Consider the following 58,824-nt stretch of genomic DNA (forward strand, 5'->3'; position numbering starts at 1 on the left):
GGCCTTCTGTCAGTTCTTTGAAGAAGCCAAACTCTTCGCTCCAGGGTCTCTGCTACTGAACATTCTTTTTCCCCTTCTTGGCCTGTAGCAGCACAGCCCCAAAGTGAGGCACTTTTTGTTTTGTTTTGTTTTTTTGAGATGGAGTTTCGCTCTTGTCGCCCAGGCTGGAGTGTCATGGCACAATCTCGGCTCACTGCAACCTCTGCCTCCCAGGTTCAACCAATTCTCCTGCCTCAGCCTCCCAAGTAGCACATTACATGTGCCCGCCACCACACCCAGCTAATTTTTGTATTTTTAGTAGAGATGGGTTTTCACTATGTTGGCCAGGCTTGTCTTGAACTCCTGACCTCAGGTGATCTGCCTGCCTTGGCCTCCCAAAGTGCTGGGATTACAGGCGTGAGTCACCATTCCCAGCCAAAGTGAGGCACTTTTAACAGCAATGCTCCCAACCCCAACTGCACACACACATAAACACAGTCTAAGTAGAAACAGTAAGCCTGGTATGCAAACAAAGCTTCCACATGAGTCCAGCCCCAGCCCACCTTCCAAGCTGCAAGTGACTGCTGCCCTTGGTCCCGGGTTTCTGGAAATGTAGGAGCCTTGGTTGTTTGCCACCCTAAAGCCTACTCATCCTCCAGGTCTTAGCTAAATGCCACTCCAAGAGGCCCTCCTGCTATGGCTCCCTTCACTTGCCCAAACCAGGACCCAGCATGATATCCATGCCGAACCTTCATAGCACTATCCTTTTTTTTTTTTTTTTTTTTTTTTTTTTTTTTTTTTGAGACGGAGTCTCGCTGTCGCCCAGGCTGGAGTGCAGTGGCGCAATCTCGGCTCACTGCAGGCTCCGCCCCCTGGGGTTCACGCCATTCTCCTGCCTCAGCCTCCCGAGTAGCTGGGACTACAGGCGCCCGCCACCTCGCCCGGCTAATTTTTTGTATTTTTAGTAGAGACGGGGTTTCACCGTGTTAGCCAGGATGGTCTCGATCTCCTGACCTCGTGATCCGCCCGCCTCGGCCTCCCAAAGTGCTGGGATTACAGGCGTGAGCCACCGCGCCCGGCCAACACTATCCTAATCATGTGTTTTATTAAATTTTTTATTTATTTGTTCTGGCTCCTCATAAACTTAGTGAAGGCAAGGATCCTGCCTGCATTGCTTACTACTCTATCTCTCACCCCTCACCAAATGTCTTTTTGGAAGTCCTTTGCTCAGAATAAATGCCCAATGAGAGAGAGAGAGAGAGAGAGAGAGAGAGAGAGTGTGTGTGTGTGTGTGTGTGTGTGTGTGTAAGGGAGAGAGAGAGAATAAGAAATGTGCAAGAAGAGGCCGGGCGCGGTGGCTCATGCCTGTAATCCCAGCACTTTGGGAGGCCGAGGCGGGCGGATCACGAGGTCAGTAGATCGAGGCCATCCTGGCTAACACGGTGAAACCCCCTCTCTACTAAAAATACAAAAAATTAGCCGGGCGTGGTGGTAGGTGCCTGTAGTCCCAGCTACTCGGGAGGCTGAGGCAGGAGAACAGCGTGCACCCAGGAGGTGGAGCTTGCAGTGAGCCAAGATCGCGCCACTGCACTCCGGCATGGGTGACAGAGTGAGACTCTGTCTCAAAAAAAAAAAAAAAGAAATGTGCAAGAAGATCGCGGAAAGAGACTTGCAGGCCAGCTGCATCCCCCTCCTTGGAAGAGACACGAAGGAATGCCCAGCCCAGCCCAGCCCTTCCCTTCATGTCAAGTTCACGCTGTTCAAGCTCACCCACCTCTCACTGAGTATAAACAGACCTGTTTTGTAATTGGTCTTTATCCCAGAGTAGCAGAGCTTTGGGAGCAAAGAGCCTGCAGGGTAATGAATGGGAGGGAGAACAGACGCTGGTGTCCAACTTCACATGGCATTTGGAAATTCACAGCCAAGCCTCTTTGCAACACTGTGCCCTCCCCGGGGGCTAATTTCAGCAGGCTGCAGCAGCATAGGCTTTAACTCCAGAGACCTGGGTGCTACCTTCTGCTACCTGCATAACTCTGCCCAAACCATGCATCCTTTCTGCCTTTCAGTTCTCAGCTGCGAAGTGGGAATCATGATAAAGATAACCATAATCACAATGCAAACAGGGCAACTGTTGCAAGGATCAAAAGAGATGGTGGGTGTGAATGTGTTTGGTAAGCTGGAGAGCTCCGTACAAGCTCCAATTGTAACTGCCACCGTACCTGTGCAGGAGATTCAAATCTGGCAGGTGTGACTGTGCATGTAACAGACGCTAGACCCCTTTGTGAAATCCTGAGGAACCCCTACAGGACCCACGTGATAGTCCTCATGTGAGCAGGGAGGAATTTTCTCAGAATACTAGATGTCAGCTTTGCTAGTTGATAATTATGAGTGTTTGCTTTGGAGCACCCCATCTTCTTCGAGGAGTTGAACTAGCTGCTGGAATGATGAATGAAGGCGTTTTTAGATAAGTATTATCACACAATGATCCAATCGATACACATAAAATCTGCTCAGGGCAACACTGTGCCTTGTCATTTTTATGAGCATATTTACAACTGAGGGTTGGTCTCAGGTTATCTACTGTGTATGTAATTCAGGCTCAGTGGCCTCAAGTCCAAGAGCTATGGCATAGCAACTGTTCTGGTTAAAAACAAGACTTCTGGCCGGTCATGGTGGCTCACACCTGTAATCCCAGTACTTTGGGAGGCCGAGGCGGGCGGATCACTTAAGGTCAGGAGTTCAAGACCAGCTTGGCCAACATGGTGAAACCCCATCTCTACTAAAAGTACAGAAATTAGTCAGGCGTGGCAGCATGCACCTGTAATTCCGGCTACTTGGGAGGCTGAGGTAGGAGAATTGCTTGAACCCAGAGGTTGTAGTGAGCTGAGATCATGCCTCTGCACTCCAGCCTGGGTGACAGATTGAGACTCTGTCTCAAAAAAGCAAACAAACAAAAAACCAAGACTTCCAAGAGCTTGCAGAACCTTCACTGGTGGAGGACCATGAGGGCTATACAGGTTATTCCTGGCACCAGTTGCAAATCCATCTGCCTGTCATCAGTGCCTCACATCCTCTTTGAAATTCTGACTTAAAATCATCAGCTCTGTAATGGGTGATGGGTGACATCCCTGGAATTTGGAAATCAGGCTGCCCTCTGGAAGTTAAACCCTTCAAGTCTACACGAGGGACAGGATTAGTTATCTGAACAAGGCCCCAGAAGGAACAGGATGTCTCTCTGGTGAAAGCCAGAACTGGCCTTGGAAATTCAATCCAGGCATGCCTGCCTGTGAAGGAAGCCTTACTAAATCTCAGAACAGGCTGGGCCTGGTGGCTCACGCCTCTAATCCCAGCGCTTTGGGAGGCTGAGGCGTGGGTGGATCACCTGAGGTCAGGAGTTCGAGACCAGCCTGGCCAACATGCTGAAACCCCGTCTCTACTAAAAATACAAAAAATTAGCCGGGAGTGGTGGTAGGCATCTGTAAATCCCAGCTACTTGGGAGGCTGAGACAGGAGAATCGCTTGAACCTGGGAGGCGGAGGTTGCAGCGAGCCAAGATCGTGCCACTGCCCTCCAGCCTGGGCAACAAGAGCGAAACTCTGCCTCAAAAAAAAAAAAAAAAATCTCAGAACAGCTTCTGAACAGCAGGTAAATGGCTGCAAAGGCCCTACAAGATACCAGAGAGGAAGGATCTGTTCCATTCTGCAGCCAACCAAAATAGAGGGGCAGGGCCCCAACAGGCTGCTAGGAGAATGGGCCCCTGTAGGCAGATATATCCCCAGAGACAAAACTGTCCCACCCCAATGACAATATTATTCACATATCACTTGCATGATTCCATTTGCCCTGTTTTATGCCCCCAGTACAGAAAACACACTGGTTTCAGCTTCCTATGCAAGGGAGCATGTGCTGAGCAGTCACCTTGAGTATCTTGGGCAGTTATAGTTCTCATTATAAATTAATATATTATAATTTCGACTAGGTCTCATGTGAATCTGTATCTTCTTCTCTGAACCTGATCAATCCTGATTTTATCCTTATTTATTTATTTAGAGTTCCAGGCTGGAGTGCAGTGACTATAACAGGCTGGACCAAAGTGCATTGCAGCCTCAACCTCCTGGTCTCAAGTGATCCTCCCACCTCAGCCTTCCAAGTAGCTGGGTCTAGAGGCACATGCCACTGCACCCAGCATCAATCCCAATTTTAGACTTGTAAAGCTGATCTCCAGTCCTCAGCCCTGGAATGAGTATGCAGCAGCAAGCCACTACACCATCTACCTACGTTCTTAGTCAGTATTTACTGATGATTGACCACGGCCTCAAAACCCAAATCCAGGCATTTCCATGACGAATCATTGAGATTTGGAATGGGAGGAGGAAATGTGCCACTGCATCCCTGGCCTTGGATAACTCAGCTGGCCTCTAACAGCTTGGTGTTTCTAATGGCAGTAGCTACGTCAAGCATAATTTCAGGAAATGGCAAACCAGCTTACATTGTCCCAAATCAGGGTTATTTTCTGGAGTACAGTCATCTATCTATTCACAATAATGTATATCGAAAATAGAACATAGAGTAGTCATCACGGCATTTTCTAAATACTCCTTTGCACACGGTCTGGCATCTAGTGATGGCATTAAATTCCTGCATACAGCAAAGAACAACATACTTATGGACTCAAAGATGCTTTGTAAACTGAACTATGTCCGCTGGGCAGATGTTTAAAGCTGAGCTACTGAAAATGATGTTTATAGCCGGGTGCAGTGGCTCATGCCTATAATCCTAGCACTTGGGGAGGCCGAGGTGGGCGGATCACCTGAGGTTGGGAGTTCAAGACCAGACTGACCAACATGGAGAAACCCCATCTCTACTAAAAATACAAAAATTAGCTGGGCGTCGTGGTGCATACCTATAATCCCAGCTACTCGGGAGGCTGAGGCAGGAGAATCACTTGAACCTGGGAGGCAGAGATTGCAGTGAGCCAAGATCGCGCCATTGCACTCCAGCCTGGGCAACAAGAGTGATACTCCGTCTCAAAAAAGAAAAGAAAAGGAAATGATCTTTATGAAGCATTTACATTAGTATACGGTAAGAACTTTAGTCAAGTGCAAATTTAGAACACAAATTGTCCAGGCATGGTGGCTCATGCCTGTAATCCTAACACTTTAGGAGGCTGAAGCAGGAGGATTGTTTGTGTCCAGGGAATTTGAGGCTGCAGTGAGCTGTAACTGTGCCACTGCACTCCAGCCTGGATGACAGAGCAAGATCTTGTCTCAAAACACACACACACATATATATATATAAAGTGTAAACTTGCATTTTAAAACATTTTTTTTTTTGAGATGTAGTCCTGCTCTGTTGCCCAGGCTGGAGTGCAGTGCCGTGATCTCGGCTCACTGCGATCTCTGCCTCTCAAATTCAAGCAATTCTCTTGCCTCAGGCTCCCAAGTAGCTGGGATTACAGGCACGCACCACCATGCCCAGCTAATTTTTTTGTATTTTTAGTAGAGACGGGGTTTCACCATGTTGGCCAGGCTGGTCTCAAACTCCTGACCTCAGATGATCCACCTGCTTTGGCCTCCGAAAGTGCTGGGATTACAGGCATGAGCCACCGTACCTGGCCCCATTTTTCCTTTTTTTGAAATAGGGTCTTACTCTGTTGCCCAGGCTGGAGTATAGTGACATGATATCGGCTCACTGCAACCTCTGCTTCCCAGGCTCAAGCTCTTCTCCCACCTCAGCCTCCGGAGGACCTGGGACTACAGGTGTACTCCATCACGCTTGGCTAATTTTTTGTAGAGACAAGGACTCACTATATTGCCCAGGCCAGTCTCAAACTCCTGGGCATAAACGATACTCTCGCCTCAGCCTCCCAAAGTGTTGGGATTACAGGTGTGAGCCATTGTGCCTGGCCTTACATTTTTTCCTTAATTAAAAAAAAAATAGCCCTACGTATATTAAGAAAAAAAAGAATGAAATGCACTAGTAATAACAGAATTTGGTGGAAGGATTTTAGCCCCTACTTTTACTTTTGTTTTTTCCAAATGTTCTGGGAATCTTTATCACTTTTGTAGTGAAATATATACGATTTTAATTTTTAAAATTACCCTTTGAGGAAACATAAGCAACCAAGAAAGAAAAAATGGGGAAAGGACTCTGAGGACTGAAAACAGGCTACCTGAACTTCATAAGCAATTTTGTTACATGTTGCAAACAGTACAGAAAAAACACCCTTCTTGGGACTGATCATGCTGTAAGTAGGACTAGCTCTAAAGATGGCCACTGGCAGGAATGAACTGCCAGGACAGTCCCCACCAAGCCTTCTGCCACAATCACGAGAAGGGAAATAGTGAAGGGGCAAGGTCAGTTTAACCTGACTCACCCATGGCCAGAAGTGTCACAATGTGGACATGACTAGACCGCCTTTGCAAATCCCCAAAGCTTGACCACTCCCTTGGCCAACTGCAGGGTTGCGGTTTTCGTAGTCAAGCAGGGTAGGACCTGTTTTCCATTTCTGAGAATGAGTGGAGGATGGACCCCAGAAAAGCAAGCCTCAGATTGACATTCCCAAAAGCACAAATTGAAAATCTGGAGAGTGAGAGCTCTCAACTTTCCTATTCACCCTAAAATTGGATGAATCTTTTGTTGATGAACACTCCTAAGACTCTCTTTCGCCACACTGTTGAAACAACACTGACTTTGTTTTTTTTTTTTTGAGACAGAGTTTCGCTCTTGTCACCCAGGCTGGAGTGCAAAGGCGCGCTCTCAGCTCACTGCAACCTCCGCCTCCCGGGTTCAAGCAATTCTCCTGCCTCAGCCTCCCGAGTAGCTGGGACTAGTGTGTGCCTCCACACCCAGCTAATTTTGTATTTTTAGTAGAGACAGGGTTTCACCATGTTGGCCAGGCTGGTCTTGAACTCCTGACCTCAGGTGAGCCACCTGCCTTGGCCTCCCAAAGTGCTAGATTACAGGTGTGAGTGATTGCGCCCGGCCTCAAGAACACTGACTTTCAAAATACACCTGAAGTTTCAGGGTGAAGATTAATTCTTGCCTCTGCATCAAGATCACTTGCATTTGAAGTCTACTTCCAAAAGAATATGGCATTCAGCACATCACTAACACCAACCTTTCTAGGTCACCTGCCTTTCCCATCTTTAAAAGAAAACAAAGTTCCTTGGAAAATGTGCTATATATAACAAGGAGGTTGGCTTCACGCTTTCTTTTTTTTTTTTTTTTGAGATGGCGTTTCACTCTTGTTGCCCAGGCTGGAGTGCAATGATGCGATCTCAGCTCACCCCAACCCCTGCCTCCCGGGTTCAAGTGATTCTCCTGCCTCAGCCTCCCGAGTAGCTGGGATTACAGGCATGCACCACCATGCCTGGCTAATTTTGTATTTTTAGTAGAGATGGGGTTTCTCCATGTTGGTCAGGTGATCCACCCGCCTCGGCCTCCCAAAGTGCTGGGATTGCAGGTATGAGCCGTGCCTGGCCTTTTTTTAAAAAACAAACAAACAACACCAATAAGCTGGGCGCAGTGGCTCACGCCTGTAATCCCAGAACTTTGGGAGGCCAAGGTGGGCGGATCACAAGGTCAGGAGTTCGAGACCAGCCTGGCCAACATGGTGAAACCCTGTCTCTACTAAAAATACAAAAATTAGCTGGGCGTGGTGGCGGGTGCCTGTAATCACAGCTACTCAGGCGGCTGAGGCAGGTGAATTGTGTGAACCTGGGAGGCAGAGGTTGCAGTAAGCTGAGATCACGCCATTGCATTCCAGCCTGGGTGACAGGGCAAGACTCTGTGAAAACAAACAAACAAACAAAAAACAAAACACCAATGCTGGGCAATTGGCTCATACCCCTATCTACTTTACACAAAGCTTCCCAGTGCACGTGGTCACATTTCCTGAGAAAGGAAACAGGAAGGACTGGGCTTGGCTTACTTCGGCCCAACTTGTGTCCAGAAGTGTAACAACGGGGAGTATGGTTAGATCCCCTCTGCAAATCTCTCCTAGCCACTCCTGACCACCTTTCTTGCTTGCTCTCCAATTCTAGATTTCTGTGAACAAGGCATGTAAACAGTGCCACCTCTGGGCCGAGTGTGGTTCCTTTCAGCTTTTCCTAGCCCCAAATCATTGGGAGGAAATGCCCTAATTTGGGGAGCGCCAGATCCAATTAAGACTTGGGTCCCCTTAGATAATGAGTGGAAGAGTGTGGTGGGACAGGCTGCCAGGAGGTGCACAGGGCCTCCTGGGACCATTATCAGAGCCAAGTGCCTTAAACTAGAATGGAAACGAGGAATGTGTGCATGTGCTCGCCTCACGTTGGGAGGATCTGAGATGGGAAGAATGTATCAGTCAGGTGCTAGGGCACAAAGCACACTCATACTGGGGTGTGGGAACAGTGCTGGGGTTCTTTGCTTCTGGCTGCCTGTGGGATTGTATCCACATGAGGGGACCTGGGCTGACAGGACAGTGACCTCAGGACTTCTGTGCCATGCCCTTCTCTGCTCCAGACCAACAAAGCTGGCCCAGTGAATCACATTACACAAACAGATCCCCTTGTCTGGGAAAAAAAGAATGTGGGAAGACACGGAGGTGAATGAACAAGGCTATGCTGGGCACTTAGAGGGGCTCAGCAAATACTTTGTTGAATCAATGAACAAAGATGCTGGAGAGACTTGTGCCCAGGACAGCTGGGGCAGTCCCTGGTGCTGAACTGCAGCTCCCGACACCAGCCCTGGGGCATTCGCTGCCCCTCCTGACACAGGTGGGTGCTCCCGGGCAAGTTCCAAAGCCTGTCCTATGGGCAAAGCCTTATGATATGCCCTGGACTGGATGTAAGGAGTTAGACAGGAAGAGGTCAGGCCACTGCTGCCAACAACTGCACACTGTTCTTACCCCTGGAGGGGGCAGACTATGAAACAGTTTCTAGAAAAAAAATGCAGGATGAGACACATTTATTCTACATCTGGTCACAGTAAATCTCACCCAGACCACAGGCAGGATGCCACGTGGCTACAGGCAGCTGGCGGAAATGGAGATCATCTGTTCTGGTGCTCATGGCCACTCTGGGCAGAAAGCAAAGGTGCCTCATGGCACCTACTCAGAGGCACTGAGGCCACATTCCCATCTCCAGGCACCAGGGATGTCTCTGAAGGGTGATTCCATTTGGAGTTTCCAAAATCCAGGACTTCTGAGAGCCAAGCCCTAGTTCCAAGTCATCCTGAGTCCAGGCTCTGCCAGAATCTTGAGCACCTGGAGCTGGTGGCAAGGCAGCCTGGGGGCTGAAAGGGCCTCAGACTGGACCACAGGGCAGCCCAGGGGCCCTGGGCCTCAGGGTCGACGATCCTTTCTGCGGTTTTTGTGTCCCACCTGGGAACCTCGCCGGGCAGCCTTCACCAGGCCTTTGAACTGTCCCTGCAGCTTCATCTTCTTCCTGCAGGGCCAAGGAACGGAAGGGTCACATCTGGCTGAGAATAGGAGGCCCCCTCCTGTTGCCAAATGATGGCTCACCCCCAGCGCCAGCAGGGATGAGAAGGGGGCCTCCAGGTGGTGGCCAGCACATGAACTAGGCAGACCTCACGTGGTTCCAGCTTCCACACGGCTCATGTCCTGACCTGGACATTCCACTTTGGCACAATTATCCCCCTGGAAACAGGCCTCCCTTCCATTTTTCCTCTAATGTATGTCCAGAGAAGGTCAAAGCTCCCTCTGCCCACCCATCCCTCCATTGAAAGGTAACTTACAACCCGCAGAAGCTAGAACTTTACAACACCATTTCCCTAGTAACATTAGTTTCCAAAGCAGTCCTACACATAACCCAATTTAAGGGCCAAAGTCGGAAACAACTCTAATTTCCTACCAATAAAGGGATTAGAAAAGCAAATTATACAAAGCTATTAAAAATGATGACTATGGCTGGGCGTGGTGGCTCATGCCTGTAATCCCAGCACTTTGGGAGGCCGAGGTGGGCAGATCACAAGGTCAGGGGATCAAGACCATCCTGGGTAACACAGTGAAACCCCGTCTCTACTAAAAATACAAAAAAATTAGCCGGGTGTGGTGGCGGGTGCCTGTAGTCCCAGCTACTCCGGAGGCTGAGGCAGGAGTATGGCGTGAACCCGGGAGGCAGAGCTTGCAGTAAGCCGAGATCGTGCCACTGCACTCACTCCAGCATGGGTGACACAGCGAGACTCCGTCTCAAAAAAAAAAAAAAAAGATGACTATGTAGAGTATGTAAATACCAGAAAACATCTGTATGACATAATATCATGTTTAAAGAAGCAGTTCAGGGCGGGGCACGGTGGCTCGTGCTTGTGATCCCAGCACTTTGGGAGGCTGAGGCATGCAGATCATGAGGTCAAGAGATCGAGACCATCCCAGCCAACGCGGTGAAACCCCATCTCTACTAAAAATACAAAAATTAGCTGGGCATGGTGGCACGCGCCTGTAGTCCTAGCTACTCGGGAGGCTGAGGCAGAAGACTAGCTTGAACCTGGGAGGCAGAGATTGCAGTGAGCCAAGATCGCACCACTGCACTCCAGCCTGGCGACAGAGCAAGACTCTGTCTCAAAAAAATAAAAAAATAAAGAAGCAGTTCAAGTCAGTAATACAGGTAGGTACCAGCTACATGATATAGGTGCATGTTAAAAAAAAAAGCTGGAAGAGACTCAAATTGAGCTGAGAGTTTAATAAGGCCTTCCCTTCTTTAGAGCACTCTGCTCCCTCATCCCCACCCATCCTCCAGCCCCCAGCCTGCCTGGCACAGCGTCATACCTGCGGTTGAGCTTGCTTCTGTTGAGGGGGATGTAGGCATAGGGATCCGGCCGGCCTTTCTTCTTCACATCACCTTTTGCTTTCTGCTTGCCCAGAGAAACAGAGTCAGCTAGGAGGGTGGGGTTCCCCTTCTGTCCCTGCCCTAGACTTGACAGGCCCCATAACCTCCCTTCATCCTCTGCCTTAGGTGGTGCCAAAGAGCTCCTGTATCCTTGGAAGGCCATTCAATAAGGTCCCCCATTTCAGATGCCACAAGGTCTTAGCATCTGAACCCCTTCTTCTTTCCTGGCCTCAGTTGAGTTCCAGGAAGGTGCCTCTCAGGACAGTGATGGGCACAGCTCCTCCTTGCCCCTCCCTGGCACCTGTCCAGTGCCAGGAGACCCCATGCCCTACATGCAGCACTTACCTTGGCCTTGTATTCAGCCCCAGGCATAGCCTTCTTGGCCACAGGGCGATGAATGCCAGAGCCTCCAGCTACGGGGAGAACACAGGACCATGAGTCAGGCAAAGCCAGGGCAGCCCCCTCCAGAAAGGCAATGGGCACCCTCTCTGAGAGAGCTGCAAGGGAGCAGATGAGTGAAGGCCAGGAACTTGGCTCTGTCCCCTATCAAACCAGGACAAAGACCTTCCTCGAGGAGGGACTGTCTGGTGATTTGACAGTTAGATCACTGGGCTCCTCAGACTGACCCAGAAGCCTTACAGCTTACCAGAGACCTCTGGGAACACATATATTCTCCGCTAACACACTAACAAAAAATAACCCATATTCTCCAAAGTCAGACAGAATTCAGCCAGCCAGCCAGCCAGGTTCAACTCCCAGCTCTGCCACTTACAGCTCCAACCTCAGGCAAGCCTCTTAACCTCATCTGTAAGAGAAGCCATTTTAGGCTTTCCCTTCTTATCTCATTTGGGTTTCACACAAACACTGAGATAGCAGGTAGCTATTTAACCCATTGTAACAGATGTGAACACTGTGGCTTAGAGAGATCAAGATCCTTGCCCAAGGTCAGCTGTCTTCTCCAGCCTGGACTTCAACATTCAACGACAAGTTGTGGATGGAATCCTACCATGCCAGCTCAGGAGGACTCTCTGAGACGACCAACACGAACCACCCCCATTCCTCATGTTTTTGCAGATGAGAAACTAGAAGCTCAGAGACAGACAGTGTAACCAGGCCAAGGTCAAACAGCTAAGCAGAGGTTGGGCAAGCAGCCCTGACCCCAGGTCTCTGCCTCATCAATTGGCAGGTACTCCTGCCTCAGCATCACTCCATCCCAGGGCACAGTAGGTGAGCTGGCCCTGGCTCATGGGTGCCACAGGCGGAAGAGCCATGAGGTTGTGCAGCTGCGTTATGATGCTCTAGGGCTGAGGACACACCAGCTACTGGAATCAGAGGCTTCCCACAGGAGCCCCTGGACCTCCAGATGCAAAGCAAGGGCTCTGCTGCAAGGGCTTGGGGGCAGGGGTCCTGCAAGGCTACCCTGGGAGGAAGGAAGCAGAGGTGAAGCCACCTTGGCACTTCTAGCAGCTGCTCTAGGAGGGCAACAGCTGGTGGGCCCAGAGATAGAAATAGAGGGGAACCCTCTGGCCAGACCCAATACCAACCTTCCCAGTTCCCAGCCCTGGCACCGGCCAAGTGGCTTCTCTAAACCCAGCCTGACTCGGTTGGTGCTCTTAGGGTGACCAAGAGAGGCAAGCAGCTCGCAGAAGGGACAGACTCAAGCCTCTTGGGAGGCCTGGGCGGGTGGGAAGGAGCTGTGGCTCAGGGCTCCTCAGAAGGCTGGTGGTTCCATGCACAGATCTCCTAACCCATAGGCTCTCTCACACCCCCAGGGCCCCTTAGACTCCAGGCCCATCTTGAGTGTCATATCAGCCAACCTCTGTTGGTGCCAAGTGAGTGCAACCAGGCTGTGCACCCTCATGGCCCTGCCACCCCTTCCTGTGACTCCCCTCCCTAATGCAGGTGACAGGGATCCATGTGTCCCAGGAGAGAGGAGTGGAAGCCTCACCTTGGTACTGAGGGGGTATCTCCAGCTCCTCCTCCTCAGCCTCTTTCTGGTGCTTGAGCTTCTGGTGCTTTTTCTATAGAGAGAGAATAGGTGGGTAGTGAGTGAACCAGGGGATGTGCCCACCCTCGGGAATGCCAACAGTAACAGCAGAGTACCCTGCATCAAGCAGGAGAGGCCCTCTGCTAAGCACCCCACCTCTCACTTACAGATGGGGAAACTAAGGCCCAGAGAGGGCAAGGAACTGTCCAAGATCACAAAGCCAGGCAGTGCAGAAGAGAAGCTCTGGCCATGTCCTGACTGCCGGGCTGGTGGCGGCCGTTCCTGCTCTTCCTTTCCACTCTGGGCCCCACCCAGGCCTGCAATTGCCCAGAGGGCTTCTGACATCAGCTTACCCAGCCTTCCTAATGGGGAAAATGAGGTCCCTGGCCTCTTCAGAGAGAATAGCTTTACCAGTTCTTTGCTTCACACAAACCCCACCCCACTCTCCCTATTAATCACTCACTTACTGATCCCCTACTAAGTGCCAGGCCCTGGGGACACAGGGCACAAGATCTAGTTCCTGTGCTCCACGGGCTCTCAGGCGGGTGGGAGACCCCTGCTCAAGCCAGTCATCACTGATCCTCAACAATGCTACCATCCCAGCAGGTATGATCATGGACAGTAAGACACGTCAGCTCGTCAATTATATTCAACAGGAAGTGACAGAGCACCTACTGTGCGCCTGGCACTGTGTTAGGCAGTCCAAGGGAAGGAGGGAGAGCCCGACAGCGGCCCCAGCCCATCAGATGTGAGCCTAGAACCAACAACCAGGCCAGGCAGAGGCGTGCTGTGCAGGGAGGGCAGGCAAACAGAGGTGGCCCCAGCTGGCAAGGCTGGTCCCTGCACTGTGGTCTGTGCCACTGTGCCCCAGAAACCTCTAGAAACTGCAGATTCCCAGGGCTCCAGCTACCCAGGGGATCCAGAGGCCAACCAGGGGAAAGGTATGCCAGGTAAAGGGATCGGCCTGGGCAGAGCGAACAGGCTGCAGCACACACAGGGTGTGCCTGGGAGACGGGGGACTCCAGGTCCACTGGCCGAAGCCCAGCTGAGTGGGCTCCTAGTGGAGAAACAGGAACCGGGAGGAAGCTGACTCCGACTGCAATGTAGGGGATGATGGCTGAGCTGGCTCTTGGTTCAGCTGGTGCTTGGCCAACAGCCCAGCCTGCTGGCCCTGAATGGAGGCAGCTACTTGAACCCCAGCACTTCATGCTTCCACAATGGTTGGCCGAGGAGTTAGAACTTGGCCGGGCCCGGTGGCTCACGCCTGTAATCCTGGCACTTTGGGAGGCTGAGGTGGGTGGATCACGAGGTCAGGAGTTCGAGACCAGCCTGACCAACATGATGAAACCCCATCTCCACTAAAAATACAAAAATTAGCTGGGCGTGGTAGCATGCACCTGTAATCCCAGCTACTCAGGAGGCTGAGGCAGGAGAATCACTTGAACCTGGGAGGGGGAGGTTGCAGTGAGCCGAGATTGCGCCACTACACTCCAGCCTGGCGAAAAAGTGAGACTTCATCTCAAAAAAAAAAAAAAAAAAAGAGTTAGAACTAAGTGCCATGCAAGAAACCCTCTGGGGGTCTCAGTGGCAGGAGCCAGCCACAGAATGCAACTGCCCTGGGGCCCTCTCAGTGCCTGGAGACAAGGCATCTGCTCAGTCCCGCTCTGCCCGGGGCAGTGGGGGACATCCTTAGAAAGCCGTGGTCGGTTCTCCCCGGCCAGGGAGAGGAGTAGGCTGCCGAGGATCTGCAAAGCCACATGTGAAGATGTGCTTAAGGAACCCAGGAGGCTTTGAATGGAAAAAGATTTCCAGGAAAAGTGAATAATCAAGTCACAATGGCTTACTTTGCATCACTAAGTGGCAAGCACTGTACACAGAAACAAAGACTTGAGCCCAGGCAGTCTGGGCCCAGACACACGTTTGGCAGACGACTGCCATCACCTGGAGAGGGAGACTAGACTGGCCTGAGGGTGGCCTCTCGGAGGGGCCCATGTCAGACCAAGCAGAGGAAGGACTCCCAGTAGGTGAAGCTGTCCCACAGGAGTGGTTGCCTGGGCGCAGAGAGGGGCAGGAGGGTTTTCAGCAGAAGCCCCACTGCTTTTCCTCAAGGGCATCCCAGAGGGGCTTCCCGCATCAGAGGCTGCTCAGGTCCTCAGCTACTCTCTGACCCAAGACTCTGGATATGTACTCAGCTCTTCAAACAGAATTCTGCGCTGTCACAATGCTCTAATAACAAACTCCTCCTCGGGCCACACTGGGCAGATGGACACTTGGCAAGGCATATGGGCAGACATTGACAAACATGACGCCAATGAAAACGGGGATGTGGGGGAAGTCTGTAACACTTCAGGCACTATGCTAATGCACTTTACACGCCCAATCTTACCAAACTGTCCCAATGACTCCACCAGGTGGTCTATTTATAACCCCACTTTACAGATCAGGAATTGAGGCTTTAAAAGGTTAGGCTGAAGCCAAGATGGGACCCCAGAGTCTGCCGCTTCCCCACCGATATCACTATACCCTGATGTAGGCTCTGTCACCTACGGGTGGTGCCCAGGAAGGCTGGATGGGCTGGGGCATAGTCTGGAAGGGCAGAGAGGGAAGAAACTGCTCCAGAATGGAAATGTTCCACTGAGCTTGAGACTGACAGGTGTTGGGTGATGGGTTGGGCCCACTTCACCCTTGTTGGTTCAGGTGGGGCAGCTGAGAGGCTGTTTCCATCCTGGCAGGCAGCACTGCCAGGTCAACAGGGGTAATGGTGGCAAAGAGGTTGAATTCCTGGGCTTAGGAGACTGGAAAACCAGGGTTCAAATTCCTGGTTTGCACAGACTGAGTCCTGTGACCCTGGGCAGGCTACTTACCTCTGTACGCTCCTCTGGTCACTGGGACAACGGAGTCCCTATCTTCGTGAGGCTATGTGGGGCCCTCAGCACAGTGCTGGGCACACAGCCATGCTCCCCTACGGTGGATGCCCCCACCCCATGCAGGAGCACACAGGGAAGCTGCTGCCCTTGCCCCTGCATAGCACATGCCCTCGCTAGAGAGACAAGGGTCTCTGCCTTCTTTCTCCTTTAACTAGACAACCATCACCCTGTCCTGCCTGGCACCCACAACCTTCTGGACCGCCTGCTATGCACACCTGTGAGGATGCACCGAGCATTCCAGAAACAGGGCAGTTCCAATGTCTACGTGTGGTGGGGGTGAGAAGCTGTGGAGCCCAGGCTTAGGTCTGAAGCCCTAGCCCCCCATCTGCAGGAACTACTCACATTCCTGATGATCACATCTTCCATTGGGTCAGCCATCTCTTCATCTTCGCCTGGAGCCAAAAAAGAGAGGCCCATGAGCGCTGTGGGAGCTCCTCAAAACCTACCCTTTCCTTCTGCCCCCTCCTGGCTCACCAGGCTGCGGGGCCACCAACTCCGGCCCCAGAAAATTGCCTTCCTCAGACCAATATCATCCTTCTGCTAGAAGAGATGAGACCCCTGAGCACTGCCCCTTTCTCCTTCCCACCCTAGGCCCTAGGGATAACGGCCCCTCAAAGAAGCGGTGATCCTACTTTTGAGGTGAATATGGCTTCGTTTGAAACTTTTCTTTTCCCACTCACCCACCCTTCATCTGTTTGAGATTTGAAGAAAGCCCCAGGTTTCCGGGGGAGTCAGGCGCTCCTGCAGCCCCATACACACCCCCACTGTGCCAGGAAGGCTTCATTCTCCTGTTTGAAATCTCTGCCCCATGCAGTATGTGCTGGGCTCCATGTGGGAATATAAAGTATGAAACTGACCAATTGGAGGGAAGAGAAACTCAGGCAAAGTCAATCAACAACCAAAAGACGATAGAGAGCACGTGACCGGCCATGTGTGGTGGCTCACACCTGTAATCCCAGCACTCTGGGAGGCCGAGGAGGGAGGATCACCTGAGGTCAGGAGTTCAAGACCAGTCTGCAACATGGCAAAACCCCATCACTACTAAAAATACAAAAATTAGCTGGGCATGGTGGCGCACGCCTGTAGTCCCCGATACTTGGGAGACTGAGGCAGGAGAATCACATAAACTCAGGACATGGAGACTGCAGTGAGTCGAGATCGAGCCACTGCACTCCAGCCTGAGTGACAGAGCGAGACTCTATCTCCAAAGAAAGCACATGACCAAGGGCTGAAGACTGGGTTTCCTCTGGGCTTGGCAGGAGTTCTGGGGGAATCAGGCCTAAAGGCTGAGGTGCCCAGGAAGGGCTACAAAAGGAGCTTTGAGCTGAATCCTGAAGAGCAGGGGGGTTTGGAAAGGCAGAGAGAGAGGGGAGGGGTCCTGACAGCCTCAGGAATGCCTGGGCACCAAGGGGGACAGGAGATGGGAAAGTATACAGGGGCGAGAGAGGAGCAGAGAAGACACTAGACACGGAAATATAACAGGCACATGTACACCAAGTACATACGCTGTCCCCATTACACCGATTCATCTTCATTCCAACCCGGAAAAGTGGGTATTAGGATTGTATGATATCCACTCTGAAGCAAGGAAACGGAGCTAAGGAGAGGCTGACCGAGCGGCTGCAGTCGTGTGGCTGGTGAGTTGGGTGCATGTGGAGCAGTGAGGCTCCAGTTAGGAGGTGCAGTGAGACAAGGGCCCAGAGCTCGCAGCACTGGGAACCAAACAAAGGGATGACAGGTGTGTTCTTGAAGACCTAGGTGTTTTTTTTTTTTTTTTTTTGAGACAGAGTTTCGCTCTGTCACCCAGGCTGGAGAGCAGTGGCACAATCTTGGCTCACTGCAAGCTCTGCCTCCTGGGTCCACGCCATTCTCCTGCCTCAGCCTCCCGAGTAGCTGGGACTACAGGCGCCCGCGACCACGCCCAGCTAATTTTTTGTGTTTTCAGTAGAGATGGGTTTTAACCGTGTTAGCCAGAATGGTCTTGATCTCCTGACCTCCTGATCTGCGCGCCTTGGCCTCCCAAAGTGCTAGGATTACAGGCGTGAGCCACCACGCCTGGCGAAGACCTAAGTGTTTCTTAGCTAATGGCTGGATATGTGGAGAGGGGCCAGGAAAGACTAAAGAGAGCTCCGAGATGCCACACCGGAGGGACTCCCGGGCAATGTGAGACATTGGGATTGGGAAGTTGGGAGGGTTTCAGCCTCTGGCTCTTTCTGCCTCTAAATCATCTTCAGGGCCTTAGCCAAGTTTGCATTAAAAAAAAAAAAAAAAGAGGAAGGAAGAAAAGGAGAAAGGAAGAGGAGGGGGAGGAGGAGGAGAAAAACAGAAGAGACTAACAGCGTATCACACACAGTAAGGGGAAGTACCATTTCCGATAGTTTCCTTTAAGTTAAATATGTATTGTATAAATGGCTCGGTTACAACATAAAAAGATTTCTTAATGTTTCTCAAAAAAAGTTTGAGAAACTCAAAAAGTTTGAGGAAGCTGCCGAGAGAAGAGTTTCTCTGGTCTGTTTTTAGCCACGCTTCCTCAGCAAGTGATCACCGAAGGAATAAGTGAACACGGTGAATGAATGGACAAGCGCGTTGGGCCCACCTTTGGCACCTTCCTCTTCCTCCATCTTGTTGCCGTCTGCCTCCTCCCTTATGATCAGCCGGCCATCGGCGCTCACCTTGAAGCCGTGGTCCTTCTTCCTGCCCCGGCCTGGCCCTGGCTGCGTGGCTGGGGTGTAGAGTTTGGCATGAGGAGGTGGAAGGCCAGTCCCATGCTACTCACCCTCATCATGACCAACAAGCCCGGCTCAGGGATCCCAAACGGGCGCCTCTCAGCCCTGTCCATGGGCCTGCCATGGATGCCACCCCCTACCCACCACCTGAGAACCTGGCACCATGGCAAGTCTGTTTTCTGAGTGCACTGGCCAGCCCTGTGCTTACCCAGGACTCGTTGGGCCACCTTGGGATCCAGGAAGTTGAGGGGCTCGTCCCCACCGCCCTCTTTCAGCCATGCCCGGCTCCTCTGTCGTGCCAGCTTCCGCTGCTCCTTGCCTCGGCTTCTTTCCTCCTCCTCATTGTCCTCCTCGTCCTCTGAGTCAGCTAAAATCTCCTCAATGCTAAGGACAAAAAGCCCCCAGTCAGAGTGCTCCCAGGAGAGGCGGGGGTCAGCGGGTATTGCCTGGGCAGGCCCTTGGGTTGGGGGGACACCGGGTCCCATGGCCCTAACATGGTCTCACCTGTCACCTTTGCCCTGGGCGGGCTCCTCCTCCTCCTCCTCCTCTTCTTCCTCCTCCACGGCAGCCTGGCTCAGGGCTCGGTGCCTCTTGGCCCGGGCCTCAGCTTTCCGGATGTTGACCAGGACTCTGTGGTACTCCTCGGGCAACAGCCTTTTCACCAGCTCAAATCTGGAGGTGGCAAGGAAGGGCTGGTGAGAGGCACTGGCCAGACAGCACGACCCAGATGTAGTGTCCCTGGTAGGACTGGAAATCCTCGGCCCCTCGCTTGCCCTACCCCCGCCCCTGCTCAGTGCACAGACCCAAACTTGCGGATGAACTTGGTGAACAGGTTCCGAAGCTTCATGCGGAAGTGCCGCCGCATGTCATCTGAAAGCTTCCCAATGGCTTCCATCTGCCGGACAGAGCACCAGGCTTTCAGGGAGGCGAGCCTTCCATGCTGCGCCCCCTTTACTGCTGTCCAGCCCAGGGACGCAGCATGATCAAGCCCAGCTGAGGGGAGGGTTAGCGCGGCCCTGCTCCTGGCCCACACCCTGGCCCAGTCATGCTTCCCTCGGGTGGGCAGGCCCCATCTTTCCCCTGCACCCTCCTTCAGGACACAGGCCTGAGCACCCTCGCAGGATGAGAGCTTTAGTCTTCTCAACAGCACTTGGTACTTGACATATATCCTCTCCTTGAATCCTTGGACTACCCCTGAGATACATGCTATCACCCCCTATTTATAGAAGAGGACACGGCGGCACAGAGGATAAAGTGTTTGCTAAATGGCCATAGAGGTGGGAGTTCAGCCCAGACTCATCTAATGCTGCGGCTCCCGCTTTGCCCCTAGCACCCCAAGATTTCTCTTGGTCCCCTATGTCCCTTCCATCTCACTGCATTCTGCTCTGGCTGGATTCCTCTTAAGCCTTCATCTGGCCCAGTTTGGGTTACATGTGCAGGTGGCAGATCTTCTTATCTCCAGTGACTCCCAAACCGGCTAGGGGATAGGGTCCACGTCTACTCCTTTTTTTTGAGATGGAGTCTCGCTCTGTTGCCCAGGCTGGAGTGCAATGGCACGATCTCAGCTCACTGCAACCTCCACCTCCTGGGTTCAAGCAATTCTCCTGCCTCAGCTTCCTGAATAGCTGGGATTACAGGTGCCTGCTATCACGCCTGGCTAATTTTTGTATTTTTAGTACAGACAGGGTTTTACCATACTGGCCAGGCTGGTCTTGAACTCCCAACCTCAGGCGATCCGCCCACCTTGGCCTCCCAAAGTACTGGGATTACAGGTGTGAGCCACTGTGCCTGGCTTTTTTTTTTTTTTTTTTGAGACAGAGTCTTGCTCTGTCACCCTGGCTGGAGTGCAATGGCATGGTCTCGGATCACTGCAACCTCCGCCTCCCAGGTTCAAGCAATTCTCACACCTCAGCCACATGAACAGCTGGGACTACAGGCGCGCACCACCATGCCTGGCTAATTTTTGTATTTTTTAGTAGAGATGGGGCTTCACCATGTTGGCCAGGCTGGTCTCGAATTCCTGACCTCAAGTGATCCACCCACCTTGGCATCCCAAAGTGCTAGGAATATAGGTGTGAGCCACCGCTCCTGGCCTCCCCAACCACTCTTGGAAGGGCTTCTATAAATCCCTTTTTTTTGAGACAGAGTCTTGCTCTGTTACCCAGGCTGGAGTGTAGTGGTGCAATCTTGGCTCACTGCAACATCCGCCTCCCAGGTTCAAGTGATTCTCCTGCCTCAGCCTCCCGAGTAGCTGGGATTGCAGGCACCTGCCACCTCGCCCAGCTAATTTTTGTATTTTTAGTAGAGATGGGGTTTCACCATGTTGGCCAGGCTGGTCTCAAACTCCTGAACTCAAGTGATCTGCCTGCCTTGGCCTCCCAAAGTGGTGGGGTTACAGGTGTGAGCCACTGCAGCCGGCCAGGGCTTGTATAAATTCGAATAACTCCATGATGGATCACTGCTCTAGCTGTTCTCCCCACCTTTGGTCCCTAGTAGGCTGCAGGCTCCGAGGGCAGCGGGAGGGCATGCTGATTCTCATCTGTCCCTTCCTATCTTGAACCCAAGGCCAGACCCAAAGAAAATATGCAAGAGGGACCCAGAGGTCTGATGTGACTCAAGCCAGTCACACATGGGAAACTGAGGCAGTAGGTACAGTGCACAGCTTGGCTGGAAGCCTACGCCAGCCTGGGCAAGGCTTCTCTTGGGCAGGAGAGGGCCAGGGACCCTATACCAAGGGGCTCTTCAGATCCTTCTGCAGCCCAGCAGGGGACCCAAAGGAATGGCCTCTAACCAGCAAGGTCAAAATGCAAGATGGGAAAAAAAAAAAGGCAAGATGAGGGGGTCCTGTGGAGGGAGAGCCCAGCGTCTGAGTCCCATGATCTGGAAAATCTCTGGCCCAGTTTCTCCATCTGTAAAATGAGGAGTGGCCCTGCCCATGGGCCTTTGCCCTGAAGAGCCCCTGTTGCTTTCCATGTAGGGCTCTGGGGTGAAGAAAGCCACCTGGGCAGTGTGCCCCCTCCTCGCCTCCACCTGACAGGCATTCCCCTATGGTCCCTTTTAGGGCTCCTTAATGACCTCTGGCTACAAAAAAAATAGTTTGAAACTTGCTGGCCTCGAAGCTTGCCAGGTCCATGCCAACAGCTCAGAGGCCACCCTGCTACCTGCTAAGGGGAACGGGGACACTCACCACCAGCTGCACATGTTTGGCCAGGTGCGCCACGTCCATGACAGTCACTGCCACCTTGATGAAGCCCAGTGCAGACTTGACCACGTCACGGGTGCGGGAGGCCAGAAGCAGGCACACATTCTCCAGCAGCTGCTCCACTGTACTGGTCCCCATCAGACCTGTGGCAGTGAGGGGGTCACTGTCTAAGACACCCAGGACCCCACTCAGACCCAAACCTTCCCCACTGGAAAACAGCCACTCAAGTGTCAGTAAAAGCTGACATTGAGAGCCTTTCCGTATGCCCGGGATGGTTCCAATCACGCTCCATGGAGTGGTCTTGGGTCCTTTCGTCACCCTGAGGTGGGTGCTATTTCTTGCTTCCATTTTAGAGATAAGAAACTGAGGTGCTAAGAGGCTAATCAAGCTGTTCTAGGTCTCATGTGGTTGCCAAGAGGCAGGACTAGGACTAAAATCCAGGCATCAGCCCTAACCACCTCCTAACCACTCTGACAATGGGATGCAGGGCCACTGGACTGCACAGTCACACGTGGGGACAGACCTGAGGAAGGTGCCTTGGCATAGCCGCAAGGGCGGGAGGCAGCGACCCGCAGGAAGGGAGACAGGGAGGCAAACTGGGCTGGGTGTGGCTTTTCTTACTTCCTCCAGGCACCTTTTCCCAGTTCCAGGAGCCACTTTATCCTGACCTTTTGGGCATCTTCCTAATCTGAGGGCTTCTCAGGCCTTCTAGGAAATAAGCATTTACCTTTAAACTCGAAAAGGAGGTGGGTCAGGGCCAGGATGCTGCAGCTGACCATGGTCACCGCGCCCACCAGGCCAGGGTAGATCAGGACGAGGTAGCACTGCAGGGCCTCTGGGGACAGAGACCAACGTGGGTCAAGCAGGAAGGACCCACCAGGTAGGGGGGCTGAGGGCCAGAGAGGAGCAGCCTGCCCAGGGCCAGGGCACAGAGCTCTCCCCACCTTTTTTGAGGGGTGCTTCCCCCCACCCAGTCTATGAGCAGAGTGTCCACCCCCAGCCCCCTGGGCCTCACCTTCCTGGTTCGAGCCAAACCTTAGGAAAGCATGGCCCATCTCCACGAGCAGTGCAAAAGCGTTCTTCCGTGCGCCCACCGACACCTCCTTGGTGCACAGGATCACCTGGCCAAGACAACTCCATCAGCATCTGCTCCCTGAGCCATCTGCCCGGGAAGCGAATCGAGTCCTCCCACTCCCATCACTGCCCTCCCTGGATCCTGAGGCCCTTAAGAGCCACATTCCAGGGACCCCCCTCTAAAACACACCCGCACACTCACCTCTGGGATGAGGGCAGTGATGAACTCCTTGTGTTCAGCTGAGAGCTTCCTCACGATGTGTAGGAGGCACTTCAAACGGGGCTGTGGGCAAAGGGCTACCAGTCAGGACCCCTCAATGCTACCTCCACCCAACAAGCCTCAACAGTGGCTCCTTTCCTGGTGTTGCCCAGGCTCCCTCGGCAGAGCGGGTGGCCCTAGAGCCCTCACCCTCTTGGCGGGTGAGGAGGTGCTCCGCAGCGAGTCCAGCAGTGTCTTCTTCAGGTCCTCCAGGTGGCTCTGCACGAAGAGGGCCCCGGGGCCCTGAGGACTGGCACACACCTCCTCCAGCACTCGGTAGGCCTTCTTCTGCACCCCGTGGGCCTTGCTCTGGCAGACAGGAACCGGTGAGGGAGGCCTGGGGCTCACTCCCTGTCCAATGCTATCCACGGAGCATCCCCCAGCACTGGAGGGATTCTGAGCAGGGGTCCGTGGGGGCTCATGTGGCTTGACAGAGGACCAGTGGAATGTGGACAGCGAGTGGCTAACTCCTGGGCGAGGCACAGGGGTTGGGGGTGTGTGCCGTGGGGCCCACCAATCCACTCCACTCACCCAGCTCTGGACAGTGCTCACTCCAGTGGCCTGAGCTCATGGTGCCTGGCACGCGCCAAGGCCTGCACATCTGCTGCTCTTTCTAGCCGGAGCACTCTTCTCTCTCCTTCCAAGACTGACAACTCCTTGCTCCTCCAAACCAGCTCTCTGTCACACTCCCCCAACCCCCAACGCCGGACACCTTTCCTGAGGTGACGTGGCCTGGCCCTGGATTTCCATGTCCACCTGCAGTGCTGCCCCAGAGCACTTCTCACACTGTTAGGTAACTGCTACTAAACTGTGGCAATGGGGGCAGCTTTCAGGGGGTCACTGCTGGGCTGAGATCTGCAGGGTTGCTGGCCACAGCAGAGGGCATTTCAAGCTGAGGACCCAAACCCTGCAAAGGCACAGACAGGGCCTGTTATATCAGGGAGGCTTAAGGCAGCTGAAGGAGGCTGCAGCAGAAGTAGAGAGTGGACTGGGTGGGATAAAGCTCAGGCCGGTCTGGGATGGGCCTGGGGAGTGAGCCAGGCAAAGGAGCATGGCCTTGGTTCTACAAGAGTCACTCAGCACGCAAGGCCTAAGCACAGCTGTGCATTTCAGTCCCTTTGGGACCTGCAAGACAGATGGGCTACACAGGACACAAAGAGAAGCCACTGCAGGAGAAAGCAGACAGGGACCTGATCTCGGGAAGCAGCAAGGGACAAAGACATGAAGACAGGCCCCACCTTCCCACAGCCCATCTGCCCCCAAGCGTGGCTGTGTGGCGCTCCTGGCCCCCGAGGCTCACCTCTAGGTAGGGCCGGATGGTGGAGTATAGCTTACTGATGGCAGCTTCGTCAGCACACGGAGCCAAGGCCACGACCAGGTCCAGGACAGACAATCTGCTCGGGGCAGGAGGACAAGGAGAGGGATGGGGAGCTGGAGAAGGGCGCAGACTACCAGTGTTCTTACGTCTACTGGGTATGGGGAGGTGGGAGAAGTCAGGGTGAGGACAAGGGGCTTGAAGGAGCTCATGAACAATAATAATAGCTAGTACCTAACTGAGCATTCATGATGTACCAGTCACCGTTCCTGGTGTTTTACACCTGCTAACTCCTTCAATCCTCATAGCAACCTTGTTGCAAGAACTATTATCGTGCCCATTTTACAGATGAGGCCTTAGAGGCAGAATGGATAAGTAATTTGTCCAAGGTCACACAGCCCATGAGTGACGGGGCTGGGATCAGAACCTGGGCAGTGTATCTCCTGGGTCCTTGTTCCTCCCTACCAGACTAAATGGCCTCTCCAGGAAGAAGGAACTAGTCAGCACAGCCTCTCAGCACAGCCTGGAGAGTTAATACTTCAAGGCTTCCTTAAATAATGCAAGAGGGAACCCACAGTGCTTCTGCCAGATGCACCCTCCAGCTCCCTGGGCTGCTCCAGCTCAAGTGGGAGGCCCTGAGCATGTTACCTGGTAAAGTCAGAGCTGGCAGGGTCGAGCACCTTCTCACTGGCTTTTTCCAGGAGACTGTTCACCAACTTGTGGCCCCGAGGGAATGAGGAGAAGAGAGTCATTGGGGAGGAGCGAAAGAAAGCAGCAATGGCAGCAGTCCCAGAGCGGCCTCCCCATCAGCCCCCAGCCCTGCCCAAGCCATGACTGCTGGTATGTGCTCCAAAACACAGAGACCCACGTGAGCCCTGGTGGGTAGGGTCTCGGCCTCTCTGACCCTGCCCACCTGAGAGCTCCCCTCCTCCCTCCTTCCCTCCCTTCCGTGGCTCACCTGAGTGTCAGTGATGGTGAGGTAAGTTCTGATGGTTTCCAGCACAGCCCGGCGAGGGGCTGGAGTGTCCCCGGCTGCCACGGGCTGCCCATACAGGTTGAAGAGGATCGGCAGAAAGTTCTTGGCAAAGCGACTCACTTCAGCACGGTCAGCCTCTGGTAAAAGGATCAAAGTTTGCACTAAAGGCACAGGAGCTGACTGTGCCTCAGTGGCTGCTGGGGCTGTGGCCCAGAGGCCCTCTCTTGGGGGAGCTGGCAGGACTTGGAATCCATGGGTTTGGGGCTCTCTGTGGCAGAAGCTGAGCCAGGGCATGGAGAGCCTGGTGCCCCAGTGGCCCATGGTCCTCGATGGCTCCAACCCCAGGGAGCCAGCAAAGTTATCCCCTGGGGTCTGCAGCAGAAGCAGCAAAGGATGAGCTCCAGAGGTGAGTTTCTGTGGCTCTGCCTGGCAAGGAGTGTAGCAAGCCAGGGGATGGGGCCAGGGACCTGTGTCATCCTCCCCAGCCCCCACTCCCACAGCCCACACGTACCTGCCTGGCAGCCCTTGGTGATGAGGGTGCGCAGGGCCTGGCACACGGTGACCCTCAGGTCTGGACGCTCGCTGATGGCCATGCCCAGCGTCCGTGCCAGCCCTTTGAAGGAGATGGCCACATCTGTAGGCCTTGTGCAGAACCCAGGCAGGAGTGTCCACATCTGGAGAAGGAGGGGACAATAAAGGAAGGTGACACGCAGCCACCTGTGCCCCTGTGTGCTTCTCCCCACGCCCTCCCCCAGCTGACCCTTACCTGCCACTGGAGTGTGTCGTAGATCTTAGATTCCACTGTGCTGCCTGCCTGAGCCAGGTCCATGGCTGCAGTGTGACAGAGGGACAGAGTGTGAGCCCAGCACCCTCCTGGCCAACAGCCTTATTTACCAAACCAAACCAAAAGCCCAATGATGAGGACAGGAATATGGGTGACTTCCCCCCATCTCCATGAATTAAATCATACTTGTTCATTCTAAAATACTCAAATGAACCTATAATAAACAGAAAGCAAACGTCTCTCCATACTCTTACTCCCCCAGAGATAGCCTCTGTTTCTTGTTACTTTTTTATACTTCTTTAAACACATGCCCAATTTTTTTTGTTTGTTTGTTTTGTTTGAGACAGGGTCTCACTTTGTGGCCTAGGCTGGAATACAGTGGCGCAATCTGGGCTCACTGCAGCCTTGACCTCCCAGGCTCACGCGATCCTCCTACCTCAGCCTCCCAAGAAGCAGACTACAGGCGTGCATGCCACCACACCCACCTAACTTTTTGTAGACGTAGGGTTTCACCATGTTGCCCAGACTGGTCTCGAATTCCTAAGTTTGAGCGATCCATGTGCCTCGGCCTCCCAAAGTGCTGGGATTACAGGTGTGCAACACTGCACCCAGCCACATGCCCACTTTGTAAAACATAAACAGGGGCTGGGTGCAGTGGCTCACACCTGTAATCCCAGCACTTTGGGAGGCTGAGGCGGGCAGATCATGAGGTCAGGAGATTGAGACCATCCTGGCTAACATGGTGAAACCCCGTCTCTACTAAAAATACAAAAAATTAGCCGGGAGTGGTGGCAGGCACCTGTAGTCCCAGCTACTCGGGAGGCTGAGGCAGGAGAATGGAGTGAACCCGGGAGGTGGAGCTTGCAGTGAGCCGAGATCGTGCTATTGCACAACAGCCTGGGTGACGGAGCGAGACTCTGTCTCAAAAAAAAAAAAAAAAAACCATAGGGAGGAATATACTATATATATAGCATTCTGTAACCTTGTTTACTTGACAATAAAGCTGGTAACATTTACTGAGCAAGTACTATGTGGTAGTCTGTAATGAGCACTTCACATGACTTTTTCATTTAATCCTCACAAAACTTGCCCATTTTAAGATGAGGAGCAGACCCTGGGAAATTAAACAAAACCTGCCCCAAGCCACGAACTGTGGAGCGGCGGAGTTGGGATATAAACCGTGTCTGTTCGACTCACCATCTGCTAAACTTGTCTGTCCCTACCTAGTGGTTTCTTTCTTTCTTTATAATGCCTACATCATATCCCAAAGTGGGACTTAAAAAATATTTTTGTAGAGACGGAGGTCTCACTCTGTTGCCCAGGCTGGCCTTGAACTTCTGGGCTCAAGAAATCCTCTTTCCTCAGTCTCCCAAGTAGCTGGAACTACAGGTGAGCCTACCACACCTGGCTAACTAAAAAAAAAAAAAAAAAATTTTTATAGAGACAGGGTCTTGCTATGTTGCCCAGGCTGTTCTTGAACTCTTGGCCTCACACAATCCTTCTGCCTCAGACTCTCAGAGTGTTGGGATTACAGGCGTAAGCTGCTGCATCTGGCCAAAAGTAGGGCTTTACCATAACTAATTTAACTGGAACCCTAATGAGAAAGATACTAGATGTGTTACAGTTTTTGCCAGTATAAGCCAATACTGTCAGGCACGTCTTTGCTAGGAACATAAATCAGTACGCACTTGTCTATCTTCTCAGGACAGATACCTGCGTGTAGTATTACCAGGACAAAGGGAATACATAACATCAGCCTTAAGAATAATGCCAGGGTTTATAGGTAACATTAATGATGGTAATGACCCTCATTTTGGGGGTTCATCTGTATTTTCTTTGATGGGCATATATTTCTATTGAAAATAGAACAAATTTTTCCTTTTTAATATCAGGAAAAACTTTAAGTTACTAATATGTGCACATTAATTCCAACAGAGTAGAAATACAATACTATTTTTACACAGAAAAAAATGCAGCCAGACATGGTGGCTCACACCTGTAATCCCAGCACTTTGGGAGGCCAAGGCGGGTGGATCACTTGAGGTCAGGAGTCCGAGACCTGCCTGGCCAACATGGCGAAAACTTGTCTCTACTAAAAATAAAAAAATTAGCGAGGGGTGATGGTACACGCCTGTAGACGAAGCTACTCAGGAGGCTGAGGCAGAATTGCTTGAAAACCTGGGAGGTGGAGGTTGCAGTGAGCCAAGATCGCACCACTGCACTCCAGCTTGGGCAACAGAGCAAGACTCTGTCTCAAAACAAACAAACAAACAAACAAACCGACCCAAACAAAGCAAAGGAAAATACATTAAAAACTTGAGTAGTAACAATTTCTGGGTGGGAAGACTGAATGACTTTTACTTTCTTTTTTTTTTTTTTTTTTTTGAGATGAAGTCTCGCTCTGTCTCCCAGGCTGGAGTGCAGTGGTGTCATCTCGGCTCACTGCAACCTCTGCTTCCTGGGTGCAAACGATTGTCCTGCCTCAGCCTCCCAAGTAGCTGGGATTACAGGTGCGTGCCACCATGCCCAGCTAATTTTTGTATTTTTAGTAGAGACGGGGTTTCTCCATGTTGTTTAGGCTGGTCTCGAACTCCTGACCTCATGATCTGCCCGCTTCAGCCTCCCAAAGTGCTGAGATTACAGGCACGAGCCACTGCGCTTGGCCTTACTTTCTTCTTTAAGCACTTCCTGTATATTCTACAAGATCATGTGTGAAATCAGGAAACTGCCCTAGAGCAGGGTTTCTCAATCTTGACAATGTGGACATTTTGGGCCTAGTACTCTTTGTTGTGTGAGGTCGTCCTGTGCATTGCAGGGTGCTTAGCAGCATCCTGGCCTCTACCCACTAGATGCCAGAGCACCCATCCCCCAACGGTAACAACCAAAAATGTCTCCAGGCATTGCTGAATGTCCTACAGGCAGCAAAATCACCCTCCTTGTTGAGAACCACTGCCCTAGACCAGGAGTCAGCCAACTTTTTGTGCAAAAGGACCAGTACTTTAAGCTCGGCAGGCCATACAATTTCTTTCTTTTCTTTTTTTTTTTTTTTTGAGACAGAGTCTCGCTGTGTTGCCCAGGCTGGAGTGAAGTGGTGCGATCTTGGCTCACTGCAACCTCCGCCCCCCAGAGTCCAAGCGTTCTCCTGCCTCAGCCTCCCGAGTAGGTGGGATTATAGGCACCTACCACCATGCCTGGCTAATTTTTGTACTTTTAGTAGAGATGGGGTTTCATCATGTTGGCCAGGCTGGTCTCAAGCTCCTGACTTCAGGTGATCCACCCACCTCGGCCTCCCCGAGTGCTAGGATTACAGGTGTGAGCCACTGTGCCCAGCCCACGGTACGTATGATTTCTATCACAATAACTCTGTCATTAAAAAGTAGTGTGACAGGCTGGCCATGGTGGCTCATGCCTGTACTCCCAGCACTTTGGGAGGCCGAGGCAGGTAGATTTTCTGAGGTCAGGTGTTTGAGACCAGCCTGGCCAACATGGTGAAACCCCATCTGCACTAAAAATACAAGAAATTTTTAAAAAGTGAGCCAGGTGTGGTGGCACATGCCTGTAGTCCTACCTACTTGGGAGGCTAAGGCAGGAGAATCGCTTGAATCTGGGAGGCAGAGGTTGCAGTGAACTGAGATCGTGCCACTGCACTCCAGCCTGGGTGACAGAACAAGAATAAATGTGTATGTGTCTGTGTTTCAATAAAATTGTATGTACAGGCTTGGCACAGTGGCTCACGCCTGTAATCCCAACACTTTGGGAGGCTGAGGCAGGTGGACCGCCTGAGGTCAGGAGTTCAAGACCAGCCTGGCCAACATGGTGAAACCCCATCTATACTAAAAATACAAAATTAGCTGGGTGTGGTGGCAGGTGCTTGTAATCCCAGCTCCTTGGGAGGCTGAGGCAGGAGATTCTCTTGAACCCAGGAGGCGGAGATTGCAGTGAGCTGAGATCGCACCTTTGCACTCCAGCCTGGGTGACAAGAGCAAGACTTCATCTCAAAAAAAAAAAAAAAAAGAAAAAAAAAGAAAATTTATTTACAAAAACAGACAGCGGATGAAATAGTTTAGCAATGCTGCCCTACATCCTCAAAATCCACAAAATCCAATGAAAACGAAAAGCTTCTGAAGCCATCACTAGGCTGAGCAATGTAACCCCATGCTCTGCCTATCCTCACGTAGGCCTGAGTCTGCCTAAGGCCTGAGTCTGCCTAACACAGGTCAGGAGTAAACTAGAAGATAAATAGAGAGAGGAGACCATGATCACGAAGGATAAGAAACTATGCCTGAAAGGAGAGGGGCAGGGGACTGGGGATGTGCAGCCTGAAGAAAGAACACCTCTGGGGTAATCATTTTCAAATACATACATATGATCTACAGTCATGCATCGCTTGACAGGGTGCGTTCTGAAAAATGCATCGGTAGGTGATTTTATTGTGTGAGCAGCATAGAGTGTATTTACAAAAACCTAGATGGCACAGCCCCTACACACCTGGGCTATGTGGTATAGTCTATTGCTCCTAGGCTACAAACCTGGACAGCATGTTGCTGTACTGAGTGCTGCAACTGTAATACAATGCTAAGTATGTGTATATCTAAACACACGTAAACATTGAAAAGTACAGTAAAATACGGTATTATCATCTTATGAGACCACCATCATTGAAACGTCATGTGGCGTGTGACTGTGTATGTGTACATACATATATACTCATATATATAAATACACCTGGCTGGGCACGGTGGCTCACATCTGTAATCCCAGCACTTTGGGAGGCCGAGGCAGGCAGATCACCTGAGGTCAGGAGTTTGAGACCAGTCTGGCTGCCATGGCAAAACCCTGTCGCTACTAAAAATACAAAAATTAGCCAGGTGCAGTGGTGGGTGCCTGGAGTCCCAGCTACTCGGGAGGCTGAGGCAGGAGAATCACTTGAACCCGGAAGGCGGAGGTTGCAGTGAGCCGAGATTGCGCCACTGTGCTCCAGCCTGGGCAACAAGAGCAAAACTCCGTCTCAAAAAATAATAATAATAAAATAAATAAATAAATAAATACACCTAGAAGTATATAAAAGTATATATACATATAAACAAACATATCACAAATTTTTACAAAATCAATCTCAAGGGCTTGCATGAGGAAGAAGGGGCACAGCTGTTCTCTGTGATCCAAAGGGGAAGAACAAGGCCCAGTTGGGGCAGCTCCATGTGGAGGCAGCTCCTGTCTCACAGGGCAAGCTCTGCCACAGGGAGGGCCACCTGGCCTCGCCTTGGAGCAGCAGGGAGGGAGACAGGCACTCCAGCACTGGCTGGCCACCTGCTCGGCAGAGGGATGTTGCCAAACGTCTTGAAGGCTGGGTGTGTGGGACTCAGCACCCTTCCCAATCCCTTCTGTGGAGGTTCCAGGACTGTGGGGAGCCTCAGGTCACACACAGGCAAGGGTCTCTCCTACCTTTGCTCTTCAGGGTGTTAGCCAGGGGCAAGAAGTAGGTGGTGAAAAAACCAAGTCGCGTTTCCTGAACATGGTCTCGGATGACAGGCAGCAGCCAGCTCCGTGGGAAATCCAGAGTCTCCCTGGGAAGAGAATGGGAAGAACCCAATGAGGATGAGGGGACAGCCCTGAGGGCAGTGCATAGCATACTGAGCCCAGGACAGAGTAAGACCTCCTCTGGCCCCTCCTGCTGAGCCCTGCACTGACACAGACTTTAGCCCACAGCAGCAGACATCCTTTCCAGGGGAGAGAACAAGCCTGGGGCTTGTCAGGAAGCCAGCCAGGGCCACACTTACTCAGAGCCATCAATTTCCAAAGGCACAGCCTGCAGCACCACCTCAGGTCCCATACTGGTCACCGCAGCCCCCACTGCCTGGTCAAGAGCCGCCGTGTGGGGGAAATGAGGGGAGAGGCGCAGGTCACACAGGGACTGGAGGCACTGCAGCAGAGATGAGTGACCACACATCAAGACATGCTCGAAAGCAGGGACCCATGACAAGACCCCGCTGAACGATGAGGCTGGAATTCTGGGCCTGGGTTCAACGCTACACCAGAGGGTACAGACTGAGAACCCAATTAACCACTGGTGACTGTAAAATCCCAGGGCCTAGGATTTTACAAAATTCTGTTACATTTAACAACATGTAAAAATTAGAAAGTTTCACACACAAATGTAGATTTCCAATTTATCTTCGAAAATGGGACAAATGTATCTTGTCTGCATGCAACAATTAGCAAATCAGCAGGCGCTGAGGAGACAGAGGTGCACCCCTGGGTTCACTATGGCCACAGCCCTCCCCCAGCCACACTTTCAAGGCCCTGCCTGGCCTCTTGTATAAAGCCAAACTGGTCAACCTAATTTATCAGGGCTCAGGCCAGGCCTCTTGATGGAGACCCTGTCCTCCCACCAGGGTTCCTTTTTTCCAGCAATGGGAGGGAGTCAGTGAGGAAGGCCCCACGAGGCCAGGAGCTGCTGTCTCTGCTGATGCGGGACCAGTCTGGGGGCTGTCCTCAGGCCCCCACTCTCTCCTGGACTACGGTCTGCTCAGGATCCCTGAGTGATCCCTGATCCTTAAATGGTTAACCCTGGACTGGAGGAACCTCCGTGGGACCTAGGGCTGTTTAGAACTTCAATGCTATACTCACTGGTTATAGGAAACTTAGATAATTAAAATTTAAAAGATAAGGGGTGGGGATAAGGGAAAGCAAATAGACTCCCTAAGTTTCAAAACCAGTAACTCCAGCAAAGACTAGTGAGCAGGTGGGGGGACTGCCACCCTTTTTCCTGCCCCTCCCTTGTTGGCCCAGTCACCTTCCAGGGGATACTGCATGGGGCACCTGCTATGGCCCTGTCAGGGTGGGGTGCGGAGCAGGGTGCAGAGATAACAGAGACACGTGCCCTCCAGGAGCCCATAGTCCAAGAGCCAGCACCACTTCCTGCCCTGGCCCCAGCCGCTCCCCACTCACCTTCCTCATCACAGGGTGGGCCTGTCTCCCACACGCCTCGAAGAAGACACACAGCAGCTGCAACACGGAGCTCCAGGCCGCATGGAATTTGTACGTCAGGCCCTCCTCCACTGCCCTGCCAAGGGGGCGGCACAGTCAGGGCCACGGTCACACCACCCTGTGCCCCCCACCAGAGAAAGTCAACGGCCAGCACCCTGAGCTACAGACGCTAGCTGGCCAGCAAGAATGGGGCCCCAGGAGAGACAACAGAAGAGAACTAACATTTGTGACATGCCCACACTCCCTATGTTAAGAGTTTAATTTAGATAATGCTAGTGCTTAAAGAAAAACCAATGAGGTAGTTATCTGACCCAACTTCAGATGGGGAAACCTCTAGGAAACCAAGAGGTGAGGTGTGGCTAAAACATGGCAGGTGCTCAAGTCCACGGTAGCTGCTCCGGCAGATGTTCAGTAAGCAGCCTGCAATCCCGTAAAGCACTGCCACTGCAGGCCTGGCCCACAGTAGGTGGAGAGTGGAGCATTCGTATTATATAGAACTTTCCTCAAGGTACCACCATCCCTTCCTAACATGGACCCCATATCCTCACCTGAACATCTTGGCAACAGATTGGGCAGGGCCTGAGGCCGAGGAGGTCACGGAGCCAATGTCAGCCATGTGGGGAGCCACGCATTCCTTCAGGATCTCCTGCGAAGAGAGGCCACAGGCTTTCTGGGCCCAAGGCAGCCCCCCAGGACCACTCTCCCCTCCCAGGCAACAGTTTCCTGGGAGTCTAAGAAAGCTTCGAAGAAACCTATCTCCCATTTTGAGAGCGGCCTCTCTGGGCCCGAGCTGGTAGCCTGGGGCCAGTGCTGGGAAAGACAGGGCAGCCCATAGAACCCCCTGTGCTCTCTGCTTCCTCAGCTAAAGTTGCAGTACCTTGAGGCTCTGCGTAGCAGCAGTCAGCACTTGCGAGTGTGGGGAAAGGAGGCAGGTCACCGCAGTTCCAAAAAAGCGAGGGAGGTGGCCTAGCCCCAGGTCCCACTGCAACCTGTCAAGACAAAAGGTTTCTGTGGGGCCTGGCCTGAGCCCTGGGGACCCGGGCAACCAGGGCTCAGGGCTGAGACGGCCCAGCTCTGAAAACAGTCACAAACCCAGTGATCTGCAGGGCTCCGTAGGGCCCTTCTGGTGGGTGGTTTTTAAAAAGGCACTATCGTTCAAGTAATAACTACATGTGGTAGAAAATTCAAACAGGTCTTCAAGGTGTAAAATGAAGGGCATGCCTTCCCTAACTCACCCTTCTGGCCTGACCCTTATATGTACTTCCAGGGGAAAATCAAGGTTAAGTTTCTTAAATACCCTTCCAGAAGTTCTAAAATGCACAAACATGAAAACAGTAACTTCTGCTAACTTTTTTTTTTTTGCAGTGGTACAATCATAGCTCACGGAGTCTCAAACTCCTGGGCTCAAGTGATCCTCCCACCTCAGCCTCCTGAGTAGCTGGGGCTACAGGCACATGCCACCATGCTCAGCTAATCTTTTTATTTTTTGTAGAGACAGGATCTCACTGTGTTTCCCAGGCTAGTCTCGACCTTCTGGCCTCAAGTGATCCTCCTGCCTTGGCTTCCTAAAGCCCTGTGATTACAGGCATAAGCCACTGCACCTGGCCTGGTAGCATTTATGTAACTCTTATCATATACCAATCACTGATATAACATACATTCATTTAAACCTTGTAACAACTAATGAGATAAATCCTATTATTTTTCCATTTTATAGATGAGGAAAGACACAGAGAAGTCAAATAACTTGCCCAAGGCCACCCAGCTTGGTAATGGGGTCAGGATTCACACCCTTAGCAATGTGGTTCCAGAGTATACATAGAGAAACAATCACATCATACCTGCTATTCTATGTCTTGCTTTTTCTCCAATATATCTTGGAGTTCTTTCCATATAAGTGCACATACAACCACTTTGACTGTTTCTATTTTTTTTTTTTTTTGAGATAGGGTCTCACCCTGTCACCCAGGCTGGAGAACAGTGGTGCGATCTCAGTTTACTGCAACCTCCACCCCAGAGGTTCAAGCGATTCTCGTGCCTCAGCCTCCCAAGTAGCTGGGATTACAGGTGTGTACCACCACACCCAGATAATTTTTGTATTTTTAGTGAAGATGGGGTTTCGCCATTTTGGCCAGGCTAGTCTCAAACTCCTGGCCTCAAGTGATCTGCCCATCTCGGTCTCCTAAAGTGCTGGGATTATAAGCGTGAGCCACTGTGCCAGGCCCACTTTGATTGTTTCTAATGGCTGCACAGTACTTCATTGTTTATATTTCACCCCTCTGTGGGACACTTAGCTTGCTTCCAGTTTTTATATGTTACCTAGAGTACGATGATAAGCATCCCGGGACGCACAATGGGGCCTAACTGTGGGTGTGCTCCTGCGGGCTGAAGCATGAGAAGTGGTGAATGGGGTGATTTTGCCATTTTTGTACACCTCCCAGTAAAGGCGGTTTGATGCAGGAAAAAGAATGTGGGCTGGGCAGACCTGGGCCAGAGACCTGGCCTTACTCATCAGGGCTGTGTGACTAGCTCACTCACAGAGCCTTTGTTTCTGGCTTATAAATTGGGGCTAAACCCTTCCTCATGGGGTTGCTGTGACTAGTGAAAGGAAACACAGATGAACAGTGTTTGGCACACGCCTGGGTGACAGCAGGCTGCCTGGGTGAGGGCAGGCCGTTGGAACCCTTAGCTGAGAAGACAAACCCAGCAAAAGAGAGCCACGAGGTCTAAGAGGCCCTTGCCTCCCTCCATGCAGGTCACCAACTGGTTACTGTATACTGTTTCTTCTCAGCCTTATTCCAGAAAAGTGGAATTACTATTAAGTGGCCAAGCCTGAACCCTGAAAGTATGCAGACACAAAGCAGAAAGTCGGTTCACGGGACTACGGAACCTGGAGAACGGAGCCGCCAGTCCAGGCGAGAGTGGAGTGGAGCCACAGAAAGGATATCCCATGGCCAGGAAACTGAGTGCACAGGAAGACACAGCCAGGGAGCGGCAAGAGGCAGGGTGAAACTCAGGCCTCAACCTGGGACGCAGGGCTCGCAGCCCACCTTGCTGTTCCTCCCGGCTGGCTGGCAAACGCTCTGGCAGGAATCAGACCCTGTCAGAACGAGCTGCACTGTCCTACCCCGTGCCTCACAAAAACAAGAGCTGCTCTGTAGCTCACTTGACATGGAGATGCCGTCAGGCCCCAGGAGGCTGAACAGCCTCTCCAGTCTCCGGCTCACGTCCCCTCCACCTCCGGCAGCCAGGACGGAGGCCCTGAGCACCCCCAACCTCAGCAGCCAGGACGGAGGCCCTGAGCACCCCCAACCTCAGCAGCCAGGCCAGAGGCCCTGAGCATCCCCAACCTCAGCAGCCAGGATGGGGCTCTGAGCACCCCCAACCTCAGCAACCAGACGCAGGCCCTGAGCACCCCGAACCTTGGCAGCCAGGACAGAGGCCCTGAGAACTCCACAACCTCAGCAGCCAGGACGGAGGCCCTGAGGACCCCCAACCTCTGCAGCCTGGAGGGAGGCCCTGAGGACCCCCCACCTTGGCAGCCTGGACAAGAGGTCCTAAAGACCCCCCAACCTTGGCAGCCAGGATGGTAGCCCTGAGGACCCCCAACTTCGGCAGCCTGGACGGAGGCCCTAAGGATTCCCCCACTTTGGCAGCCTGGACAGAGGCCCTGAGAACTCCATAACCTCAGCAGCCAGGATGAAGGCCTTAAGTACCCCCAACCTCAGCTGCCTGGACGGAGACCCTGAGGACCCCCAACCTCGGCAGCCAGGACGGAGACCCTGAGGACCCCCAATCTCGGCAGCCTGGACAGAGGCTCTGAGAACTCCATAACCTCAGCAGCCAGGATGAAGGCCCTAAGTACTCCCAACCTCAGCAGCCTGGACGGAGACCCTGAGGACCCCCAACCTCGGCAGCCAGGATGGAGACCCTGAGGACCCCCAATCTCGGCAGCCTGGACAGAGGCTCTGAGAACTCTGCAACCTCAGCAGCTAGGACGGAGACCCTAAGGACCCTGCAACCTCAGCCGGGACGGAGGCCCTGAGGACCCCCAATCTTGGCAGCCTGGACACAGGCCCTAAGGACCCCCCCAACCTTGGCAGCCAGGATGAAGACCCTGAGGACCCCCCACCTCAGCAGCCTGGACAGAGGCCCTGAGGAACCCCCACCTTGGCAGCCTGGACACAGGCCCTAAGGACCCCCCCAACCTTGGCAGCCAGGATGAAGGCCCTGAGGACCCCCCACCTCGGCAGCCTGGACACAGGCCCTGAGCACCCCCACCTCAACAGCCTGGACAGAGGCCCTAAGCACCCCTCCTTCATCCGTACCTCACCAGGTTGATGTGGGCTTTCTCCATGACCTTAAGCCAGGCTAGCAGGGGTTGTAAATCATTCTCACTGGGAACATAGTCGTACAGGGCCTAAAAGTGGGAATAAGCAGGTGACTGAGCATGCAGGGTCTGCAATAGCCCAGTGATGATGACCCCTTCCCATCCTGGCACCAGCAATGTCCTGGGGACAGTGCTTGTGACCCTAGCACTCACAGCCCCCTTGGCTTTCCCAGCTCCTGCCTTTCCCTTCTCCATGAAGCCCTCCCAGCTCTAATTCTTTGGGAGAACAGCCTCTAGGAGCAGCGGAGTATCATGGGTCACACACTCCTTTGTGAGTCTGACAAAAGCCAGAGGCCTTCTTTGAAAAAAAAAAACGTACATTTTGCTAACAATTTGGGGGATCTGATCCCCCCTCCCAATATCCATCCACAGACCTCTAAGGCCGAGAGCCCTGCTCAAGGTATCTATGAGCACCACGAGACCATGCTGAAACAGTTCATTAAAGTTAACTAGGTCAAGGGTCAAGGTCCCAGCTCCTGGGGACACTGATGTGAATTTGATGGCTGGTCTCCAATCTTCCTTCCCCTTCTACTGGCCTCTTCCACTAGGACAACCCAGCCCAGCCAACCTCACTCTGTAGACAAGGCGCAGGGCCAGTGCCCCCAGCACAGCCTCCCAAGGCACCACCCCCGACCTAATGCCCCCACATCCCACCAACAGGCCTCACCGTGATGATCTGGGCGTTGAGCTCTGCTGACAGGGTGCTCAGGCCAGGCCTGGCGTGGAAGAGGCTGTGAAAGGCCTGCATGGCACAGGCTGTCACCAGCTGGAGGGGGACACACAGGCTTAGAAAGGAACTACAAAGCCCACGGCTGGCCCTGGACCCCTCAACTCCACCTGTGTGCTAGGGAGTTGAGGGCCCCCTGAACCTCACACATGCCCCCCACACAGAGACACCCTGAGGACTGCCACCTTAGTAAGACATGGAAGCCACTGAAAAAGCTTTAAATGTCTTAAACAAAGATAGAAACATTAACAAAATGGTTTTAACATAACAGCCAAAAAAGCAGGCTATAAACGGTCTGTTACAGCTGTATTTTTTTTTTTTTTTTTTTTGAGACAGAATCTTGCTCCGTTGCTGGATACAGGGGTGAGACCAATACAGGTGCATGCCACTGTGCCTGGCCAATTTTTTAATTTTTATAAAGACAGAGTCTCGTCTCACTATGTTGCCCAAGCTGGTCTCAAATTCCTTGCCTCCTGCCTTAGCCTCCCAAGTGCTAAGGTTACAGGTGTGAGCCACTGCACCTGGCCTTTACATGTTTTATCATGTATATTTGTTTATCCAAAGAGAAAATGTCTGAAAGGATACCCAGAAAGTTATTTGCACTGTCTACCTTAGGAAACAGGATTTGGAGGGAAGGAGATTTTTACTTTATACACTTCTGAATTGTTTTTCCCTTTTAAACAATGATCATATTATTTATATTTTACAATTTTAAAAATATGTATGTAAATAAACACTACAAGAGAATATACAAGGCCGGGTGCAGAGGCTCACATCTGTAATCCCAGCACTTTGGGAGGCCGAGGTGAGTGGATCACGAGGCCAGGAGATCGAGAGCATCCTGGCTAACACGGTGAAACCCCGTGTCTACTAAAAATACAAAAAACTAGTCAGGTGTGGTGGCGGGCGCCTGTAGTCCCAGCTACTCGGGAGGCTGAGGCAGGAGAATGGCGTGAACCCGGAAGGCGGAGTTTGCAGTGAGCCGAGACCACGCCACTGCACTCCAGCCTGGGTGACAGAGCGAGACTCCATCACAAAAAAAAAAAGAGAGAGAACACACAGTGAGTTGGCGGGGGTATCTGTGGGGGATTGGTTCCAGGACCCCCCATGGACATAAAAATCTACCAATGCTCAAGTCTCTATATTAAATGGTGTAGTATTTCCATATAACCTACACGCATCCTCCCATACACTTTAAATCACCTGGATTACTTATAATACGTAATACAATATAAATGCTATGTAAATAGTTGCTACACTCTGTTGTCTAAGGAATAATGACAAGGAAAAAAAACTGTACATGTTCAGTACAGAAGCAACCAACCATTTTCTTTTTCCTGAATATTTTCTTTTCTTTTTCTTTCCTTTTTTTTCTTTTTCCTTTTTTTTTTTTTTTGACATGGGGTTCTTGCTCTGTTGCCCAAGTTGGAGTGCAGTGGCATGACCATGGCTCACTACAGCCTCAACCTCCTGGGCTCAAGCAATCCTCCCACTTCCACCTCCCAAGCATCTGGGATTATAGGCGCGTGCAGCCATGCCCAGTTTCCAAATATTTTCAATCCAAGGTTGGTTGAATTTATGGCTGTGGGAACCACACATACAAAGAGCTGACTGTATAAAGATTTACAGAATTGTGCTAGAAATGGTAGAAACACAGGAAATCATTTTTCATGTGTCTTTAAAGCTGCTAAAAAAAAAAAACTCGACCGGGCGCAGTGGCTCACGCCTGTAATCCCAGAACTTTGGGAGGTTGAGGCGGGCAGATCACCTGAGGTTGGGAGTTCAAGACCAGCCTGATCAACATGGAGAAACCCCATCTCTACTAAAAATACAAAAAATTAGCTGGGCGTGGTGGTGCATGCCTGTAATCCCAGCTACTTGGGAGGCTGAGGCAGAAGAATCGCTTGAACCCGGGAGCCAGAGGTTGCAGTGAGCCAAGATCGCGCCATTGCACTCCAGCTGTGCAACAAGAGCAAAACTCGGTCTCAAAAAAAAAAAAAAAAAAAAAAAAAAATTGGTATAGGGTACATAGAGCTGGTGCAGAAGGAGGGTTTACCAGCCCACTACAGATCCACCCTGACTCTGACCTGATCTCTGAGGTCAGCTTCCATCTGGAAGGGGACTCTGATATGGCCTGGCCTAGCCAAACACCACAGAGTAACGTAGTGCTGTTGGTTTTAGCTTAAGAACACAGTCAGGGAGGGAGACCCCAGGCCCTGCATTTTGACTGACCAGTGAGTTCCCCAAATGCCACCACTGCAGGTCCCCCTTTCTCCAGCTTTTGGGCCTGAGCTCACCACATGGCTCAAGGTCATGACCCTGAGGAGAGTCTCACTGCAGCTCTTCACCAGGCCTTCCGGGAAGCAGGGCAGCAGGTCCTTCAGCAGCGTCAGCATGTGCAGCGTGGTGGTGGCCTCCTTGGAGCCTGGTATACAGAAGAGGAATTGAGACACCAGCCCCGCCCTACCGCAGGCCCTGTCCTGCTCTGCCAGCCACTGCCTCCCATCCACCTGCCCTCCATTTGGGTTCCCCACCTCCAGACTTCTCAATCTCCTGGATGCAGAACTTGGCAGTGGAAATGGCAGCAGGATGATGGGCAGGGGCCTTTTCAAACATGAATTCACTGCCCTTGAGGACTGAGCATACTCCATGCTGGGCAGCCTTCCGGATCTGAGGGGCAAGGAGAGCAGGAGACAAGGCCAGATCAGCGTTCCACCAGCATCTTGGGTGTCCGGCACAAGCACCAACCAATTAGCTTTGGCTGAAATATAGATCCAATGATGATCTGACTACTATAGATCCAGTGCTACACCAGGGCCTTCATGTGTACAGAATCCTGAGCTGTGAAGCAAGACAAACCTCAGTTCAAATCCCTGCTCTACAACTAACTCACCAAATGGCCTTAAGCAAGCCCAACTACTTAATTTCTGAGTTTCAATATCATCTTGAAAACAGGGGTTTCTTCATTCACTTAATCATCCGGCAAACACTGTGTGTCCACCAAGCCAGGCACTGTTCTAGGTCCTGGCAAACTGGCACTGAACAGCAGGCAACTCCCCTTCCAGCTGGGAGGCAGAAAACAAATACATAACAGAAGGTTAAAAAGTACTTTGCAGATAACCAAGCAGGGGCTGCTACTTTTGTTGTTGTTGTTTGTTTGAGACAGAGTCTTGCTCTGTAGCCCAGGCGGAGTGCAGTGGCGGATCTCGGCTCACTGCAAGCTCCGCCTCCCAGGTTCACGCCATTCTCCTGCCTCCGCCTCCCGAGCAGCTGGGACTACAGGCGCCCGCCACCACACCCGGCTAATTTTTTGTATTTTTAGTAGAGACGGGGTTTCACTATGTTAGCCAGGATGGTCTCGATCTCCTGACCTCGTGATCCGCCCGCCTCGGCCTCCCAAAGTGCTGGGATTACAGCCGTGAGCCACCGCGCCCAGCCAAGGGGCTGCTACTTTTTATACAGTGGTCAGGAAAGTGTCACCGCAGTGAAGTGCCACTGCAGCGAGAGCTGAAGGTGAGGAAAAGATCATGTGAGCACCGAGGGAAGGGGGCATGAGACCATCTGGGCTGACGGTGCTTAGCACTGGGAGTGATTACATGACTGTTATTGTTACCACCTCCTGCCCTAAATTTCCAGAGGAAACAGTGGGGAACCATCACTCACCAAGCACCTGCCGTGAGCCAGGAGGTGCGCCAGGCCTGTGGGGAACACTGGAGTCTCCCCACAACTCTGTAGCAAAGTAGGTGTGATTATCTCTATTTCTTTTTTTTTCTTTTGAGATGGAGTCTCGTTCTGTTGCCCAGGCTGGAGTGCAGTGGTGCAATCTTGGCTCACTGCAACCTCTGCCTGCTGGGTTCAAGCGATTCTCCTGCCTCAGCCTCCCGAGTAGCTGGGATTACAAGCACCCACCACCACACCTGGCTAATTTTTATATTTTTAGTAGAGTCGAGGTTTCACTATGTTGGCCAGGCTGGTTTCAAACTCCCGACCTCAAATGATCCTCCCACTTTGGCCTCCCAAAGTGCTGGGATTACAGGCGTGAGCCACCACATTCAGCCAATTATCTCTATTTCATAGTCAGGAAGTTGAGGCTCAGAGAGATTAAGTAACTTGCCCAAGGTCACACCTCGAGCAGTGAATTCAGGATCCAACTCAGGTCTGTGTGACTCCCCCAACTATGCCACCCTCCCTGCCGAGGTAAATAGACATATGGGGAGAGTCCACGTCAACAGGGCAATGGCTGATGAGGCACCAGAGACTCAGATAGGGCTGACAGGGAACAGCCTCCTGGAGGAGGAAGAGCCGCCCTGCCTTCTGCATCTAAATGCATGGTGCCTCAGAAGCAGAAAGCAGAAGCCAGTACTCAGGGCAAGCTCCCCAGTGCCACTCAGCTAGCCAAGTCTGGGCTGCACTGGGCTGAGTGGTGGCTGTCCCCTTGCCCCATTTTCTAGGGAGCTAGTAGTCTCACCTTGGGCTTGGGATGCACCGTGAAGCTCAGCAGCCCATGGTACACCTGAAGGGTCACGGGGTAGCCCCAGGCCTCCAGGTCTTGCTTCCGCAGAAGGGTGGCCAGGCAGGAAAGGACCTGGAAGAAAGTCAGAGTCCCTCAGTGCCACCAGCCTCGGCCAGGAGGGAAAAGAGCCCAGGTTCTCACTGACTCCAGAAAATCGCATCTGTCTGAGGTCCCCAGGGTGCCTAAACCCCTCTCAGGGAACATCTAAGCATCACCAAATCAGACAGGCTCTGGGAGTCGCCAGATGAGAAACTAAACCCCAGACACTAACCCATCGGAGGACAGAGGTGGAGCCGCTGCTGGCCTGAGCTGACATGATATCCATGAAGGCTTTGGAGGTATCAGAGAACTTCTTAATAAGCACAGGGCTGGGAACACTGTGGGAAAGAACAGAGATGGTCACCCCAGAGGGTCCCTGAAGAGCAGCTGGTGCAGCCCCTCGTGGTACTAAGGAGGACAGGGCAAGGGGCGCTGGTGGCACAGTCACTCAGAAAGTGAGCAACAAAGTCAGAATAGGCACCCACCTTATCAGCCAGCTCAGTGTGCTTTCCACCCGGGATCCCTGCCTCTCTCACCTTCCCACTACCCACTCCTAAACTCAGGACACCAATCCTCTCTCCACCTCCCCTGGCAGTTCACATCTCCAGAAAGCCTGGGGCCAACTACTCCTTCCCTCCCTTCTGCCACTCACTGCTCCAGGAATGCCCCTTCTGGGGGCCAACACTCACACTCCCTGGTATAATGACCCAGTCACCCAGGACCTTATGTTGTAGAATGCCACCTGATATACAAGTATCTTTTAAATTGTATTTTAAAATTTCTGGCCAGGCATGGTGGCTCACGCCTGTAATCCCAGCACTATGGGAGGCCAAGGTGGGCAGATAACCTGAGGTCGGGAGTTTGAGACCAGCCTGACAAACATGGAGAAACCCTGTATCTACTAAAAATACAAAATTAGCTGGGCGTGATGGCGCCCGCCTGTAATCCCAGCTACTTGGGAGGCCAAGGCAGGAGAATCACTTGAACCCGGGAGGTGGAGGGTGTGGTGAGCTGAGATTGCACCATTGCACTCTAGCCTGGGCAACAAGAGCGAAACTCTGTCTCAAAAATAAATAAATAAATAAATAAATTTCTAATTGTGGTAAAATACACATAAGATAAAACATCATTTCGGCCGGACGCAGTGGCTCACGCCTGTAATCCCAGCAGTTTGGGAGGCCGAGGCGGGTGGATCATGAGGTCAGGAGATCGAGACCATCCTGGCTAACACAGTGAAACCCGGTCTCTACTAAAAATACAAACAATTAGCCAGACGTGGTGGCGGGCGCCTGTAGTCCCAGCTACTTGACAGGCTGAGGCACGAGAACGGTGTGAACCCAGGAGGTGGAGTTGCAGTGGGAGGAGGTGGCGCCACTGCACTCCAGCCTGGGCAACAGAGCGAGACTCTGTCTCAAAAAGGAAAAAAACAACACACCATTTCAACGATATTTTTCGGTATATCATTCAGTACTGTTAAGTATATTCATGTTGTGGGTTTTTTTTTTTTCTTTTTTTGGAGACAGGGTCTCACTCGTCACCCAAGCTGGAGTGTAGTGGCACAATTAGGCTCACTGCAACCTCTACCTCCCAAGTAGTTGGGACTACAGGTGCATGCCACCACGCCTAGCTCATTTTTGTATTTTTTTGTAGAGACAAGGTTTTGCCATGTTGCCCAGGCTGGTTTCGAACTCCTGGGCTCAACAGTCCACCTGCCTCAGCCTCCCAAAGTGCTGGGATTATAGGTATGTGTCACCACACCCAGCCAAGTATACTCACATTGTTGTGCAACCAATCTCAAGAACTTTTTCATCTTAAAGAATCAAGGTTTTTTATTTTTTACTTTATTACTTATTTATTTATTGAGATGGAGTCTCACTCTGTTGCCCAGGCTGGACTGCAGTGGCTTGATCTTGGCTCAATGCAACCTCCACATTCTGTGTTCAAGTGATTCTCCTGCCTCAGCCTCCCAAGTAGCTGGGATTACAGGCATGTACCACTACACCTGGCTAATTTTGTATTTTTAGTAGAGATCGGGTTTCACCATGTTGGCCAGGCTGGTCTCCAACTCCTGGCCGCAAGCAATCCTCCTGCCTCAGCCTCCAAAAGTGCTGGGATTACAGGTATGAGCCACTGCGTCCAGCCATGACTTTTAATTTTTATTACTCAAAACAAATTTCATTTTCTTTCTATTTTTTTTTTTTTGAGACGGAGTCTTGCACTGTTGACAGGGCTGTAAGTGCAATGGCATGATCTCAGCTCACTGCTACCTCTGCCTACTGGGTTCAAGCAATTCTCCTGCCTCAGCCTCCCGAGTAGCTGAATTACAGGCACCTGCCACCATGCCCAGCTAATTTTTGTGTTTTTAGTAGGGACGGGGTTTCACCATGTTGGCCAGTTTGGTCTCGAACTCCTGACCTCAGGTGATCTGCCCACCTCAGCCTCCCAAAGTGCTGGGATTACAGGCGATCTGCCCACCTCAGCCTCCCAAAGTGCTGGGATTACAGGCGTGAGCCACAGCATGTAGCCTACCCAGCTAATTTTTATATTTTTAGTAGAGGCGGGGTTTCACCATGTTGGCCAGGATGGTCTCGATCTCCTGACCTCTTGATCTGCCTGCCTCGGCCACCCAAAGTGCTGGGATTATAGGTGTGAACCACCGCACCAGGCCAAAAAAGTTTCATTTTCAATAGAGCTTTCTGACTCTGCTTTTGCCTTCAACACTTTCACAATGATTTTCTGCTCCTCAATAAGGAAAGCACACTTGATTCTGTCATGAACACACTGAGCACACATGGAACCAGGGAAGCACTGCAGGCCCTATAGACATGCCTTTTGTTTTGGACTATCAAATAACAACTTTAGATCTCACAGCACGAGCTCCTGAATGTCTGCCTGGACACACACCACGTGAAGATTTTGGTGCTTTCCCAACCTTCTTGGCATAAAGGTAAATGATTCTATTACCAGGGGTTCAGGACAGCCTAGTTTAGTTAGAGTTTCTCACTAGAGGCCTACGACGGTATGTCACATGCTGGCCCATTCTGCATGCCTCTAGACAATGTTCATGAAGAGCAAGTATCTTTTTAAATAACAATTCCCTGATCCTGTTTCTCCTGTCCACATTCCCTTCTCCCCTCCACAAAAAGCCTTGGGGTTCAAACAGGAGGCAGAACTCACCGCTTCAGGACAAGGTTCAGCAGGTAAGCAACGGCGGCCAGGGACTCCGGGGACTCCACTGCTTCCATTGTTGTCATCTGAGGGCCAGATTGAGGGGGTTTGAATGGATAAAAACTTACACTGAGCAAACAGGAAAGAGAGTGGGGGAACATGTGCCCAGCAGAACAGTTGTGACTGAGAACCACGGTATCAGAGGTTCAGATCCTGACTCTGGCATTGTGTGGTTTTGGGCTAGTAATTTAACCTATCTGTGACTCAGTTTCTTCATTTGTAAAGTAGGGATACTAATGCTACATACCTTATACGTTGTTGTGAGGTTTAATTGAATTAATATATATAAAATACTGCCTGACACATAATTAAAACTATATATATGTGGCTGGGCGTGGTGGCTCACGCCTGTAATCCCAGCACTTTGGGAGGCCGAGGAGGGCAGATCACGAGGTCAGGAGACCGAGACCATCCTGGCTAACACGGTGAAACACCGTCTCTACTAAAAAATACAAAAAATTAGCCAGGCATGGTGGCGGGCGCCTGTAGTCCCAGCTACTCGGGAGGCTGAGGCAGGAGAATGGCGTGAACCCAGGAGGCAGAGCTTGCAATGAGCTGAGATCGTGCCACTGCACTCCAGTCTGGGTGACAGAGTGAGACTCCGTCTCAAAAAAAATAAATAAATAAACTATATATATGTTTATGTGCATATATATACAGAGATAGATAGATAGTTTTTTTGAGAGACAGGGTCTCCCAGGTTGGAGTGCAGTGGTATAATCATAGCTCACTGTAACCTTGAACTTCAAAGCTCAAGAGATCCTCCCACATCAACTTCCCAAGCAGCTAGAACTACAGGCATGCGCCACAAAGCTTGGCTAATTATTTTATTTTTTGTAGAGACAGGGTCCCACTATATTGCACAGGCTGGTGTCGAACTCCTAGCCTCAAGCACTCCTCCGATCTTGGCCTCCCAAAGTCCTAGGATTAAAGGCGTGAGCCACCACACCCAGCCAAACACCATATACTGCCATCTAATTTATTTCATTATTCTAGAGCAGAGGTTGGCAAACTTTTTCTACGAAGGACCAGATAGTAAATATTTTCGGCTTTGCATGCACACTTGGTCTCTGTTGTATGTTCTTTTTGTGTGTGTTTTAACAATTCTTTAAAAATGTAATAACCAGGCTGGGCATGGTGGCTCATGCCTGTAATCCCAGCACTTTGGGAGGCCAAAGTGGGAGAACTGATTCAGCTCAGGAGCTCAAGACAAGCTTGGGCGACATGACGAAACTCTGTCTCTACTAAAAATACAAAAATTAGCTGGGCATGGTGGCAGGCGCCTGTAATTCCAACTACTCAGGAGGCTAAGGCACGATCATCACTTGAACACAGGAGGTGGAGGTTGCAGTGAGCCATGATCACACCACTGCACTCCAGCCTGGGCAACAAAGTGAGACCCTGTCTCCAAAACAAAACAAACAACAACAAAAAAACCCAAAAACAAAATAAAAAGTATATATATACACATATACACACACACACACACATACATACATACACAAATATATTTATTTATTTAATGTAATAAGTAGGCCAGCCATGGTGGCTCACACCTGTAATTCCAGCACTTTGGGAGGCTGAGGTAGGGGGGATCACCTGAGGTTGCGAGTTCGAGACCAGCCGGGCCAACATGGTGAAACCCTGTCTCTACTAAAAATACAAAAATCAGCCAGGTGTGGTGGCGCACGCCTGTAATCCCAGGTACTCAGGAGGCTGAGGCATGAGAATTGCTTGATACCATGAGACAGAGGTTGCAGTGAACTGGGATCGTGCCACTGCAGTCCAACTTGGGCAACGGAGTGAGACTCTGTTTCAAAAAAAAAAAAAAGTAGACCAGGCCTGGTGGCTCAGGCCTATAATCCCAGCACTTTGGGAGGCTGAGGCAGGCAGATCACGAGGTCAGGAGTTCGAGACAAGTCTGGCCAACATAGTAAAACCTCTTCTCTACTAAAAAATACAAAAAATAAGCCGGGTATGGTGGTGTGCACCTGTAATCCCAGCTACTCGGGAGGCTGAGGCAGGAGAATCACATGAACCCAGGAGGCAGAGGTTGCAATAAGTTGAGAACATGCCATTGCACTCCAGCCTGGGCGACAGTGTGAGACTCCGCCTCAAAAAAAAAAAAAAAAAAAGTAATAAGTAGCCAGTTGCAGTGGCTCATGCCTGTAATCCCAACAATTTGGGAGGCCACCGCAAGATGACAAGACGGTTTGAGCCCAGGAATTTGAAACCAGCCTGGACAACATAGTGAGACCCTGTCTCTTTAAAAAAAAGAAACAAAGAAAGAAAGAAAAGAAAAGAGAAAATTAAAAGGTAGCAAATACCACCAGCCTTCCTAAGCCACCTGAGAATAACTGAAGCACTTTCACCTGGTCAAGGTTGTCCTTCTCTACCCCCACATGCCAGGGGCACTCATCTTCTCGCTAAATCTTGCATAACCTGCTGCTCTGAACACCCACCCTCCAGTGGCACCCACTCACCAGAGCAGCGAAGTACTCAGTCTCCGTCTCCTTCCCTCCCTGGGAGCGAATCACCTCAGTGACAGCAGCCAGAACAGCACAGATCTGCACAGGAGGGAGAAAGCACTGTGACTATTTTAGACCTAACCCCACCCCAGGGGAACCTCCTTTCCTTGCTCCTTCACAGATTAATCTCTGGTTAAAGCCCAGAGACAGACAAGACAGGCAACATTCAGGGCCTAGGTCCATACCAGGGGGCCCAGCAAATAACAAGACTCAGAAAATGCTTGCTAAAATTCCACCATGAGGTACTAACCTTCTAGAAATACCTGCATGAGATGAGTGTGCAAATATTTATGTACAAGGATGTTCATGGCAGCAACAAATTGGAATGGTCAAGAAGCCATCAACAGGAGATTAATAATGTACTGTAGTTGTCTCTAATGTACTGCAGTTATCGAGGGGGGGATTGGTTCCAGGACCCCTAAAGATACCAAAATCCGAGGATGCTCAGGTCCCTTATAAAAAATGGTGTAGTATTTGTGTATAACCTATATACATCTTCCCATATACTTTATTTATTTTTTTTGAGATAGAGTCTCACTGTTAGCTAGGCAAGAGTGCAGTGGCATGATCTCAGCTCACTGCAACCTCTGCCTCTGGGTTCAAGCAATTCTCCTGCCTCAGCCTCCCAAGTAGCTGGGATTACAGGTGTGCACCACCATGCCCAGCTAATTTCTGTATTTTTAGTAGAGATGGGGTTTTACCATGTTGACCAAGCTGGTTTTGAACTCCTGGCCTCAAGTGATCTGCCCTCCTTAGCCTCCCAAAGTGCTGAGATTACAGGCATAAGCCACCATGCCTGGCCTCCCATATACTTTAAATCATCTCTAGATTACTGGTAACACCTAACACAATGTAAATGCTATATAAATAGTTGTTATACTGTATTTTTGTTGTTGTTGTTGTTGTTGTTGTTTTTGAGACAGAGTCTCACTCTGTCACCCAGGGTGGAATGCAGTGGCGCACTCTCTGCTAACCGCAGCTTCCACCTCCCGGGTTCAAGCGATTCTCCTGCCTCAGCCTCCTGAGTAGCTGGGATTACAGGCATGTGCCACTACGCTAGGCTAATTTTTTGTACTTTTAGTAGGGATGGAGTTTCACCATGCTGGCCAGGTTGGTTTTGAACTTCTGACCTCAAGTGATCTGCCCGCCTCGGCCTCCCAAAGTGCTAGGATTACAGGCGTGAGCCACCTCGCCTGGTATATTATTATTATTTTAAAAAGATTTTTCAATCCATGCTTGGTTGAATCTGCAGGTGCAGAACCCGCAAATATAGAGACCTGACTGTATCATTATATAATAATGAAAAATTTAAATAGTGCATTATTCAAAAGAATGAGAACAACTATATATTAACTTATAAATATCGTTCAGTAGGGAAAAAGTTGCAGAACAGTGGATAAAAAATAAACTAATCAAGCAGGGCACAATGGCTCACACCAGTAATCCCAACACTTTGGGAGGCTCAGGTGGGCAGATCCCTTGAGCCCAGGAGTTCAAGACCAATCTGGGCAATATGGCAAACCCCATCTCTACAAAAAATACAAAAATTAGCTTGGTATGGTAGCACTCCCCTGTAGTCCCAGCTACTTGGGAATTGGAAGGCTGATCAGCCACTGCACTCTAACCTGGGTGACAAAGTGAGACTCTGTCTGAAAAAAAAGAAAAGAAAAGAAAAGAAACTAATCACATTTTGGTAAACCTAAATAACAAAATTGGGTAAAAAAAAATACGTATATATATATACATATATATATATATATGTATATATATATACGTATTTTTTTTTTTTTTTTTTTTTTTTTTGAGATGGAGTCTCGCTCTGTTGCCCAGGCCGGACTGCGGACTGCAGTGGCGCAATCTCGGCTCACTGCAAGCTCCGCTTCCCGGGTTCACGCCATTCTCCTGCCTCAGCCTCCCGAGTAGCTGGGACTACAGGCGCCCGCCACCGCGCCCGGCTAATTTTTTGTATTTTTAGTAGAGACGGGGTTTCACCTTGTTAGCCAGGATGGTCTCGATCTCCTGACCTCATGATCCACCCGCCTCGGCCTCCCAAAGTGCTGGGATTACAGGCGTGAGCCACCGCGCCCGGCCTTTTTTTTTTTTTTTTTTGAGACAGAGTCTCGTTCTGTCACCCAGGCTGAAGCGCAGTGGTGCGATCTTGGGTCGCTGCAACCTCTGCCTCCAGGGTTCAAGTGATTCTCGTGCCTCAGCTTCCCAAGTAGCTGGGATTACAGGCGCATGCCACCATGCCAGGCTAATTTTTTAGTAGAGATGGGTTTTCACCATGTTGGCCAGGCTGGTCTCAAACTCTTGACCTCAAATGATCTGCCCACCTCGGCCTCCCAAAGTGCTAGGATTACAGGTGTAAGCCACTATGTCCAGCCTGAAAATTTAGTTTTTAAATTTCAACTACTCATAATTTAAAATATTTGATCTATTTACTAGAAAACATATATTTGTAACAACCTGGCAAATAGGTTCGTAGTAATTCATAGTAGGCAAATCTACTTGTACAACCATAAATGTTATGAACTCTAAATAGACACAAATCAAGTATTTCCAATGAAAATTTAGCATCTAAGTAGGGGTATATGGGTAAATTATACACTAGATTTTGAAGACTTGGTATCATAAAAATAATGCTGTAGTAAAATATACTGATTATACATTGAAGTGATAATATTTTAAAGATACTGAGTTAAATAAAGTACATTATTAAGATTAATTTGGGCCGGGCGCAGTGGCTCACACCTGTAATCCCAGCACTTTAGGAGGCCGAGGCGGGTGGATCACCTGAGGTCAGGAGTTTGAGACCAGCCTGACCAACATGGAGAAACCCTGTCTCTATTAAAAACAGAAAATTAGCCGGGCATGGTGGCGCACGCCTCTAATCCCAGCTACTCGGGAGGCTGAGGCAGGAGAATCACCTGAACCCAGGAGGCGGAGGTTGCAGTGAGCCGAGATCGTGCCATTGCACTCTAGCCTGGACAACAAGAGCGAAACTCCGGCTCCAGAAAAAAATAAAAAGATGAATTTATTTTACCTGTTTCTTTCAGTTTTTAATATGGCTACTAAACATTTTTAAATTACATATGTGGCTTGAATTTAGATTACTATTGGACAGAGCTGGTCCAGGAAGACAGACAATGACCCATTAACAGGAGCTCTGTGAATGATTCAAGTTGGGGGATCTACCATCACATTATATTATTCTTATATCATTTTGATATCATTTAGAATTTTGACATTTTTTATTTCAATAACAAAAAATATATATAACTTTATAGTATAGATAAAATAATAAAAGTAAGGCCAGGCACGGTGGCTCATGCCTGTAATCCCAGCATTTTAGGAGGCCAAGGTGGGCGGATTACCTGAGTTCAGGAGTTTGAGACCAGCCTGGCTAACATGGTGAAACCCCGTCTCTACTAAAAATACACACACACAAAAAATTAGCTACTTGAATAATGCACTATTTAAATATACTAAAAAAAAAAAAAAAAAAATTAGCCGGGCGTGGTGGCACATGCCTGTAATGGCAGCTACTTGGGAGGCTGAGGCAGGAGGATTGCTTGGGCCTGGGAGATGGAGGTTGCAGTGAGTGAAGATTGCGCTACTGCACTCCAGCCTGGCCAACAGAACGAGACTCTGTCTCAAAATAAATACATGAATTAAGTTAAATTAAAGTAAATAAATTTAGTTCTTGCTAGATAAAACGTTTCCTAATCACTGTTACTCAGCATTTATTTACTCAACATATGTTTATTGAAAATACTCTGTGTAAAAGTGCTGTGTTAGGTATAGCTGAGGAGAGAAATGTTTGGAAAATATTTCTACCCTCAAGTACTTAAGCAGAGGAGATGTTCTTATAAAAAGCAGAAAGTAGAACCTGCCCTAGGAGGAGACATAAAGGGGAGGAGCGATGACGCATCATCCAGAAATACCAGCTGTTGTCATCGGAGACCTGTCGGCCAGAGCTGAAGAAAAGGCATGAGTTGGCCTCTCCTCACTATCCTATGGCCCTCCCGACCCTCGCCCCTACCTCCTTGTGGGCAGCCGAGTTGGACTCCCAGAAGCGCTGTACTTTGCTGAAGGTGACGTTTGTGCAGTCGGAAAGGCCACTCAGGAAGGTACCCGAGGACTTCTCGGTGAGAACCAGCTCCGCCTCTTCTTCCATGGGCGTCTCCGGGGCTTCGCTTTTGCCCAAGCGCAAGGACCCTGACTGCAGCTCATTATGTAACTTCACAGCATCGACTGTCAGGTCACTCCTTCCTGAGAGCCAGAGGCACAAGATAAGGTCCAAGCCTCCTTTTGGTCAAGAGAACAGAACAACCCCTGGGAAACAAACCAGCCCAGGCCAAATCTCCAACCCGAGAGGCTGAATTCTGAACACAGCCAGTCTCATAAAACCACTGTATGCCTAAAAACTTGAAAAACCAAGGAGAAAGGGAATCCTCCATGTAAAAGTTTCTGCTTCCCTGTAGCAGCGGCATAAACGCCACTGGGAATCGGCTGGGAGCTACATTCAGAGGGCCTGCAAAATAAATGAAGGTGAACGCGCTCTGTAAAGAGCTACCCAAGGTCCAAGCCATCTGTCTCAACTCTGACACCCGCGGTACCTTACACAAGACATTTCCCTACTGCGGACCTCAGTTTCTGTATCTGCTAAATTGGAAGGACTGCCCTTCAGAGAGGGCTCCAGATCCGACATCCTAAGAGACGAAAGGTCCAATGCCTGGCCCCGCACTCTCCCAGAGGCCCCAGACTCATCTGGACCCAGGTCTGCCTGGAACCCCGCCCCCGGCTGCGCTCGGGTCTCAACCCAGCTACCTGACGGCCGGCTGAAGAAGCGGCTGCGGGCGGCCTGACGGTGGCGGCAGATGGCGGGGTTGCTGTCGCTGCTGTGGCCTTTCTTCCAGCGCTTCAACTTAGCTGAGACACCAGAAGGCAACTTTCCCGAGCGACCCATGTTGACTAAGCCGTGGCGAGGAATGAGCTTAAATGACCGGCTTCCAGGGACGTAGAAACACGCTCAGAACCCACGTGGATACCCTGTAGCCTTCACTTCCTCTTCTTCTGGCGTCACTTCCGGATTCGTGTGCATTACTATGGTAAAACAGTCAACATCCGGTTTTACACCTCCTCCTGGCTTCGGATGGGGAGGAGCTCCAAGGAGATCCGTTGCTAGGGAGGAAGTTAGGTTGCTAAGGGTTCTATGGGGTTCTTACTCCAGCCAGGACCAGGTTTCAGGGCCACAGGCGTAAGCCTTATAAAACTGGAGTTTGGCTGAGCGTGGTGGCTCATGCCTGTAATCCCAATACTTTGGGAGGCTGAGGCGGGTGGATCATTTGAGGTCAGGAGTTTGAGACCAGCCTGATCACCAGGGTGAAACCCCGTCTCTACTAAAATAAAAAAATTAGCTGGGCTTGGTGGCGCGCGCCTGTAATCCCAACTACTCGGGAGGATGAGGCACAAGAATCACTTGAACTCGGGAGGCGGAGTTTGCAGTAAGCCGAGATCACGCCTCGGCACTCCAGCCTGGACAACAGAGTAAGACTGTCTCAAAAAAACAAAACAAAGCAAACAAAAAACTGGAGTTCTTTTGCAGTTAAACAACAACAAAAAGTACATTTATATTACATTTGAAAATCTATTTTCAAAATTAAGCATAGAAACACATTTATATGAAAGTCATATACCTTCATATAAAAGTATATATGTAATCCCAGCACTCTGGGAGGCCGAGGCGGGCAGATCACCTGAGGTCACGATGTTCGAGACCAGCCTGACCAACATGGAGAAACCCTGTCTCTACTAAAAATACAAAATAAGCCGGGCGTGGTCGCGCATGCCTGTAATCCCAACTACTGGGGAGGCTGAGGCAGAAGAATCGCTTGAACCTGGGAGGCAGAGGTTGCGGTGAGCTGAGATCACGCCATTGCACTCCAGCCTGGGCAACAAGAGTGAAACTCCATCTCAAAAAAAGAAAAAAAGAAAAAAAAGAAAAGTCAAAACTTATGGAGACTTGAAAGTGTGAAAATTAGCTTGACTTGAAAAGAGAAAAAAGCAGTCAGTGGTGTTCTAGACAAGCTTTGCTATTTTCATTTATTACTGGAGATACTCAGTTGCTAAGCCACCTTGCCTTATGACAGCATTCCATCCCTAATTAATCCCTGGTTCTCCAATTTCTCTCTCTCTCTCTCTTTTTTTTTTTTTTTTTTGAGACAGAGTCTTGCTCTGGTGCCCAGGCTGGAGTGCAGTGGCACGATCTCGGCTCACTGCAACCTCCACATTTCAGGTTCAAGCAGTTCTCCTGCCTCAGCCTCCCAAGTAGCTGAAATTACAAGCATGCACCACCGCGCCCGGCTAATTTTTTTTTTTGTATTTTCAGTACACGCAGAGTTTCACCATGTTGGCCAGGTTGGTCTCGAACTCCTTTCCTCAGGTGATCTGCCCACCTCCCAAAGTGCTGGGATTACAGGCATGAGCCACCGCACCTGGCATCCGGCCAATTCCCAGTTCTCCTAATTCCACCTCAGAACCAGCAACCGATCCAGTTTATCCCCACTCCCCTGAGACCCTCCTTAAAATCCTTCAACCAGATCCCAAACCTTACAAAAGACACATTTCTCTTCCCTCTTGCCCAGCAGCTTTATTCTAAACCTTTAGCAGCATTCTTTGGAAGAAGATATATAGAACTAACAAAGTACATCTATAATATATAAAGAATTCCTACCAATCAATAAGAACAAGGCAGACAATCCAATAAAAAGAATGGGCAAAAGGGACAGGTGGGTGCAGTGGCTGATGCTTGGCCTGGAATTCCAACACCGTAGGAGGCCGGGGGGCAGGGAGTAGAGGGGAGGAAGGATTGCTCCAGCCCAGGAGTTCAAGACCAGCTTGAGCAACATCATGAGACCCAGTCTCTACAAAACATACAAAAATTAGCTGAGCATGGTGGTGTGAACCTGTAGTCCAGCTACTCAGGAGGCTGAGGTGGGAGCCCAGAGAAAGTCAAGGCTGCAGTGAGCCGTGATTGCACCACTGCACCCCAGCTTGGGTGACAGTGTGAGACCCTGTCTCAAAAAAGAAAAAAAATTAAAAAAAAAAAAAAAAAGAATGGGCGGCTGGGTGTGGTGGCTCACGCCTGTAATCCCAGCATTTTGGGAGGCCAAGGTGGGCAGATCACGAGGTCAGGAGTTCAAGACCTGGCCAACATAGTGAAAAACCCCATCTCTACTAAAATACAAAAAAAATTAAGCTGGGCGTGGTGGTGGGCACCTGTAGTCCCAGCTACTTGTGAGGCTGAGGCAGGAGAATTACTTGAACCCTGGAGGTGGAGGTTACAGTGAGCTGAGATCGTGCCACTGCACTCCAGCCTGGGCATCACAGCGAGACTGTGTCTCAAAAATAAAAAAAAAGAAGAATGGCAAAAGACACAAACAGCTGAACATCATGATGTATTGTACAAAAAATAAAAAAGTCATGAACAGGCACTTCACAAAAATTAATATCCAAATGGCCAATAAATATATGAAAAACAGGCCAGGCATGCTAGCTCACGCCTGTAATACCGGCACTTTAGGAGGCTGAGGCAGGAGGATCACTTGAGCCCAGGAGTTGGAGACCAGCCTGGCCAACACAGCAAGACCTGTCTCCTCAAAAACTAAGAAAAATAGTGGGGTGCAGTGGCGTGCACCCATGGTCCCAGCTACCTGGGAAGCTGTGACAGGAGAATCTCTTAAGCCCAGGAGTTTGAGGTTGTAGTAAGCTATGATAGCACCACTGCACTCCAGCCTGGGTGACACAGTGAGACTTTGTCTCAAGAAAAAAAAAAGAAAAAGAACAGACCAGAACAGAAAAGATACCAGTTTCATTATCAACATGGGAATACAAATTAAAATCACAATGAAATGCCACTACACACCCACCAGAATGGCTAAAATTAAAAAGACTAGCAATACTAATGTTGGTAAGGATGTGGAGAAACTGGCAACATATGCTGCCATTGGAGTATAAAGTGATACAACCATTTTGGAAAACTGTGTGGTAGTATCTACTAAAACTGAATACAGTCTTGCTCCATGACCCAGCAATACCTTCCTGCATATTTACTCAACAGAGATGTTTACTTATATGCAAAAAAGAGATATAGGAGGATGTTCACAATGGAAATAATAAAATGTCCATCAACCGTAGAATGAGGCTGGATGCACTGGTTCACACCTGTAATCTTAGTGCGTTGGGAGGCTGAGGCAGGAGGATTGCTTGAGGCCAACAGTTCAAGACCAATCTGGGCAAAATAGTGAGACCCCATCTCTAAAAAAAAATTAAAAATTAGCCACATGTGGTGGCATGCACCCGTAGTCCTAGCCACTTGGGAAACTAAGGCAGGAGGATCACTTGAGCCCAAGAATTCAAGGTTAGAGTGAGCTATAATCATGCCACTGCACTGCAGCCTGGGCAACACAGTGAGACTCTGTGTCTAGAATAGATAGATAGATAGATAGATAGATAAGACAGACAGGCAGACAGAGAGATAGAGTAGAATGGATAAATTGTGACATATTGATATATAATGGAATACTATAGTATTTGACTCTGTATAGCAATGAGAAGGAACTACTGCTACATATATCATGCATGACCTAGGTTGAGTAAAAGACTCCAGACACAAGAGTACATAGTTATAATCCCATTTATTTATGATTTAATTATTTATTTATTTATTTTGAGACAGAGTCTTCCTCTGTCACTCAGGTTGAAATGCAGTGGCACAATCATGGCTCACTGCAGCCTTGACCTCCAGGCTCAAGCAATCCTCCCACTTCTGCCTCCCGAGTAGCTGGAACCACAGGCATGCATTGCCATGCCTGGCTAATTTTTTTTTTTTTTTAAAGCTAGGGCCTCACTCTGTCACCCAGGCTGGAGTCCAGTGGCATGATCATGGCTCACTATAACCTTAAACTCCTGAATTCAAGTCATCCTCCTGCTTTGGCCTCCCAAATAGCTGGGGCTACAGACACATACCCACCACACCAAGCTAATTTTTTTTTTAAGAGACAGAGTCTTGGCCAGGCGCGGTGGCTCACGCCTGTAATCTCAGCACTCTGGGAGGCCGAGGCGGGCAGATCACAAGGTCAGGAGATCGAGACCATCCTGGCTAACACAATGAAACCCTGTCTCTACTAAAAATATAAAAAATTAGCTGGGCGTGGTGGCGGGCACCTGTAGTCCCAGCTACTCGGGAGGCTGAGGCAGGAGAATGGCGTGAACCCAGGAGGCGGAAGTTGCAATGAGCTGAGATCGTACCACTGCACTCCAGCCTGGGCAGCAGAACGAGACTCCTTCTCCAAAAAAAAAAAAAAGAGACAGAATCTTGCTATCGTTGCCCAGACAAATCTCGATCTCCTGGCTTCAAGTGATCTGCTCGCCTTGGCCTCCCAAAGTGCTGGGATTATAGGCGTGAGCCACCATGCCCTGCTTACATGTATATTACACTTCATGGGCTTACTGAAAATACAAAGTGGGCCGGGGGCGGTGGCTTACGCCTGTAATGCCAACACTCTGGGTGGCTGAGGCAGGCAGATAACTTGAGCCCAGGAGTTCGAGACCAGCCTGAGCAATATGGTGAAACCCCGTCTCTACAAAAAATATGACAATTAGCCAGGCATGATGGCAGACACCTGTAGTCCCAGCTACTCGGAGGCTGAGGTGGGAGGATCGCTTGAACCCGGGAGGCGGAGGTTGCAGTGACTCGAGATTAAGCCACTGCACTCTAGCCTGGGTGACAGAGTGAGACTCTGTCTCAAAAAACAACAAAAAAAAGTGGTCCTCTCACCTAGAGCAGAGAGAGCATAAAGTGTGTTAATGTGAGAAAGCGTCGCTGCAGAGAAGACTGAAGTCAGTTCAGACTCTAGGCCCCAGCCCTTCCAAGTCTCTGAAGACATTATCATCCTCCAGTGGGGCCCTGTGCCTGGGTCACAGGCTGAGACCTCAGTGGGAAGGCTGAGAAAAGGGAACTGGTGGCTGGGGGAGGAAAAGGAAGCAGAATGTGGAAACTGTTATAAGCGAGCTGTGCTCACAACCAGAGGTCTAGACTTGGGGTAATTGCTGAAAGAAGGCAGGTAAAGTGGTGGGTTCAAGACAGGACATACTTTACCTATAAACCAAGCAAGGGATTTAACCTCTCTAAGTCTCCGATTCTTGTTCTTTTTTTCCCTTTATTTATTTATTTATACATTTTTTTTACACATTCTAATGTGTCATATTATTTAAAGTTACGATAATAATTACTTTTTTTTTTTCTGAGATGGAGTCTCACTCTATTGCTCAGGCTGGAGTGCGGAGG

General features: G+C 50.6%; 1 protein-coding gene and 1 pseudogene across 6 annotated transcripts, besides 2 other annotated features; both read right to left on the reverse strand.

Moving 5' to 3' along the window:
• Positions 1 to 8,567: 8,567 nt before the first annotated feature.
• On the reverse strand, positions 8,568 to 53,581 carry RRP12 (ribosomal RNA processing 12 homolog). Of its 6 annotated transcripts, NM_015179.4 has the most exons (34): positions 53,304 to 53,551; positions 52,516 to 52,745; positions 48,429 to 48,512; positions 45,895 to 45,971; positions 42,950 to 43,055; positions 42,634 to 42,750; positions 40,700 to 40,835; positions 40,463 to 40,590; positions 38,106 to 38,204; positions 37,377 to 37,468; positions 33,926 to 34,037; positions 33,597 to 33,694; positions 33,010 to 33,124; positions 31,839 to 31,981; positions 31,504 to 31,625; positions 26,041 to 26,105; positions 25,786 to 25,948; positions 25,257 to 25,411; positions 24,947 to 25,014; positions 24,284 to 24,377; positions 23,134 to 23,292; positions 22,927 to 23,007; positions 22,666 to 22,771; positions 22,378 to 22,485; positions 21,636 to 21,793; positions 19,252 to 19,343; positions 18,953 to 19,120; positions 18,657 to 18,832; positions 18,319 to 18,444; positions 16,065 to 16,114; positions 12,757 to 12,829; positions 11,154 to 11,221; positions 10,748 to 10,830; positions 8,912 to 9,407 (listed from the first exon to the last, which is right to left on the reverse strand). In NM_015179.4, exons 1-34 carry the CDS (start codon positions 53,440 to 53,442, stop codon positions 9,305 to 9,307), a joined length of 3,894 nt encoding a protein of 1,297 aa, NP_055994.2. In that variant the 5' UTR covers positions 53,443 to 53,551; the 3' UTR covers positions 8,912 to 9,304. The 6 variants fall into 6 exon arrangements, with proteins under 6 accessions (NP_001271266.1, NP_055994.2, XP_047280859.1 ...); XM_047424903.1 differs by lacking the exon at positions 48,429 to 48,512; NM_001145114.1 differs by lacking the exons at positions 42,950 to 43,055; positions 45,895 to 45,971 and having other exon boundaries at positions 53,304 to 53,581.
• RPL34P20 (ribosomal protein L34 pseudogene 20) lies at positions 45,385 to 45,793 on the reverse strand (annotated as a pseudogene).
• Positions 46,458 to 46,625: a silencer, noted in NCBI's record as "fragment chr10:99154004-99154171 (GRCh37/hg19 assembly coordinates)". NCBI's record gives its function as "represses an EF-1alpha promoter that drives an FKBP-Casp9 reporter gene in an ReSE screen in K562 erythroleukemia cells {active_cell/tissue: K562}" and the evidence as "EXISTENCE:reporter gene assay evidence [ECO:0000049][PMID:32094911]".
• Positions 53,035 to 53,084: an enhancer, noted in NCBI's record as "active region_3849". NCBI's record gives its function as "activates an Ori minimal core promoter by ATAC-STARR-seq in GM12878 lymphoblastoid cells {active_cell/tissue: GM12878}" and the evidence as "EXISTENCE:reporter gene assay evidence [ECO:0000049][PMID:35858748]".
• Positions 53,582 to 58,824: the final 5,243 nt, after the last annotated feature.

Source organism: Homo sapiens, chromosome 10 (assembly GCF_000001405.40).
Source record: "Homo sapiens chromosome 10, GRCh38.p14 Primary Assembly".
NCBI classification, from domain to species: domain Eukaryota; kingdom Metazoa; phylum Chordata; class Mammalia; order Primates; family Hominidae; genus Homo; species Homo sapiens.

Bases quoted from the DNA above. Each gene is read 5' to 3' on its own strand.
- RRP12 (NM_015179.4), bottom strand. From the start codon at position 53,442: ATGGGTCGCTCGGGAAAGTTGCCTTCTGGTGTCTCAGCTAAGTTGAAG. The intron at 42,751-42,949 runs GTTAGTGTCTGG...ACTTTCTTCCAG, and splicing joins CCACCTCTGTCCTCCGATGG to GTCCTTTCCTGCCTGGCCAC. The intron at 31,982-33,009 runs GTGAGTGGGGAG...TCTCTGCTGCAG, and splicing joins CCCACCCTGTGATGAGGAAG to TGCCTCCAGTCCCTGTGTGA.